The sequence below is a fragment of the Lachnellula hyalina genome, assembly GCF_007821495.1.
Source record: "Lachnellula hyalina strain CBS 185.66 chromosome Unknown contig00195, whole genome shotgun sequence".
In the NCBI taxonomy this organism is placed as follows: domain Eukaryota; kingdom Fungi; phylum Ascomycota; class Leotiomycetes; order Helotiales; family Lachnaceae; genus Lachnellula; species Lachnellula hyalina.
Genome location: NW_022157309.1, coordinates 1 through 55,126, shown reverse-complemented (window position 1 = coordinate 55,126; position 55,126 = coordinate 1). Strand labels below are relative to the sequence as shown.

Sequence of the window (55,126 nt, the reverse complement as noted above, 5' to 3'; positions counted from 1 at the left end):
AGTGCTATAGTATTATTTAATTAATTAATCCTTATTTTAAAAAGCTTCTCTAAAGCGCTTATTATATTAAATCTACTTATCTATCTTCTTTTAAGCTAATATATTATATATATCCTCTATAGTAAGTGCACCCTCTTAGCAGATATAGGTTTTTTTAGCTCTATAGCGTTTGCTAAGAGCTTTATTTACCTAGCGAAGAATATGAATCTTAGTATTTACAAGAGTTAATTTATAAGCTAATAGCTTTATACCTTTAGCTAACGTAGCAACTATAGCAAAAATTAGAGTTAGTAAGCTTTTTTAATAACTAGTAATACGATTTTTAACTAGAGTTATCTATAAGAGAGCATTAGTTAAGTTATAAGAGGTCTAGGAAATCTAAGAGTCGGCATTTATAAAAGAGGGTCTAGTAGGCGTAGAAGTCTATAACTTAATATCTAGCTTTAATAATACTACTTAAGAGTTAAAAAGCACTAATCCAGCTCTACAGAATCTAGCCTTAGCATTTTAAGTTATAATTAACTAATTATAAGCTATATAGAAAGCTAAAAAGAACTTGACCTTAGTAATATAATTAATATAAGCCTTAATAAAAGTTTTAATTTAATAGCTATATATCTGTTTAAAAATACTAAAACATCTAATATTAAGTGGCTAGGTTAAATAAGATAAGTAAGTAGATAAGTAAAAAGTTATAATATTATTAGTCTTATAATACTCTTAAAATACAGCTGATTTGTAACTCTTATGTCTATCTAATACTAGCATTCGATATAGACCCTTTATATAAGTAGTAGTATATTTATTAAAGTGTTTTAACTATTTTAGACCTATCTTATTATTTATCTATTTATTACTTATTAGTTTAATAACTTAGTTATAAGAAAGGCCGCCTTTAGTATATTAACTAGAGAAGTGATTAACATCTTAAACTACTAGAAATAGAGAAACACTTTAACTTTTACTATTAATACAAATAATTGCTATTACCTATTTCTAATTACCTAGCTAAATAGCCTTACTTCTACTATATTAATTAGTGCATATAATAACTATTCTAGTGCAAATAATACCTATTATAAAGCTTATTTTATTAAAGTTATAGAAATTGTAGTCTTAAATATTATATTTCGTCTGCATATTCTAAACTAACCGGAACCACGCTTTAATAAGCTTAGGATCTTTATATAAGGCCCTTTAAAAGTTATAAATACAATTAAAACATATTTTTAACTCTAAGTGTTATTTTATAAATTAATATACTTAGAGCTTTTTAACACGTTATCTCTTTTAAGATTCTAGTATATAATTTGCTATATCTTCCACGCTAGCTAGCTAGGGCGCAAATCCTCTTATATCTAGATTAAGTATATATTAAATAAGTACCTCCTTTTCTAGTTTAGTTAATTTAAGGCAATTAACCCTAAGTTTGCAATAAGCTATTTAACTAGTTATTCTATTATATAGTATAGTTTTAGGGATATTATAGATTTTTGCTACAGCTTAATAGCTTAACTTTTTAGATATATAAATAGCTTTAATAGCTAAGATAATTCATGCTTCTTAGGTTTAAATTTCTATTAGTAGTTATTAAGAAAACGCGTATTAAAGTTAGTAGGTGATAAAGTAGAGAAAAGTGCACAGCTTAGTAATATGCGCGGCTCGGTGATAAACCACGTTAGTTATAATATATATTAATAGTAATATATATATTAGAGTGGCGAGATCTATATTATAATAGTAATAGCAGATAAGAAGGATTATAGATTATAGTAGAAGATTATACTATAGCAGAAAGAAAGGTAGACCTAGTTATAAAAGAGAGAACTATCTATATTAAGATATCTAATCTACTCTAGGATCCTCCCTAACCTTTCTAGTTATATGATCTAGCTTATATGACCTAGCTTAGTTAGCAAAGAGGCATAACCTCTTTATTTCTATAATACTACTTAAATGCTAAGCATTAATTAACCAGCATCAAGTCTATACTATACAGTAGAGAAGTAATCACATTCTAATATATCACCGCCTGTAATACCAATAAGGGGATCATTATTACTAACCTTATTTAGTGGCTCGTCTTGTCCGCTCATAATAATATAGTTGCATAAAGAGATTGCCATTGTCATATGTTAGGTAACTGCAGCTTGAGATCTAAAAATATTCTGAAAGTTATGATTTCTTTGATAGTGTTCTTCAACTTGCTTCAATTAAAGCATTATAAAAGCTGCACTTTTCAAAAGCAAAAGGTGGGCGCTTAAAGTATATTTGCTAAGTGTGCTTTGAGAAAGTCTTTGTCATTTTTGGATTCCCTTTATTTATGGTTTATTGAAAAGGAAATTATCTCGGTTATGTCTTTATTCCTTCCATTCCTCGTATGTTTTTATTCGGGTTGTTTTATACGGATCTGTTTTCGATACTACGGAGTACACGTGACATCTAGATGGTAGAGGGTTGCAAAGCTTTGTCGACCGGTCCGAATCTCAGGTGCCACTAGAGCGAAAGATGTCATTGCCAAGATTGAAGAAAATGATACAATAGTGTAAATAAACAATTTTTCCTTTATTAACTTATTAGCAAAACAATAGAGTGAAACACCAACAATCCCTCAGGCTACATTGTTTATATAAGGGAGCTAATAAACAAGAAAGGAAGAAAAGATCAAAGCCTAATATTTCAACTAAGTAAAACATATAACAAAGAAATGCAAACATATATTATAATAATTCCGCAAATGCTCTATGTGCAGTGTATTGAAGGGCGTTACAAGACGAGTTGAGAATTGAATGCGGTAATGTATTGGTCTTGTGGAGTTCTCTAATACTATTGATAGGAGCATTTTGAAAAAGCTTTTGGAGACTATTCGGCTCCCTTGAGAAACACAGTATTACTCGCAAAGGCTTGTGGAGGGACACTATATATCAGCGATTGGGCGTTCAATAAAACGACCCCCTGAATCGACGCTCGGTCATCGATTGGTTTAGATTAGATTCATTCAGAGTATATGTACTAGTGAGTCTATTACTTTAGTTCTACACAAGCCAGTTATGAAGTAGAACTCTTTGTTATGTGATCTGTAAACTAATAATTGGCCCCTAACTCATCACAGAAGTAAATATTACCTCAAATATAGTTTAAATGACATTAGATTTACACCTGCTTAGTCTAATATCAGTAAGACTATTCCACTTATAAGAATATGTTAAATTTCATAATGAGGATTACTCCGTAGAATCCGTATTTTATTCGTAATGATAATTCGCGAAACAAACTGACTCAAACCGACTAACTGACAATACGACACCCATTGACTTCATTGAGACATTATACTACTGTAATACCCGAAGCAACCATACCTCCCTATCAATTTATCGCAGCTCAAGTCATCCAATTTAGGCGCAAATTCACCCTCTTCTGAAAATCCTCTCCCAAACGCAGTCTCGACCTCCTATCTTCAAGCGGAACCACCGACTCGCCCAAAAGCCTCGCCAATTGGTCATACAAGTCAGATACCAAATCCATGATGACAAACTCACCCCTCTCATTCTTCGTTGCTATTCAACACGTTTTATTCTCGGACCCCACAGAATACGAGGTTGGAATTTCAAGATCATCACCAAAAATAACGTCAAATGTTTGGAATTTTGGAATCCATATCTTGTTTGCAGGGAAGGAAAAGTATGGCTCGTTCAGGGGGAAGTGTTTAATTCCATAATATCATAAATGCCGAGAAGCCTGTAAAGGGTGGGCTTTCTTGAGGTATTGAAACCCGAGGAACACTTTACTGGCCATGAGAGGAGGACATGCGCAGAAACTCAGTGAGCGATTCTCTAGAGCCCAGCTACTGAAACAGGGTGGTTGTAGTTTTAGTATGTGCTTCCACCCGGCAAGAGCACAGATCCTTTCAAGACAAGCTGCCATATACTGTTCTTCATCTTCCAGTCCCGCTTTATCCTCTACTCTTTTGCACCTCCAACCGCCCAGTATATAATTCTCCTCTATCGGGATAATTGGGTGTACGATTGCGATTCTTGATAGTTGGGGATATGTCGTCTTGTACAGGTGGGTGAGTGTTTTCAGCTGGTGGACTAGGCAGGCAACTTGTTTGCTTGAATTTGGCAGTCCGAAGTCCCTGAGAAATCCATAGTCACAATTTCCCGGGATTCTGGGCTGGAGTTCTTCGAGGTTTGGGGGTAATGGCTCCCATCCTCCATAGGGAGCGGTTTGCTGATTCCAAATTAGGTACTTGCTCGGCACCGCAAGTTTCTTCAGTTGCGTGAATGCGCGCAGTTTCATCGAGTGTTTTTTTTGGTTACTCCGGCTGGTCATGTAAATTAATCAATGAACAGCTCTTCTAGGGAAGCCTGATGTAGCGCTAAAGCCGCCACGACATCTTCTGGTGCCACCTGTGCTTCCCCGACACAGTTTGTGATTGCGAGATGGAAGAAGCGTAGAGCTTTCGGCCACTTGAGGACTTCGTCAAAGAAGGTGAGCTTAGGGACAGATAGTTCATAGCCGATCAACATCAACGAGGATATGTTTGAAGTTGCAGCTCGGTTCTTAAGATGCTCCGCATATAGTCCCCTGTCCTGAAAAGCCATCGTGCCTAGCATTTTAAGAACACGCACGCTTGGAGCCTGGAGCATTTTATAGAGCTCTTCAAAGGGTATGAAATTTCCCCGTAGAGTTTTTACAAGGTGTGCAGGAGGGTGACGATTGGCGCTAGTGAGAGAAGCTGTTCATCGTATTCGTGAGTCCCAAGATGTATATACTGCAAGGGTGGCTGGAGCATTATGGCAAGGTGTAAATTCAGATATCTCTCCAGACTGGTTATATGATAAAAGTGTGCATGTTGGTTGGTGCTGTTCAAATCTATACCGACAACATATGATCTCAGAGCTGCAGAATTTGAAAGGGGGGTCCTGTGGGCACGAAATAAGTCCGGGCTTAGCGTACCACTCTTGACCTTGAGAGAGTCCACATGACTCACAAACCGAAACACAAAATAAGTATTACAAGGTTAACTCCCTGAGTGTACGAGGACGTGCTAAGCCAGGGCTCTTATACGAAAAGTCCAGCCTATAAGCCATCAAAACGACGAGGGTAAAAGACCTCCTCTATAGACAGAAATCGCTGGGAAGATTCAAGACGTTGAGAAAGGATATGAAACACAGACTCCAAGCTACATTTCCGACTACTGCAGCACGCAAAGATAGAAATTTCTATATGTATGTATTAACTACTAGCAGCTATCGACAGAAATTTCGACAACGTTTCATACCAGTCGGTAGAGTGAAAGATCTATATCCCCGCATACAAAACAAAAAGAAGCAGAGCTTTATCCCGTCCCCAAAGAAGAGAGGCACGCGTCTAACTTCCGAAGCAAGAACAAGCCAAAGCAGTAAGAGCAAAAGCAAGATAAAAGATAAACATCCTCCTCTCTTCCCCAACTAAAACGTTTATTCTCTCTAAAGCATTTCGACAAGTGGATTTATAGCGTAGTAAGAAGGAGTAAGCGTATAGGAATCCACTAGTAGAGAAAAAAGCTAGTCATTCATTCCGTCCTCTGCTAATTAAAATAGTAGTACTTGTACGAGTATATAAAGCGCTTATGCGGATTCCAGAATACTTAAGCCTCTCACCCGTATTGAGTTCGGAATAGAAACTCAGCTTATCTTTATTTGCGGAGGAAATTCTATTCGTGGACACGATTACATATACACGAAATTCTAGCCCCATCATCCTATTTTCATACATCAGCCATCATTAATACGTGATATATCAGTCATGCTCACAGTGTTATTCGTTGAGAAATCATCTGCAGTAAGAATATGGTAGGCTGACATATGAAGAAGGATGAAGTAAGAAAGAGTCTAGATTACCTCTGCATTTGCACTTGCATTAATGGTATTTATTCATGGGTAGGTAAGTATTAAATCAAGCAGATACCTTATTAAGTGTATCTAAATGTGATATGCCAAGCCTAGCCAGCCAAGCGCGATTTCCCGGGGATCAGGACGCACGGCGCCGCCCGTCCTCCCGACCCTAACATTTCATTCCGTTCCGTTCGCCTGGCCCCTCAAGGAAGGAGGTATTTGGTGCTTCAGCCCTATAAGAAGAACCGAACAGATCAACGATGCTGAATGGATCCTCGACCCCGAGCGCTATAGGAATGCTGACACGGACACGGACAGTAGAGAATTGAATACATAAATTGGGTGAAAGGCATACTCGTTTGAAAAGGAAGGACGGATACGAGTATCACAGCTCTACGATCACGATCCGCTGACTTCGAGCGGTTTAAATTGACTCCACATCATAAGCATAATTCCGTCTATCCCTCGTCGTTCATTCTTCTAATAAATGCAAACAAGGGACTTTACATCTCTTCTTAGATCTTGGTCCTCACCGCTCTGCGTCAGCAAACGCACTAACACATGTACACATCGAAGTACATGAATATTTCTACTTGATAAACAAGAAAACAACACGAGTGATAATAACAAACAAGAAGAACAAATAGTGTAAACCCCCACAGCGGGCACTGCACAGCTTTAGGAGCTTTTAGCCGATGCTTGCCTACGGCGCGCAAGAAATCCTGTCCAGTTCACCGTTCATCCATCCCACTTCCTTTTTTGTCGTGCGCGATGGCCGCCAAAAATAAAAAAAAGGATTCCCTCAGAAAAAAAAGTAGGAGAAATGTGATGTATCAATTTTTGACAAGTACATTATAAAGCTAGGATTCAAATAGATTGCGATGCGGGCCTTCCCTCCATCGGCGTCTCCCGCCATGCATGCGCTTGCGAGGAAGGCAGGCGTGCAGGGGAAAAAGGGAAAAGGGACGAATCAATGTAACATCATATGACCAGAGACATTACCAAGTACTGCAGACAGACGACTGCACGCGCTTTGCGTGCATTGATAGCCCTGTACATGTGCGAGTGAGTTTCGGTGTGGTGTTGCTCGAGGTGCGTTTCGTTTTCTGCAATATGCGTGTCGCCGCATTCAACCAAGGCGGGCCGCGGCGCATGCGTTAAGAAGCGACGAGATTTATGCAATAGTCGGCATACAGTATATGCATGCGTGAAGTGGACTGCAGCATCGGTGTCACTCTTGTGGAGAGATTGAGCAGTTGCAGATGGGTGTGTAGCACCTGGTTGTAGTAAACGGAAAGCAGCCCCTGCTCGGTTGGGGCATTTAGGGGGGCTGTAGCGTTGTGCGAGGAAGGAGGGGGAGGGGTAGTCTCCGCAATTGTGTGCGACGCCAACTCTGTGACTTACTTACATAAGGTACTGTGCTGTACTGACAACTGGCTGCCAGCACTAAGCGATGCTCCTGACTTTCTTAAACGGGGAATTCGGAACATACTACACGATTTCGGCGAGCCACCCGAGCGAGAATCGTGGGTGTGGTGCTCGTCTCCAGGGTTTCGTGAACAGTGGACAGTGGACACGCCCGGGTGGCTCGCGTAAGGAGGTCAGACCCCTCCTGCTGACGCCTGAATCACGATCGCGGGGTTGAGATATAACAGATGGATCTTGGTTGTAAGAGGTTTCAACCACACCTTGCTGTGTTTCTTCTAGAGCTGCCCATGCATCTGCATACTTCCAAGATTGTAGCTTTGCGTAAGCATGACCAATGCATTGATCCGCAGTCAGGTTGATGTCCAAGGTCCTCGCGTAGAGACCGACTTCTTGAATCGATGAAGAATAGATAGGCGGTGTGCCCTCCCCGCAGGCTCTAAACCCACGATCCATTATTCTCATAGACGCTTGCATTCCTCACCGTATGTTGAATGTTGATATATGCAATGTCGACGATGTCTAGTGGTGGATGAGTGATGACTGACTGCGTCTTGAACAACGCCTCGAGAATGCTCGATTGACGCCCCCGTATAGCGGTATGCATCGTAATCGTAATCGTACCATAATAATATTATGACATCTCCCTCCCTATCTAGCCGGTGCAAGTAAGGGATTAGAAGGACGGTGGCTCAGGAGCTCAGACGACAGTCAAATGCATGATGGAGGTAACTGTACGGACGTAGGAAGAGGACTCAGCCGAAAGAATGGCGATTATTGCTGCTCGGCCCGCTGCAGGACGTTTTGCCTCTCCCTCCGGCGTTCCCTGTCGGCCAGGGAGTGACCTTGCACAGTGCACAGCATCGAGCATGGTTCTCCAGCCGATATAGCCAATCGCGGCGCAATCCCACCTTCGTTGGGCACGGCGACCTTGGCCCGAGCTGAAGGGATGTCACAGCGGGTATGGGTCCAGCTGAAAGGTTGCTGGAAGGACGCTAAGGGATTCTGTTGGCTGCGCATGATTATTGACAAGGACAGCGCAGCGCCGGCGTATGCAAGGCAAGCTAGTCTTAAGCCGTGGTGCATGAAGTTCCATGCTCTCGTTCCGCACCGAAGAGCGGGCGGGAATGCAGCAGCTTGCAGCAAAGACACAGACTAAAGCGGTCCCCCGCATGAGTAAATGGTCAAGTGATATCTGCAAAGGGCTTAGCAATGTTTGGCGGTGTGCCGGCGTCCACCAATGGGTGCCCAAATCATTGAAAGTGTTGAATGTGGACAGTGAGAGGGATGTGGACTGTAAGAGCAGCGAGAGTGTTTCTCATAAAGAGTTGGGCGGACGCAAGATGTGTTGTTCAATAATGGTACCATCTTCTAGCCGTCTAAGGATTTGCGAATTCGAACTTTGCAGATGTTTGTAAAAAGCGGGCATTGTCTGTGGTTCGCTGCTTCGGTAGTGGGGCCATCATGTGTTTTACCCCTCTGAACAAATCCTGGCGCAACGCAACCACGATCGACGCTATCACTCACCCGACTGTCCGGTATGTGCCAGCCGTGGTCCCCAAGGGGCTACGATGTTTTCGGGCCCTCTAGGTTAATCTGGGGAAGTGAAATCAATGAGTATCTCAAATCATCTTCTGCATCGTCTCTGAAATAATTCTTGTGAAGGACTTTCAAATGCCGTCCTGCGGCACGGGTCGCTCCTGATCGCTCCTGTCGCTCCTCCGGCGCTAAACCCAGCGACTTAAAAGTCGGAGATGTCCAAGAGCACAGAGTACGGCATAGTTTATGCTGCACTCCACTTATAGACTGCCGATGAGCTGTCAGTTTGCTATTCTTTCACGAGCCCTTGTTTGTAGATGCCATCAGAAATGCCGTGCCACCAGATGAACGAATTCCTGTCGCTGTGATCGATAGGCGCGTTTGGTTTCTTCTTTGGCATGTTGTAGTTGTACCGTCTTCTCATATCTGTTCCAACAGGGAATGAAGAACATATATGAGCGTTACACGTCTCGGCCACTCCCTTGGGAGCGATGGAATGTCTCTGGAAGGAAGAACGAACAATAGAATCTGACAAGTCTGTTACACCGTGTCAGCCACCCTTCTTACAGTATTTGCGCCAGAAGCGGCTACGTCTCGTACCACTATATCGTCGTTACGACCCATCAACCAGGGTTTGGGTGATCATATCTCGGGTCGTGCCTCTCGCCTTTCAGCCCGGCCCGCACTTGGCACCACGCACGTTCACTTTACCCATGGAGCTATGCGCGTTGCTCTTTACCCCTCACTTCCTCCCTGTAGCACGGCGATGCTCCGTATGTTGGTGATGACACACCGGAGTAGGACTGCCCTGGCTAGGCTAGGTCTATCCTGTTTCCCGCCTACTCGTATAAATTGCCCAACTTTGGAAGATGAACGTGGATAATGCAGTCGAATCAGGACTCGCAGTCGCTGCAGTATCCCCGTTTGTTGGTCGCTTTTTGGTGTGTCGTATGACAGCTTTAATTTAGTGTTGGTGGTCCCGATCGTAGTCGAAGCAGGATGAACTATGGAAGCTGCTGCATGTGCTACGTTCCGTTCCTCCCGCTGCCGTGTCCCATTTGCGTCGCAAGATTACCTCCATTCAAGCTTCTCCCCGAGCTAGAAGATACAGTAGCCCAGAAGATGTTGCGGAGAGGGCGGCGATGTAGCAGATGGTGCCAAAAGATATCAGATAAGATTAACAAAGTGTCTTAAAATATGAGACTTACATTAGAGACAGCAACCCATCGAAATAATGGGATGAAATCGGGTCCGTGAATATTATGGTATTATTGACTTCAATATATTGCAAGTGCGACGAGCCTCAAGAGATAGCAAGGTCCCCTCTGCAGCAAAGTGAGACAGACTCCTGACTATCGATACTGCAGAGGGCATATCAGTTTGCTACGTATGCATCACTGCAGCAGGAATAACTGATAGAAGTGACAGCTGCGCCCCGTTAAACCCAGACTCATCCTCTGTTTGTGCTTGAGGTTAGAAGAAGCGCGCAGGACGCCATGGTTAAGCAATACACATACATACACATAGATGCTGCAGGAGTGTGAGTACAGCGTCTGCACTCCACACCCGCCCTTTTAGTGTCGAAACAGAAGTATCCAGTATGCCAACAATGCAGGAGGACCAACAAGGCTGACCGAGTAGCTCTCCGCATAATCAACCGTGGAGAAATGAATAGCGCTGTACCAGTACGGCCCGTGTGTACTTGGTACCTGGTACTCTGTACTATACTCGGCAGACTGTGCCATCCAAGTACCATGGTTGTAGTACGGTAATTGTTGGACTTCCTTTGCGTGTCTTGCCCTTGTTTCTACCCGTTTACTTTCGGTCCTATAAGAGCGCGTTCCCATCATCGCATCCCTTCCCTGCGGATGATGCGCTCATGCTTCTTAGAGCCCGAGACCGAGACTGGGTACGCAGCGTAGTATTTCTCGATCTTTTGCCCGAATGCGCCTCCCTGCGGACGCCGCCCCAAGAAGTCCCTTTCTTAGCTGAGGTGGGCTTCAAAGTATTTACTTACCTGACTAGACTGTATTTACCTAATAACAACTCCTGGCGCTTGGCTCGTGACTTCAGGAAATAGACAAACGGAATAGCCGGTAAGGTAAGGTAGTCAGCTAGAAAAATTGAAACTCAGGGTGCTTTTAAAACCGTCGAGTCGTACATCGTGGATTGCTTGCCACTGGGAACACTAGAAAGCTAGCGAGTTCGTGTCGCCAGCGGGTACTCCCTGGACCCTGCACGGATCACTCAGGGATTCTTCAGGGATCTCAACACCCACCGGTCAGTGGGTACCCGTCGGGGCCGTCGATAGCCAGCGACTTGGGTCGCATCGCCTGGGGGGTGTGAGCAGGCGACACCGCGACCGCGGTTCCAGAAGCGCATCTGGCCTGGCTCTTGCTCTTTTCTCTTTCTTCCTCCCCATAACCTCGCAAGTCTCCGCTACCCACCAGCGAGCGTGGGTTTGCCTTGCGGTATATTATCTTCTGTGTTCCTATTGATCAGACTACCCTATTGATCGATGCCGGATGCATCATTGCCACCAACCGGGCCGGAAGTCTAAAGTGCAGTGGCAGGGTGTTCTTGGAGTTTGTTTGGCGGTCGCTTCTGCTGCTCTCAGTTAGTGTCTCTAGGGACCTTGGGCCGAGTTTCTAAGTAGCATAATGATCCCCCACCATAATCGCCATCCGCCGCTATTATTACAAGCCGAGCGAACGGGAGCGCAACCCAACAGGGCGTGGAATCATTATTTGTTGCCCCTCCATCCGTGCCTCTCGAGTCTCAACTCGATAAATCGAATCCATTATTCTCAGCTGGTATTCGTGTCGGTGTGTCATCCCGCAACTTAATTAAGTGCAACAGGTATAGCTACCTTAGGTACCTACGTAACCGTGATTGGATTTCCAAAGCGTGCATCCAATCCTGTCCAGTCCAGGGCGATCGACAGAAGTACATGTCCACGTCGCCATAAGTAAGGTTATTATTTGAGTTGTTGGAGCGCAACGCTGCTCTCTCTCACCTTGTCTCACACTATACTTCGACCACCTCGAGCGGGAAAGGCGTAGTAGCAGAAGCAGAAACAGAAACAGACAGAAGAGGAAGAAGGAGAAGAAGAAGGAAAGAAGAGAAGCAGCAGCAGCAGCAGAAACAAAAACACAACAGGAGCAGAAGCACAAGCACAAGGCAGTTGAAGCACTTGCACTGGCGCTGGCACTGGCACTGGCACTGGCACTGGCACTTACGACGAGCCCTCACCAAAAAAGGAAGCAAGCCTCCTCCCACATCCACATCCACATCCACATCCACATACCTCCGTAGGCCTACGACTCTACGAGTACTTCTCCTCTATACGGAGTACTTCGTACTGGATAGCCTCCGAGCAGAATTAGACGCCCGCGCCCATCAACCGTTCGTCGACGCATCTCGTTAGGCCCAAGGACTAGGACAGGCATAAGGCCAGGGATCAGCATCCATCCCGAATCGAAACGATCCAACAGCCCAAACCTTGACCCCTCCCCCTCCATCCATACTCCGTAATCCATCCCATCCTACTGTATCCTGTCCCGTCCCCCGTCATCAAATATTCCCTTCCCCTCGCCCCCAAAAGATTCCTCCCGTCAGACCATCGGGCTGCTTTCATCCATCCACCATCCCTCGTCCAGATTTTGAAAAAAGTTTCACCCTCAAAAATATCCCACCAAAACTGCCATCCAATTCCAACACCAACCCAATCCGTCCTTTGCACACCGTTTGCGACCGACCATCTTTTCATTTTTCGCAGCAGCAGTTGCACTAAAAGCAACAACCACAAAAAGCGCCTCGCATCGCACCGTTTACCGCAGGCCGTGTCGCATCCCGCATCTCGCCTCTGTTGGCCGCAGGAAAAGAGACCATCTTTTAACGTCGAAGTAGTTGGGACCGAAACTTTCGAAGAGCCCCATAAACGCCGGTTGCGGCCTTGCGCGATTCGGAATTCCCTCCTTTTCAACCATCCCAAATCCATTGCGCGCCTGCTGTCATCATAAATGCTTCTGGAGATTTCATTCATTGGTCGAGAGTTGTTCTAGCGATTTTAAAAACGGGTGATTCCAGGATTTGCAACTTTAGAAGGAAAGAAGTGAAGGAATAATTGCGACTTGGGGGAGGAATTTCGAAACATCGCATCCCACCAAGAACCGGCGCAAAAGAAGCCCCTCAGCACGGCTTGAAGATCCGACTTCCCGGTGATATCCAGACCTTGCCGTATTCATAGGTGTGGAAAGAGTCGCATTCCCTAGACTGCTTGTATTTTCGCAGTTGGATTTTGGGACCGTAAATCTGAATTCGCTGTTGCCATTGGGCCGTTCACGTCGTATTTCCACTAAGGGAAAGTTCCACGAGACTAAAGGAGGGGAAAAGAAGGTACGCAACCCAAGCCCAAAGAGATTTCAGTCATCATATGATACGGTGTGTGGAATAATTGAGGGGATCGAAAGCTTACAGAAAGCGTTATCCCTAATCCCGCCGACACCGTTTCGTATTGTCGCGTAGTGCAAGTTACGGAGGCTAAACCCCAATTCTAGTTCTACTTGCGCTCTGTGTGGACTATCTGCATTCACCACGGACTATTGCCTGCCTACCTAGGTATTCACGGTAAATAAGTCAGCAGTTGATTTCGCAGAAATAGAGCGACGATAGTGATACACTATTTACTACCGGGCAGCCAGTCAATTCAAATCAAGCCTGGTTTAAGCCAAGTAACTCCCTTAACCTCACTTCAAGCGACAAGCCGCTCGCTGTCTGCACGTAATAAGACTGCAGGAAGCGTCGACCATCCGCCGCTGCGGGAAAGGGAAGGGAAGTTAGGGAGGCACGATTCGGGCCCTACCACCGACCACCCTACCACATACCACCTATCTCCCTTGAGATTGAACTTGTCTACCCACCATACCTTACACCTTACTACTATCACCTTAGTGAAAAAGGTGTCAGGAGACTAACGGCTAAAGTTTAGCTAAGCCTTTGAGCTCTGTGATCCCGGTCATCACCCACTGGCCTACCTGCCTAGGTATACCTAACATCTTCTCCAAAACCGGCCCAAAGCTAAAGGAAGCCAAACCAGCCAAGTAGCCAATTGCACGCTGAATTTCCAATTCCAATACTGGACTGGGTCTGCGTGTAGTAATATCACTCGGGTGCTGCTACGAATACTTTGTACTAATACCGCCGGACCGTCCCCCACTACAACTACCAGGCTCACTTTCCTTACCTTGCCTTGTGCTCGCGCTCCCACGCACACACCGTACAATCGATCATCGACATAACCCCAGCTCAGCAAGTCCAGTCAGCCCCACCAAGTAATATTACTCAAAGTGCCCTCGTTGCATTTCTTTCTTTTATTTACACACATACACAATTTCTCGATTCTGCAGACTTGCCCTGGACTTCCTCTGCGCTTCAGCTGGACTGTTTACGCCTCCACTGTCGCTGAGCTGTTGTTTCTGGTAGTCAAATCCACTCCTTGAGGCGCCCGGAACCCCCCTTTTGGCCACGCTCGACAAGTCCCGGAGACCACCAATTAGATAATCTGTGCATGTTCAACTAGCGGCCGTACATCTGCGACCAGTTGAGTACCCTCGGGAGCATCTATCGGGCCAACAGAACCCTTAGAGAGTAGATCAGACGAGTCGAGTCGAGTCGAAAACTCCCCCACGTTAATCCCAAAACCTTCACCGTGGCTATCTACGCTTCAACCATGTCTTACCAGGATCAGAGTGGTGGTTATCCACCGCCACGCGAGCAAGAATCGCGATACCCCCCGCCTCCAGGCGAGGAAGACGACAGATCGGGGGCATACCATCAACGCGCTCCTTCAACTAGCAGCAATGTTACATTGCCGTCCATGTCTCCCTATGATCCTCAATATGCACAGCCGCCAAATGGATATGGTCCAGATCCGCGAGCCTATCCACCACAACCACAGGATCCGTATAGACAGCAGGCCCCTGGAGGCTATAGGGATGACAGAGCTTATCAGCAGGATTATAGCAGAGGTGGACCGCAACAAATGAACTTCAGCCAGTCAGCCCCTAGACAAAGAACCGCGATCGCATGCCGGTATTGCAGAAGGCGCAAGGTAAGAATATATATTTTCTTCTTGGAAAGCGCATTATTGCGTCCATGTACTATCTCGGGGCTTTGAGGCCGATCAATTATTCGGGAAATGATTAAACACGTTACTGACTATCTTGCAGATTCGTTGCTCAGGTTTCGATCAAAACCCAGAAGGTCGTTGCTCAAACTGCCAACGCTTCCAACAAGATTGTATCTTCACTCCCGTATCTTCTCAAGCACAGGCTTTTGTTCCTGCGCACACAGTTTACCCAGGTATGCGCAACATGGGAATTGGCCCTGACGGACGCCCGCGCCCAATGTACCCACAAGGAACACAACTCTTTGGAGCCCACGGGCAACCTCTGGGACCTATTCCGCAACCAAATCCCCAAGCATCTCCTTACGAATATCCAGCGGCCTCCCCAACGAGCTCTTTTGGTTCTGGCATCGACGTAGCTCACCGCGGATCTCAACCCCCACATCCTCAGGATCCTTCGCGCAAAAGACCCCAGCAGGATCCCCATCCCTCAATTCTACCACCCCCAATGCCGAATCAGCCCCCTTATCAACGTTCGGATAGTGCTAATCGCCGTTCTGCTGTTGAGGATGACTTGCGTCTTCCACCTGTCACTCCTACAGGTGCGCCTCAGTCAACCTCAAACTACTCTCCAGGATCTAGTACATCCTCGCATTCGAACCTTCAGCCCCCACAACAGCAACAAGGTCTTCCGTCAATGAGTCGCACTCCGCCACCGCGCAATAGCCCCGGTGGTGAAGGTAGATCCGATCCTATGAGCATTGGAAATATCATGGAACGAAGACCAGATACCCAGATCGATAGGAGTATGCTAGGTCGATTGGACCGGAAGGGTTAATAATTCCAAGCTCGAAAACCACGGTCTTTTTCGATTGGAAGATCTGTGCGTCTGCGCCGTGGGTTTCCTGGCGGAGTTTCTCATCAACGTCTTCCGCATCCTGCGGATTTTCTTGTTTATCAGTGTGGCGTGCGACGTGGACTTTCTTCGGAGAGTATTTGCACATAATGGGAGGGTAATGCAGGGTTTCTATTCCCAAGGTCTCAGCTATTCAGGATCGAGTTGTTCAGAATCCAGTCGGTCGGCATTCGGTTATCAAAATTTCCCAGTCCCTCTGGCTGAATCAGTTGCTACGGCGCTTTGGTTTCGATATATCGGGGAGCCTATTTCGGAGGTTTCCGACACAATTATAGACAACAATCGGCTCAGCTTCTCTTATGGGTTCTGCGGCTTCTTCTGCAACCTGGTGGCTGGTGGTTGGTGGCAACACAAAAGTCGTTACCTGTATTGAAACTCCTAGTTGGCGTTTGCTACATGCTATTCGGAAAAATACGTTGGATTGGGGGGGCTTTTGTACATGGAGGACGCAACCGTATTTTCTTTTCCCGTCAAACAACAAAAACTGGAGGCTCAGCTGGCTAGTCTTCCTCTCAAAACAACCAAACGTCTTTTTTTTCTTCCCTCCTCGGTCGGTCCTTTTTCTTTGTTATTACATTTTGCCATGGCAGCTGTGGGTGTGGTGGGAACAACGGCGTCAAAAGAAACTAGATGGTAACGCCTCGCGGCAAAACATGTGGGTGTTTGGGTGGGAGGTCTTTTGCTTTACCGCGTGCGCTTTTGCTTTGGTGGTGGTGGAAGGGGAGTGGATGGGGAGTGCTTGCGTTTTGTTTTTTGTGTTTATTTTTGTATGTATGCTGTGTGTCTGTCTGGTTGGTTGGCTAAGTGTATACTAGTACGCGAGTGAACGACCGAGCGTGGGAGGCAAGGGGAGGGGAAGGGATAATAAATACGAGTAAAACCCGTAGTAATAAGAGTCGAACGTAAATACTGTCACTTTTGTTTTTAAGTGGTGATGTTTGTGATGTTTGTGATAGTGTAGTGGATGTTCACCTGATGTTTGATGCCGGTTTCGAATGCAGGAACTGGTATATAAGATAATGATACTCCGTACCTACTGTACGCTTATCTCAATAAACCAGCCATTCAGCCAGCCAGCCAGCCATCCATCTATCGAAGCTATGTAGAAAGCAAGCAAGGGAGCAAGCAAGCATACCCCACATCCCATCTATCCATCCCTGTACATACCATCTATATTGATTGCATCGTAAATGCACCAACGCACCCATCTCACTCCAGAGTCCCACCCAACCAACCCATCACTCAAGAAACCCAATAAACTCCACCTCCATCTGCACTTCCCCTTCTTCTTCTTCCTCTTCCGTATAATCATCATGGCCCTCACTATCGTCTTCTGCATCCCAGTTGTACTCTTCTTTGCGCTCGTCGATCTCGTTGGATATCTTCCAGAATGCGGTTGGGCCGGCGGGGCCGTGGGGGTCGTGGTCTCTGGGTGAGGGTGGGTGGTTGATTAGTTTGAGAGGGGGGAGAAGGGGAGGGGAGGAGAGGGAAGGAAGGGGGAAAGAGACTTACTTGTCGAACCAATGACCGAATACACCGCGTGCGGAACCAGGTCCGCCGATTTGGATCCCTTCGCTTTTCCATCGCTCTTGGCTGCGTTGGATATCAGGTTAGTTGATGGATGGTGGGGGGTTGGGTTGGTGATGCAAAGTGGGTGGATAGAAAAGATGGGGAGATAGAGATGGAGATGGAGATGCATGGAAAGGATAGGAGAGAAAATAAACGAAGAAATGGGGAAACGAACCCGCTATAAACACTGAACGTAGTCCATCTACACTCTCCCTCCTTCGTCATCCTCACGCTGCCCCTAATATTCGAATTCGCATTCGCGTCGAAACTCGTATGCATACTTCGGGAAACGCCGGCAAAATATACGATGGGCCACGAAATACCCCGTTCGTCAGTACTTGTATTGTCTGGATCGGGTGTTATGGAGGTTACGCGGATTTCCATAATTATTAGTCGGATTGCTTCGGTTATATCGAGGGGTGGGCGGGGGGAGGTTGCAGGGAGTGAGGTCAGGGAGAAGTTGTAGGCGAAGAGGTCGTGGAAATCTGGGGGTTGGAATGGGGGTTAGGATAGAGGGCAGGAGGGAGGAAGTTGGATTGGAGAAATGAGACGGACCTAAGAAGCAGACTACCTGTTTTGTTTCTTGTGTCAGTACGTGATTTCGTGAATAGCTGAGGGGGTTGGATAATCAGAAGGAAGGAAGGGCTTAATTGCTTACACGCATCCAACTCCCGGTAACATTATACGGATCCAGCGCCTCTGCTGGTGGCTAGTTAACAAGTATAGTCAGTATCGTGATATATTCTCCGAGAGCTCCAAACCATATATTTCAAGGTAGATGAATAATGTAGATATTCTTCACATACCGCGGGCTCCTTCAATCCACTGACACTAACCGGTCTAAAGCTTCCCGGACTGGCTCCCATCCAAGGTTCCCTCCACACATGCCTGAAATTATTCCTCGTCCTCTCCACGAACAAATTTAGATTATGCCCTAACACACACATCACCGCCTCCATCTTCTCCCAATCGACGGTCGCCTGCCCATCGCCCATATATGGGCCCCAGAACGTCTCTTCCGTGTACCGCCGCAAGTCGTAGACAATGGAGACGGCATAGGGATAGCTGGGTTTGTAGTGTGTGCGCGAGGGTGAGGAGATGGGGACGCCATATAGGACGTGGAGTTTTGCGCTGGCTTGGGCTTGGGAGGGCGTGGTAGGAGGGTGGGTGTGTGAAGGCAAAGTGGCGCGAGAGAAGAGGGTGGAGCGGCAGAGGTAGGCTTCTTGGTTTGTTTTTGAGTTGAAGAATTGTTGGAGGACGCGGATGTTGAGGGATTCTGGACTGGGGGAGGCGGTATACATTAGATCCGAGATGATGGGTCCTACGGAGGAGAAACGTTGGACCTGATATGTGATGAGTAATTGGTCTTGGGGATGAGGGAGAAGGTCTACCTTTTCTTGAAGCGTGTGCGATCTGGGGAACTGGCCGAGTGCGAATCGTAACCGTACGAATTTTGCAAGCTGGGTCGTCCAGTCCCAGCCTGGAGGTAATGGTTCTGTGGGTTCATCCTATATATGTCTGTCAGCAAGGTCCGAATGCGCTGGTATAAGAGGTATTACTAGAATACGAGTGTAAACCCTCTTATATAATACCCAATCATCAGCTATAGCATCATGGAGATCTCTAGATGTCCTAGATACAGCAGCTAGGTCCAGAGGATCTAGTTCCTTGATGATTTCCTGCTTGATTTCGCGGGGCATATCAGCAAGGGTGGGACCCGGCGCGCCGGCCATGCTGGCTGTGTTAAAGGTGTAAAAGCTACATATATATTGAAAACAGTATTGGGCAGATAGTTGAGAAGCTGTTGTATAAATCCGATTGCCCGTATGTTGTGCTATAGCTGCAGTTGATCTGGTAGTTGGGTTGCGGTCATTGATAAGGTATGCATCATCGGAGTTAATTTAGCTTAAGTTTAAACCCCGCGTTGCAGATGTACCTAGATACCGCAATAGCGGGGTAACACGTGATCGTAGCTCTTCTTCTGAAGCAGGTTAGGTCTGAACGTCAAGTCAGAGGCAGTTTCCAAGCTATGTATAATTAACACTCTTGGCTTTTTTCTTTCGTCTCGGAGACTAAGTTATAATAATACACCACTTTGGAATATACCGTAAATGGCATAGAAAATGTCTCGGTTTAAAAGGGGGGGAAACGAGTGCGTGGTTTCAGTAAAGTTGTATACTCTATTTCAAGAATGATTCGAATAGCTGCATCAATGAAATATACTACATTTTAGCATATATATTATTACTCTAGGTACTTATATAAGATTCATACCTTCCAGGTCCAGCCTCCGTAATCCCAATTGGTTGTTCCTAGAACTATTCTAGCATCTCATCTACACATAGCAATAGAAAGATCCCCTTCTTACTATCACTTGATCCCACCTGTAGTTAATAACTTCTGTCATAGAAGCAAATAATACCTTAGTCAGGGTCAAGATAATAGGGGCTCGCTTACGGATAGCTAAGCCAAAAAGGTCGCTCAGCTCGCTAGGTTTGGTTTAGTCATCCCGTCCTCAGAATACATCGCTTCACAAATATATCCGACCTCAACTCGAAGAATCTATTCTTGGATTTATGACTGACTCTGCATTCTCATTTTGTTGTTGCACCATGGACTCTGGCGAGGATATTGAAATATAAATAAACTCGTCCAATTTCATGTCTAGCGTGGTTGCCTTGTGGGGTCATTCTGCTCCGTCACCCCACTTCACTCTATATCGGGCGCCTTTCACGATCTTTACCTCTTCTCGTAAAGTTTTGGTATTATCGCAGTATAATTTCAATAACACACGCCACATATCATCCAATGGAACTTCCAGATGAGCTTTGTGCAACATGCTCCGACGTCGATTTCTTCTCTCTCTTCACCGGACCTCGCTATTCTTCAGGAGATGGCTATGACCAAAGAGTGCCAGTCTCCTTGGGCACTCTCGCCGAGATCAATGCTAATACTCGTTGTCCATTCTGTCGTCTTCTTCGTCACAGCCTGTATGAGATGGATGTTTTTGATTATTGGTCGCAATCAGGCAATAATGTTGACCCCTCGAAAATCAGGGTGAAAGTTCACGTTTACCGCAATGATTACGGCGAAGAGATGAGATATATTAACGAAGAAACGAGAGACTTGGTAGCTTCTAGATTGGAAGCACGGCTACATCCCCTGGAGGGATTATCAGATCGCGAGAAATACGTGGTCACCCAGCATTACCGTGGGAATGGAATCCATTTATTGTCACCTGACTCGATCGACCCTGCCAGACCATTGCTCAATGGCTACAAGGCCACCACGACAAACAATAGCCTTGACTTACTACAGAAGTGGATGAGGACTTGTGTCGAATCACACACTCTCGAGTCAAACCGAAAGACCTGCTGTCAACCATATTTCCATAAGGAGGCTTCCGAATTTGGGATTCGCGTTATCGACGTCAATCAGCGCATCATCGTGGAAAGTGATCCGGCAAAGATCGACTATGCTGCGTTAAGTTATGTTTGGGGAAAGCAGGATGCGGAAGATGTCGATCTCAAGGTTCAACACGGTGTGAAAACAGAAGGTGCCTCTTCTGTCCTTCCGACGACAGTCCCCAAAATAATCGAAGACGCAATCTTGGTTTGTAAGAAACTCTCTATCTCCTTTTTATGGGTAGATAGGTATTGCATAGATCAGGCAGATCTCGTCAGGAAGGGATTGGAGATCGACGGCATGGGTTACCGCTTCCTTTACGCCAAGATCACATTGATTGCAGGAATGGCGCCAGCAGCTGGACTACTACCGGAATCAGTATCAAGCCACATAGAGGGACAGCAAAGGATAGAAACTGTTCAGGGACGTAAGTACATTACAGCTATTCCAAGTGTGGGGCATCAAATTCGAGATTCACAATGGAGTAATCGAGCATGGACGATGCAGGAAGGACAGCTAGCAAATCGCTGTGCATTCTTTGGCCAATATGACATTTCATTTCTATGCAAATCGGGACAGTGGAGAGAGTCCTTGCACTCTGGACCCTATGGTCACGAAGCTGAGATGCCTGGTGTTCAAACCGACTCCTATGGCTACCACGTGTTATCATGGCTGAAATGGCTGAAAAAAGATTCCTGGAAGTTTTCAGACTACGATACCCTTTTGATGTCGTATACGCCGAGGCATATATCCTTTGAATCTGACAAACTCAACGCCATAACTGGCTGCTTCAATTTGATTGCTGATATTAAAGGCATGTATTTCGTTTACGGACTACCTACAACCGATTTCCATTACGCACTGCTCTGGACCGGCGCATACGACCGAGCACGAGAGGGTTTCCCCAGTTGGGCGTGGGCAGGGTGGCATTGTCTGCAGCAGATGCATAGTATCTATCCCCTGGAAGGAACATGCTCGTTGAAAGAAGATGGACATGGGAATCTGCGAACTGTACAGCCAGACAATTTAGATACAGAGCTAACAGGCCTCCTCGTAGCCCTCACAGAGGCACCCCATCGTGCCAAAAAATGCTCACAACGCTTCGCGGACATCACTCTCCCCTCCTACAAGACGAACGCTATTCTCACCATTACCTCAGAAATGGCGCACTTTTCCCTTGACATAATCCCCTGCACGCCTGGGTTGAAAGAAGAATCCCGGAAAACTTCTCACTTGTTAGTTCCCTCTGACTTCGACTCCAGAAATGCCTCCAGCACCTTCGAATCCGCATCTGAGTACCGCACCCCCTACGATCGCTTCCGTATACGCGATGACCATGGCAACACTCACATTTATCATTACCCACGCTGGTACGACCACTGGCCGCCCTTGAAGCTCAATCTGCCCAATACCCTGCGCGGAGAAACTCTCACTTGGCTTCTGCAAGATGGTATTGAGTTGCTTATGATACTTGAATTAAAATTATTGAAGGGAGACGAGTCTTTGAAGACTTTTCATTTGATCTTGTGTCTGGGCATGGATAGAAGAGAAGAGGTCGCGAGAAGGTGTGGGATGTTTTGCTTGCCTAAGGACATCTGGGATAAGGCTTGTCCCACCGTCGGGACTGTTACAATTGGTTAGGTCTGGAGGCGAGGCTCCCCGAAGCCGTCGCAGTGTACTGTAGCACACGATATGCAGGTAGGTATGTCGTTGATGCCGTAGACAGGCGGAATAATGGTGAGGCTACGGCTTCGTATCTCGGTCCGACTTTCGCAGGGAAGCAACAAATAAAGCCAAGTTTTAAGTGAAAACTTGAAAGGGCAAAACTCCATCCACTCGAACTACCCACTCTCTTCAGTGTTTAGGATGTGACGAGCCTGAACTGAATTCACTGCATTGTCGATTGCGCAGAGCTCGAAACGGGGTGTGGTCCGGACAGCTGAGAGGCTGTGATTCTGCACGAGCTTTGCGAGTATTTTGCTGCTCTTGGGGATTGGTTCTTAACGAATGGCCTGCATGTATTTTCATGCAAGCCTGTCGTCTGAACGTCTTGACCGTCACACAAAGCGGGGCTGGCGCTTTTATCTGCCCCGCGGGCAGCCTTCTCTGAATCAAGCTGCGTGGCGCAGGTCCTGCATATCTGTAAGAAGCGCTGCCTAAAAAATCTTCATATACCGATCGCCTTCAGTTTTTATATTCTTCACCCCAAAGAATATAATCGTTTACCAATTACTATAAACTACGTTTCTGCATTATCACTCGGTAATCTTTCAAACAAAGGGCTTTCATCTCACCAACGAGGCTGTAGTCCGAAAGAATGAGGCTGGCTGACAACCACGACTTCCGGTCAATCTGAGCAAACAGTCAACATGGCAGACCCTCTTTCTATCGCGGCGAGTATAGCTGGACTCGTGACAATCGCCGATACTATCTTTACTCGTATATATCGATACACGAAAGCCGTCAAAGATGCAGCAAAAGAAATCCAAGCGCTTGGCTCAGAGATCACAACGCTCTCTCGGCTCCTTCGAAATTTGGAGCTTGTTTTGGGCGAGTACGAGGAAGATACACCTGATGCCAACTTACGCCTGCATCACATAAACTCATGTCGAGAGACTTTGCTGAAAATCCGCGACAAGATCGATTGGAAAACTACGGTTGACCCTGGCTCAAGCAAGTCGACACTGGAAGCTACGTTGCGGAGATTGAAGTGGCCGTTCAGTGGATCTGAAATGAAATCACTCCTCTCCGAAGTTGAGACGCACAAGAGCACCATCAATGCTGCCTTGGCTGGCGACAATCTTTCCATGACCCTGCGAGCCTTATCACGCCAAGACAAGATCTCCGAGGATATCAAAGGCCTGAAGACGGAGCTGGAGACACGGTGGGCAATGGAAACGCATATCACCATAACGAGGCAGAGACAAGAGATACTCCAATCTTTTGAAGAGCTGGATCCAATGTCCCATCACCGGACGAACTTGAACCTCCACCATCCACTTACCGGACTGTGGCTAACAGAAGGTAATACTTTCAAGACATGGCTCTATACACGCAACTCGAAGTTGTGGCTTTCAGGTATCCCTGGTGCCGGGAAGACAGTGCTAGCAGCTTGTGTCGTTGAAGAAGTCATAAAAGAGAGCAGCAGCACTCGAGCTGCCGCTTACTTTTATTGTGACTACAAGGATATTAAGACGCAAACTCCCATTAACATATTCAGCTCTCTTGCCACCCAATTAGCAAGACAGAACGAAATGGCTTTTGCTCACCTCCAGAACCTCTATGAAAAATATCATCCAAAGGGCAGTACCACTATCTTACTAGAGCTTTCGGCCCTAGTGAAGACGGTCAGTCAGCAGAGTTCTTGCTTTGAAGATGTCTCAATCGTTGTTGATGGACTAGACGAATGTGGTAATCATACCGCAGATGTTGTCCAGTCTCTCGCAAGCCTAGCAACCAATTCTGGTAGCAACATTCGCGCGCTCTTTCTGAGTCGAGATGAGTACGATATTCGAGAGATGTTGCAGCAGGAGTTTGGGCACGTAAAAATAGCCGCTCATAGAGAGGATCTAGAGCTTTACGTAGCCGCAGAGATCGAATCGAGGCAACGCAAAGTGGGGAGGGAGCAATTACGGATTCGGAGCTCAGGACTGAAGGACCATATCATTAAGTCGTTGGTTGAAGGAGCAGATGGCATGTAAGTAGTTGTTAAACCTATTTTGCGAAGACAAACTTTGATTTAGATATGTTTGTGTTGAATTTGCAGCGGCGATGCTAACTTTGATCGATAGGTTTCGTTGGGCAGCATGCCAACTTGACCTCCTTTCGGGGCTCCCCACCGATGCTGCAAAGCGCCAGGCACTAATGTCGTTACCACCAACATTATTCAAGACATACGAGAGAATTCTTGAACGCATAAGTGAAAGCAACTCTAGTGTGCAAGAAATGGTACAAAATACATTAAAGTGGATCCTCCATTCGGAGGGTACGATTTCAGCAGCTGCACTCTGCGAAGCAGTATCGATCAAGGAAAGCGATACCACCTTTAATAAGGAGTCGCTGCATGTGCAGGAGGATATACTGCTTTATTGCAGTAGCCTTATCCGCTTATCATCTTCTGGCGAACACTTTGAGTTGGCACATTTTACTGTGAAGGAATTCCTTGAGAGTTTATCAGATTCCTCAGGGCCCCTATTCGCCCCATATTCGCAGGCTGAAAATCATATTTATCCATATTTGGCAAAGACTTGTTTGGCCTACATCAACTTGGATGTTTTCCGCGGAGACGTAATCGAAGACTATGACACTTGGGAAGACCAACAGAGGCAACACCCCTTCCGCACCCACGCAGTCTCTTATTGGCATGAATATGCCGAGAATGCATGGAATGACGAAAGTATACGTGCACATGCCCGCGAACTTTTCTGCCTTTCCAGAACATCACTTTTTCTCTCTTGGGCTCGCGACTACATATACCTGCCGACGGAAAATGAAGAAGTCGGTTTCAGACAAGCAACCGAGCTTATCTGTTTAGGGAGAGTCAATCCTCTTCATATGGCATCAGCTCTAGGGTGTGTGGAGCTATGCAAGTTGCTTTTGGACCTCGACTGCTCTATCAACCAAGTCAGTAGCATGGGAACCCCCGTTCATTGCGCACTTATCGGGGCATTTCGGTATTCACTCTCCTTAGAAGACGGATATTTGCCAGATAATGCCTATGATCTTTTGTACGAAAGTAGAGCCGAGGTATTCGATCTACTGATCAAACGTGGAGCTGATTTCTTTGTTCCATACAAAGGCATCCATGGTAAAGAATATTCTTGTTTACAATTGGCTGTTAATGTTGGTATGGAAAAAGGAGTGAATCACCCAGTGGTCAAGCTTGTTAAGGCTGGTAGCAAACTTGACGACGGTATTATGAGTTCTTTGCAAAAGGCGGTGACCCACTACCATGTTCGCGGCACTGAACTAGCTCGCCATACAAAGGAAATGGTCGAAGCGCTTATCGCAAGTCTAAACGAAAATTCTCAAGAAGGTCCTGTCGTGTCCGAACTTTTCAAGCTTGCCCTCCAAACGAAAAGCTCTGCTGCAATAGAGCTGGTCAAAGATAAAAGTGAGGCATATCGTCATATGGATATCGGGGACTTGGAAGAAAATTTTTCTCGGGCAATAACAAATGACCAGCAGGAAGTAATACAGGAACTTCTGACTGATCACAGATTGAGTCCCGTTGCGGGCTTTGGAAAATATAATGAGACCGCATTGCACCTGGCTGCCAAATACGAGTCCACCAACGCGATAGTGCTTCTCTTAACACTCGGAGCGGAAGTTGATGCTCGAAACCAACTCGGATTGACACCTCTGCATTACGCAGCAGCCAACAAGAGCAGCGATGAGCACACCATATCTTTACTTATTGGTAATGGCGCGTCCACGGCTGTTGGGGATCGGAACGGTAGGACCGTGTGGCATATTGCAGCAGAAAATGATAACGCAATTGGATTAAAAACATTGTCACGGGTGGCTGATTCAAAACAAGAATCGCATCTTTTACCCGATGGAAACGGCGTCATTCCGTTATTTACTGCGGCAATCAAGCTCAACAGTAGCGCGTTTGAAACGCTACTCGGCAAAATGGAAGCTGATCAGTATCTTCGAAATAAATGCCCCAATGGTATTGGACTTGTTCACTATGCAGTCTCCATGAACTCCATCAAGCTTTTGCGGATGCTTAATGATAAAGGGGGCGAGCTTCATCAAAGGGCAGATGATGGAAGAACTGGGCTGCATTTCGTGCCTGAGAATGTGGATGCCACGATAATTAGAATGTTGACCGATGCTGGTCTCAGTCCAGATATGGTTGACTATGATGGACGAACCCCACTCCACAGCCTGATCCAAAACGAGGTGGAAATCGACGAGAATGTATTCGCTATGCTCGCAACCGACTCGACAATTGCAATGTCTACCAAGACTGGACTGACAGCGTTACAGTTTGCCGTCTCTGTTGGCTCCAAAGAACAAGCAGATTATAATTACCGCGAACGTATCTTCCAAAAGCTCCTTACAAAGGGCATCGATGTCCACGTCCGGGATTCAAATCACCTTTCATGTCTCCAAATGCTCTTCAGTTTCGAGACCCAACGGCCCGAGACCGATGAAGTGGAGTCATCATGGGATTTTGAAGACTTTGTTTATTCAGTCGCGACATCAATCACTGATATAAATATACTTAATGAGACCGTTACGTGGGATGCCTATTCATACAGACTCATTGGTTGGGCGATTCTCCGCAAGAAAGAATCTTTAACAGAGCTTCTCCTCTCGAAGGGGGTTGATGCGAACCTGAAGAACTTATATACCACCAATTCTGGCCTGGATGTTAATTGGACCCCATCTCAAATGGCATGTTTCCATGGTTGTACCCCGAAGCTGATGAAAAGTCTTCTGGAGCATTCTCAGGGATTGCTTGACAACACCGACGAAGGATATTCGCTGGCGCATTTGGCATGTATGAAAGGGTCACAATCCGCCTGTGCATTACTGGAAGTGCTTTGTGAATATGGCATTGATTTCAATTTACGCTCGAGCCAAGAATCGCAAACTCCACTTCATCTCGCGGCAGAATCCGGCAAGCATGATCATGTTAGGTTCCTCTTGCAACATGGCATTGATTCCCAAGCAAAGGACTCCTACGGGTGGCAGGCAATCCACTTGGCAGCTGCTGGAGGGTACCATGGGATCTTTAAGCAGTTAATGGATTTGGATTTCGACTGGAATAAAAGCACTATCAATTATTATACAACGTTTTCTCATACATGGCACACTAAATGCAATATTCTACACCAAGCAGCAATGGGAGACAGTACATGTATAATCCAGACGATTATAGCCTGTTCATCAGTGGACGACATCAACGTATTGAATGGGGAAGGACTTTCGCCACTGAGCATAGCTGCTGCATTTGGAGTTGATGGCACAATTGAAGCGCTACTTTCTGCTGGCGCTGACATTGAAGCTGAAGACCCTAGCGGATGTCGAGCGCTTCATATGGCATCTCGGTGGGGCAAGTTTGAAAACGCACAGATACTGTTGGCTCATGGCTGCTCCCTTGTCTGTGATACAAGGGGGATGAGCCCCGAACTTTATGCGTTGAAGTATGGGCACAATGATATCGTGGATCTACTAAGGAATCATGAGCGAGGTATATATTTGTCCTCATTTAATCACTTTGTCTTGTTCCCCCCCTGTCACCAATAACTACCTTGATGGAGCTTGAAAATGCTCCTAATTGGAAAACGGCGGTAGGGTGGATTCTGTCTTACGTCTACTTTGAACTACTGGCTGGATAGCCGGATGGTCTATGAATATTAACCTGAGATGATGGATTCTCCTATATCAAGCGTTTGACTGACACCATCTCTCATTCTAGAAAAAGTTAAGCTCGATAATTCTTCGATTGCCCAACACCAGAAACAGTCGAGTACTATAGCGACACAGAGCCTATCTATTGCTATTGACTTAGACGATCTCTTACTTTGTAAAAGGAGCGTGGAAAGCGGCGCGGATCTGAACAAGCCACACGCGAGCTGCAAATGCTGCAAGCCAGTCATCATTGCCTTGATAGACCGCAAGTTTGAAATAGCTTCCTATCTCATCGGAATGGGCGCTTCGACAACGGGACAGGTATGTGATACATCGAAGTACCGTGGTTATTCCGCAGTTCATCTGGCTTGTCGAGATAAATCTGAGACACAGCTCTTGGTTCTTTTGCTGAAGAACGATCTTAAGGCAGGTAGCCTATCGTTCCAAAGCCCAGTTAATCCTATCCATGTTGCAGCCACGTGTAGCAACATACCTGGACTCAAGATCTTGCTCCAGCATGCGCAAATCAACGATTTGACCTTCGTGTACGATCTAAAGATTGATCACCTCGCCTTAAAATGGGCTTGGTACCTTTCTAACTCAACGAGTATATCACCAAGGATAGGCATTGCGAATCCCACAGCTATGCATATTGCTGTAAAAGAACGCAGTATAGATTGCATCAAACTCCTCCTAGAATACGGCGCGACTGTCGATTGTCTCAGAGGCATTCAAGAGACCCCACTACACGATGCCGCTAGATTAGGTTATCTAGAAATTGTACAGTTGCTAGTCGAAAACGATGCCAAACCCAATGGACGATGTATAGGCCAAAATCCTGCAATGCATGCAGCTAGAGGTGGGCAAACAGAAATTTTGAGGTATCTTGTTGAAAATGGCACCCCACTCACTCAACGCGACGTGGTTGGCGATACCTTGTTCCATGCAGCTGGGTTCAGTAATGCACATACATTCTCCTACCTCCTCCAGATTGGTTGCAATCCCGAAGTAGAGAACTATAGGGGTGTAACACCGGTGGGGATTGCACTGGAACACGCTACGAATAATATGGCCAAGGTATCCTTGATCATGAATTGGGACCTTGACTACGAACGCTGCATCCGCCAAGTACCTTTCAAATGGTATGGTTATTCATGGACTGTTTTAAAATTACTATTCAAGCGTCTGGGATTCGCTAGGACGTCTCAAATGATCAATATTCCTTTCTCGGAACCATTCGTGCGGGAGACCTTGCTTACTAAAGCCTCTAAGTATGGGAATATCAAAGAACTGGATGTATTGATCCAAGCAGGAGCTAACCTCGAACTCGAAGGTTGTCCTGAGGGTACTGCGCTGAATGCTGCGTGCCATGAAGGACAACTTACATCCGTCATATACTTAATCCGCGCTGGAGCGAACATCTTTGGTAGCAAAGATGGCCTAGAATTCACCGCCGTACAATCTGCGCAGGACAACCCAGAAATACTAGAGTGGTTGCTAGTTAAGCGGCATACCCAGCAACCCAAACTTTGCTGGGAGACTGGACAGACGGTAGACGGAGAAATGGCCTCTTGGCAGGGACCAATGCTGGCGGAGGTCCCAATCTCTGGGTTATACTCACCGAAATTCGGAGCATCTTCGATAGATAGGGCAACGGAGTTGTCTCAATTGAGGAAAGATTTGGAAGGGAAATTGGTTCATTTTGATGCGTTTGTTTAATCTTGATTGGAGTTTGGACTTTTTCTTTGTAGAAAGCCAACTACGCTATACTACAAGCCGTGCCAGCGGTTGCGGTCCGTGATCTGCCGCGCGACTGGCAGAAGCGCATGGGTGCGCACGCACTGCAGTATTTTGAGGGTGTGGCGAAGACGAGCGAGGCCCTGGGTTTTGTAACAGACGACATGATGCAAGAGGCGGTGGCGGAGGGGGTTGAGAAGAACGAGATTCAGATCCAGGTCGTTGATAAGCTGGCCAAGGGGACGTACCATGAGGTTATGATTGAGGATGGGGTTTTGTAAATTCGCACGGCCGCGAAGAACTATACGGCAAACTTCAACACTGTTGGGCAAGGACTGGTGGACCTTCTATCAGAAATTTAGGATGGATATGCGTTCCTTCCACTGGGAGAAGGAAAAGTACATAAAAGGGATAACTTTTCAGACACGAAGTTGTTTCGCTTAATATTTGAATGATATGCATCTACTCCTCACCGGTATTGGGGTAATCCTTCGTTAATTCCCTTTAATGTGTTCTCTGATTCGGGCTCTTCCTTCATGTGGTCTTTTATCTCAATGTCGTTCTTAATCCGTTGAATAGCTGAAATTAAGCATTGATTCAGCTTTCATGTTAGACTTCGTGAGTTTGCTGATACTGTTGAGAAAATTCTTGATTACTTTACTTAATAGACGCATTAAGAAAAGGCCAGAACTCCTGTTCAAGGAAGTTCTGGAGTTATTGGATATATCTCCACTTTGCTAAAGCTGATGGCAAGACTATTTGTAGATCGAAGAAACTAAATACGCAAGTTGTAAAACGGGAGAATAGATAGATATGCAATGGTAAGATATAACAGGGAAGAATTGGAAAGTAAATGACTGTTTTAATACATGTCAAGACTCGTGAGTTGACCCTATGATACAATATATGCTATGCAGACGTAGAAACAATTATATAGAACCGACAAATACAACATGAATCACCACTTCTGGTGTTCTGGGCGCACCCCCTCTTTGTTAGTTGCTAAGCCGACTTTGCTTAGTGCCTCGTTGATCGAGTGTTGATAGAGTTCTTTCTTCACCCATTATACTTCGACTGAAGCTTTGTCCTGAGCGATAGGACCCTCACCCCGCACAGCGACAGACTCCCCTTCTTTGACATCCTTCTCGCTACCGTCTTGTACCGGACCCCACCAGTCATCCTCTAACAATCTTTCCAAGGGCCGTTGCGCAGTATGAGTACGCAGCCTCTTCACCGGTCTGGTTTTTTTCGTACTCATTGTAGTTAACCTGAACAACCTATCCTTTGTCATCACGTTTCGAGCCTTAGTGGGCATCATTCCGGTTCCAAATGACTCTGCCAGGTTGTAAACAGACTGTACAAATTCCTCTTGCGTACGCTGTTGCTGTATAGAAATAGGTCGTAATTGTAGCTCGCTCTTCCTACCGTCAATTCGTCCAGCGTCGATATTTGTATATTCAAGTTTCCAGCCCTGGTAGTTGAGCATCAACGAACGTCTTACTTCACGGCCAACGAATAGATATTCAACATCGTGAATGTCAGCATCGGGATCTTTGCCAAGATCGATGAGGCTGGACTCCTGGCAGAGGTGCTTTGCAATTCGCATTGGGAGCGTGGCTGGCAGATCTACTCTCCGGCCCTCGTATGTTAGATTGCTGGCGGCTAGAAAGTCTTTAATGTGCTTTGATTCGAGCCAGCGAGTTCGGAGGTGGCTGGTTGTCTTCTGATAGAAGCGCACATCAACTGCTTCATTTGGAAGCATGAGATCTGTTCCCTCTTCTCGAACCACTGCTTGAATAGACGTGAGCCTTAAAGCTTTGGATTCGTTGACATGAAAGTGCATCTCGAGTGGAGGGAATGCAGAAAGCACCCTGGCACCAATGGATTTATTGCTGCTTGGGTGTTTGTAAAATGGATTAGGTTGGAAGTGCAATACGAGAACCTCATGTGGCACGTCACGAGTGTATAATTGACATTTTTCAAGCACACTCGATAGATTCGGCAAGGCGGTACTGAACGTGCGTACGGCTTGATCGGTTTGTTGAAAAGGTGTTTTGGGCATAGCTTGCGAGTCACGGTTGAAGTGGCTGTGGATAACACTTCCTAGAATACCGGATGATGCCGTCTCGTATTTGTCATTCCAGTATGTTAGTCCTTGAAGCCCTTCTTTAATAGCAGAAGTTTTTGTTTTTGTTTTCGTAGAAGTTGGAGTCACGCTGTTATATTTTTGGGGCAGTTCTTCCTGGTACAGCTTCTCAGTCTCGCTATTCTCATCGGGAGCATCCACAATGGGTGTAGACTGCCACACCGACCCTTCCTTGGCAATAGGGATCGTCCAACGGGTCCATTTCCGAATTCTGTCCCTCCATTGCAAGCCGTCTACCTTGGCGTAGTCGGAGAATATACCACTTTCGACAGGGGTGGAGTCGGGCATTTTACAACCAAGTCGGTACTGCTGTCTGGTTGAGAAGTGTCCAGATGTAACAAGAAGGCGACGTGCCATGCCAGCTCGATTTAAGAGCCAAACATCTCGCTCGTTGGTGAGGCAGGATATGAGTAGCTACTGCGGTTAGTGATATCAAAACGAATAGCAATCGACACGTACCTCTTTCGTTGGACGCTTGGCACCAGCGATCTTCTTTTCAGGAATGCGGATCATTTCCGTATTCGTAAGATGGCCAAGCTCATGCAGCGCTGCGTCGTCAAAATTCTTGTCGGCCCATCGATTCAAGTGTCGGATTTCAAGTCCTTTATCATAAGGCATGAGGTCTAGAAGCGACAATTTTAACGTCTGGACATTTCCCAGTATCCGCCTGAGCTCAGTGATGATGACATCGCATTTCGCCCGAGACGCTGTGATTCGTATGACTCCTGTTGAAGGGAAACCCTCAAGCTTCTCGATGTACGTCGGCAATAAGTCTTCTTTCATAGCATCTAAAACACGATGCTCTGTGGTACTTGAATTAGCTTGGGTAGTCTATAAAGAAATCGAAACCCTACTTAACAAGAGGTTTAGATGTGTAACACGCATCCGAACCTCCATAGAACCAATCCCGCCATCCAATTCCGGAACCGACAGCTTCCAGCACTGTCTTATCAACTGAATAACAACACGTTGCTTAGAAGTATGCGACGCCAATGTATATCCTCTCGAAGACTGCTTGTAGTCCTGGCCCACAGAATCTCCAATCGAGGGGATCCAAGGACTGCGTTCAAGAACAATCTCTTCGATTAAATCGTCACTTAGTGGCGACCAGGTAACAGTGTGGGGGCAGGAATCTTCCGCTTGTTTGTTCTCAAAAGATTGGATGTATTTCTCCAATTGAGGGACCGTAAATGACTCCTGAAGGCTCTGTACGAGGGTATTGAAATCGTCCCAGTGTTGAGGTTCCTTGTCCTTTTCTGGTCTGAACTCGTTGATGTTTTCCACCACTTCCTCCTGGCTAATCAGACCCCTTTCTTCTTGTACTTGTTCCAATATATCAATATGTTTCGCATCTAGTTGAGCAGGTGCATCATCGGGATGCCTTCCCGAGTGATCATATCGGTGGATCTTCGATTCTCGAAGGAGCAGTACTTCGGCTGGAGCCCCTAGGTTCTTCGCATCCTTCAATGACTCCCGCTCCTTGAATAACGAATGCCCTCGAAACCCATATGTCTCTCCTAGCTTCTCCTCCACGGGACGATACCTGAGAAAAGGCGCAAGAGGTTTATTGGGTCGTGTGAAGTGTGAGAGGGGAACCAGAGTCCGGCGTACTTGTTGATACTTCTCAGGTACATCTTTTTCAGACCCCGAATCGGTCGACTGAAAAGCCGCTTGACACCTGGACGGGGTAGATTGCCGTGCCAGACGCCGCTGGCAACTCAAGCATATGTGCGGTCTAGAGGTTGTTCGAGGGATCATGATGCGACTGATGTTGAAACCTGAAAGAAAGTCTGGAAGTTTTTTGATCGGTCGAAAGTCAAGCGAGGTCCGACCACCAAGCAAGTCGCGTGAAGGCGCGTCTCCTTCTACCACCCCGAGAGTTCACAAAGCATACATTTCAATAACAGTGCCTCTTTTTCCTGCAAGCCACCGAAACTTCACATAGCCTTCTGATATCTCATAAAAATCGTCAATATGCCTTCTAGGCGCCGTACCGTACGTTTACTGCCACGCGCAATCGTCACTTGGTACTAACCATGCTAGATGCAAGAGGAAGAGGAATCCGAGGAAGAACCTACCCAAAGCACACACCGCCGACGCGGGCGCGCACCAGCCTCTGAAGATGAGAGCGAAGGGGAGGAAGAGGAAGAAGTCGGAGGCGATGGCGTGGATGTCGATGGAGCTGAGTCCATGGATCAGGCTGTGAAGAAACTCGTGCGATACGCGCTAGCTTGCGAATATCAGAGAATAACGATCAAAAGAACGGGAATATCCGAAAAAGGTCAGTACTGCAGGTTACATGGCTGCATACATATTGACATTCGCAGTGCTTGGGAAGCAGCCCCGCTCATTTAAACACGTCTTTGAGGCAGCACAGAAGCAACTACGGACAAAGTTTGGCATAGAGATGGTTGAGTTGCCACAGAGGGAAAAAGTTACGTTGAAAGCAAAGAGATGTAAATCTCTCGAAATTTTTTCTGGAGTACCTGCTAATATCTATAGCTGCTGCGAAATCAAAAGGAAACTCGAAACCAACGGCCTCCTACATTCTCTCAACAACCCTCCCCGCACAATATCGCACGCCCGAAATCCTTGCCCCGTCATTAATTGGCAGTGAAGAAGACGAAGCGACCTATATCGGCTTATGCACTGTGATCGTCGCCTACATTTCCATGAGCCCAGCAGAAGCAGTTCCAGAACATCGACTTATCAGAGCGTTGAAGAGGCTGAACGTAGATGAGAACACGCCTCTTGGCAAAACGGATGCAATACTAAAGAAGATGGGCGCCCATGGTTACATCTGGAAAGTGACGGACAGACAGGGTGACGAGGAAACCATTGACTATCGGTTGGGACCGAGGGGAAAGACGGAGATTGGGAAGAGGGGTGTGCGGGGTTTCGTGCAGGAGGTATATGGCGACTCAGCTCCAGATGATCTTGATAAGCTACTGAACAGAAGTCTCAATATGGATGTTGCTAGGATTGAACAGGTGGACGGGACAACTGTTATAGCTGAAGAGGACCAGGGAGAACCAGAAGCAGGTCCTAGTAGGGTTAGATCGTCAGGGAAAAGACGAAGAGCGGCTGATGACGATGAATGATTTTATGTTTGATGTACTTGGGAAAGGGACTGGCTGGATATGACTGTCGCAAACAAACGATCGAATTGTAGTACGATATTGATGAAGCAAATAGCGGCTGAAAGGTATCACTTTATATTCTTGCTGATCGTTTTGTAGCCTCGGACTCTTGCATGTATCCACCGTATACCCATCCTGGATATTGCCAAACGCCTTGGTAGTACTTCCCAATAGCCTCGATAGGCCAACTCCATTTCGTTCATTCCCAGACACTACTCAATCCTGCACCTCCGGCGGCTTCCCAACAGGTTGAATCATTTTCTATACCTCATTTAGCACACATCCCTCATAAGACAACCCCTCCCATCAGAGTACTCACCTCAATCATAGCCCCTCTAACCTTCTCCCTACACTCCCCCATACCAATCGCCATATAACTCAACAACGGCGGGTGGCCAACGTAACTAGCATAGCTGTCACGCTGAATATTGGATGACCATTCGAATTTCGTAGTGTCTGCGTGCCCCGTTCCGACGTAGCGGGCTTGCAGCTGCTCGAGTTGTTGTTGGGCGCGAAGTTTGTCTGCCTGTAAGGAAGGACCTTAGCTTAGCAGGAATCGAGAAAGGGAGCTTGAAGGTTTCAACATACCATATTGACGATAGGTTTTGGGTTGTGGGAGACGATGAGGATGCGGTGCTTGGTATTGGGATGCATGCCCATGCATTTCTGTCGGGCCGGAAGAATATTTGACCGATGATGCTAAAGTGAAAGTGAGCTTTTTGAAGCGGCAACCTCAACACGCCGATTCAACCGCAAACAGTTCCAGATCTCGACGACTCTTGTCAATGAATATACATCTGATGAATTTATATAATATCTAGGCCTAGGGGTATTTAGAAAGCGAACATACTAGGTAGATGCTTTAAGAACCTCCGTTTGCTTACTACACGTGATATACACGTGATGTGAGTTTCTCCTATTCGTGTTGAAATTGAGTCTAACATGATCCAGGGACCTTGAATTACAAATGAGGCCAGGTCACGGCAGTCGGCCTGGTACGGCATCTGGGCCTGCCAAATTAGATGCGAAGCTACTTCAAGGAGATCGTTTTCGAGAATCCAGAGACAAGCTTGAAACTAGCTTGAAGAGTATTGAAGCCTTCTATGCATCCCCACAGGCTCCACGCCATGCTGGCCCGCCAGATTGTGGACGGTGCGATACCAAAAAGAGGCGGGTCGCTGAGGCTTACTATGAATACTATCTTTCAGACGCCCCAGGAAGATGGGACTCTGATCTCCTCGAATATCGAGAGGAGATGCGGAGGAAGTTCAACCAGCCCGAAGGACCACAGCTAGAAGAGATACACGCCCTCTTCCAATCCACTCTTCGAGAATACCTCAAACATTCTCTCCTCGCCTCAAAAGCAACCGACAACTCTGATGTCAATTCCTATAAAAGTATGGCAGCCGACCTTCTAGAGCAAGGAAAAGCAACCAACGAAGTCCTCGAATACTACTATACCTCTCAACTCTACTCCTGCAACCAGTCAGCATCATCCATAATTCGCGCTTTGAACGAATCCAAAACCCCTCGAGAACGCGCCCAGATATACATCTCATTCTACTGCACACCCTCTTCCACCGACACCCCCCAACAAAAGAACATCAAGCAAAAATATGCACGCCTATTCGAGCAACTCATCCCCCATGACGAGGTCCTCGCCGCATGGCGCAAAGAAGCCGCTGCTTCCCAAGAAAACAAAATAGCGGATCTAAGAGGGAGACTACAAGAGCTGCAAATGGGCCAGAGTGCGCATCTAAAGGATAAAGCGAGAAAAGCCGCGAATGCGCAGAGGAGGGAGCCGAGTCCGAGCGTAGTGGCTTGCCAGAGGGAGGGATGTCCGCTTGATGTTAACATTTCGGGCGTGGAGGAAATTATCGAGTGTGCGGTCTGTGAATGGCTGGAGCGGAATGGGGGACGGGGTGGAAGGTTTTATTATTGTTCTTTTGAGCATTGCGAAGAAGACGCGGTGAGTTGTTATTCCTGGGATTTGATCCGATTGCTGATTTTTGAATCTAGGAAGAGCATGAGCATCGTAAACATCAATGTTGCATGGACAATCGATGCACTTCCTACCCAGAGGCGGGACCGAACGAGGTGGACGGAGCGCAGATGTGTGGCCTTTGCCCGGATTGTAGATATCATGATGTTGTGAGCTACTTTTGCTCCGAGGATTGCTATCGTGAGAATGTGGTAAGTAATAAATACATCGTTTCCAGGACCGAAGACATGCTAATGGGCTTAGACCACGCATCGTGAGGAGTTTCACCATGGAAGGGATATCCCGAGCACTGGTGCACCTTTTGATAAATTTCAAGCGGCCATGGACGTGGAGATTATGTCCTAGATACCTTTGTAGCGGCTTAGGTGGCTGTCTACGGAGGATTAAGGGCAAACAGATCAATAATATCACAATTCAACAAACCATACTTATCCTATAGGTGAGATGGTATGTTATATAGGGTACCAGAGACATGGATTTTCCGTAGAGAGGAATAAAGGTGATTACTGCTAAGAAAACAAAACTGCGTTCAGCTTTGCGCATGAAATAAAACCCCAATTCCGAAATGCGCTGCGCTTTCCAGATTCAAATACACATCATGTGCATTATTCTCGAAAACCTACAAGCAGGTGATGCCAATACATGAAGCCACCAACTATCCTCATTAGGAAGGCGACTCAACTCTTAGCAGTAAGGTAATGGATACCACAAAAGCCACAAACCCGAGGAAGGAACAAATGAAAAGAGGTGAAGATGTCAGCCAGACTGTCGGGGTGGTGGTGGATAATCGCTCGCTGATCTCTTCCCACTCCTGTCCTGGCGTACCGTCGAGTTGATTCGGCCTCGCCCCCCCCCCCCCCCCCCAACTCGCTACAATAAAACGTCATTGCACCATTTACGGGAAGCTACTCTAGTAAACGTGCACCAAGTTGTCCCTCCACCTCCACCTCCTCCACCACCGACACCTTTTTGAAAAACACCGTCTTTCGTAGAATCCTTCAAGCAATAACGGCTTCCTCAGCAAGCTTGACAATCTGTGCAAGGGTGGCCGGCCATTGTGCCCCCTGCGGAGTAAATACCAACTAATTCCCCCGATAATTCATGCAATAGACATTCCTTCACGATGTCTGAAGCTGGAGAAGGGTCAGTAACACCTTCCCTTACCCCGACGATAAGTCTCTCTTGCTGATTGCCCCCAGAATCCACAAGCGCAGCAAATCGTCCATGCTGTCATTGCACCGACGAAAAGAAGGCAAGAATGATGAGACCACCTCCGAAGACAGCTCGTCAACCATGTCGCAGCGCGGCCACCTCGGAAGACCATCAACAAGCACCGCAAGCCTTATCCGCTCAACCTCCAACCTCATCCAAGCCTCGCAGCACAGAGCTATGCTTTCGAATCCGCCCCCAATTCCACAAGACAAGCCGGTCACGATCGAGCAATCGGTGCGCAAGTTTCGCGTCTTCGAGGCGCTGCGGAACGGGGACACGGCCTCGATCTCGAAAGCTATACGGGAGAGCGATGGGACTCGATCAAGTATATCTAGTGTAAACGGGGGTCCGAGTGGGTTAGATGACACGAGTATCTTGCACCTGGCGATACAGTGCGCTGAGCAACCTGTTGTGGAGTACGTGCTTTCTGATGGTGCGGGGTCAATTGATATCAATTCGAGGGATAAGGATGGCAACACGGCGCTACATATTGCTGCCCAGCAAGGACGGTCGCACATCGTAAAGCTACTGCTTGAACAGCCTGGTATCAACGATTCGATTGCAAACTACTCTGGTCGTCTACCCATCGATGTCGCCCGCACCCCGGACATTTACCAGCAATTGCAGTTATCGCGCTCGATATTTGTAGATGGGAAGGTCAAAGAGGTGCAAACTTTGGTTCAACAAGGAGATTATAAGAAACTGGGCGAGGTTTTGGAAGAGCCTCGTGTTAAGACTGTTCTGGATATTAATGGAGGCGAGTTTGCGAGCGATATCACGACAATACAGTCTGGAGGTACACTGCTGCATGAGGCGGCTAGGAAGAGGAACACTGCACTCATACAGGCTCTGTTACTTCATGGGGCGGATCCGTTCAGGAGGGATCGTAGGGGCAAGCTTCCGCAGGATGTTACGAAGGACGACACTACGAGAGCGATGCTTAAAAGATCTCCGGCTGCTGTTGCCGCGCAACGAGGCATTCAGGAGAAAGCCGTGCTTGGAAATGCTTCCCAGCAAAACTCAACTGCGGCTCCTGGTGATGCTTTGGCTGGAAAGGAGGGCCGCGAGATGAAGGGATATCTGAAGAAGTGGACAAATTACCGAAAGGGATATCAACTGCGTTGGTTTGTACTGGAAGATGGAGTGATGAGTTACTACAAGCATCAAGATGATATAGGAGCTGCTTGCCGTGGAGCCATCAATATGCGAATTGCGAAGCTTAATATGGATCCAACTGAGAAGACGAAATTCGAGATCATTGGAAAGTCTTCAGTCAAGTATCACCTAAAGGCAAACCACGAGGTTGAGGCCAAGAGATGGTTCTGGGCTCTTAACAACTCTATTCAATGGACCAAGGACCAGGCGAAGGAAGAAGATCGGCAGAAGCAAAAGAGTTCAGAGATCTTGAGGCAAGCGAAGCTTGAGCATAGTGCCGGGTCGAAAGATCCATCTGCATCAGAGCTCGCGAGTGAAACTGCAAGTATTACGGAAACCCGACGAAATAGTTACCAGGCCAGCTCCCGACTTGCACCACAGCCTAGCAAGAGCGGCTCGTCTAAGGTTGCCTTTAATACTGCTGGAAGTGTTGGTGATGAAGATGAAGGGACCGCGTACGGATCTTATGAACCTAGCTTCATGGGGGAAATGGGCAAGGTACCAAGCAATGTTGGTACAGGCATAGACGGGGACGACGATGACGATTATGCTGAAGGTGAAGGTTCAAGCGATCGTGATACACCTGCAAGCAAAGATGCTTTTGACATCACTGCCCAGTCGGCAAAATTGCAGTTGGACATGATGGCATCTGTGAATGCAGCCTTGCAAACCGAACAAACCAGGAACCCCGCATTCACAATTTCTGACCCCATGGCTGTACAAGCCGTGCAAACCTACGACTCATCCATCCGCAATCTCAAGGGTCTTGTTGGAGATCTTCTGAAAATTTCGAGAGATAGAGACGCCCACTGGCAGTACCGCCTTGACCGAGAAGCAGACATGAGACGCCTCTGGGAGGATAGTATGGCGCAGGTAGCAAAGGAACAAGAAATCCTCGAAGCCCGAGTTGGGGAGGCTGAAGAGAAACGAAAGTTGACGAAACGGGCTCTCCGTGAGGCGATTGGTGGCAGTGTCGCTGTGAGCAGTCGACCTGCGAGCAGAGGTGAACCCTCACAGGAGCTTGCTGAGGCCCTTGAGGATGTGAAGTTTGAACAAGGTGTCAATGCTTCACTTGAACGACCATTTACGGCGAGAAGCTCCCTCCGACGCAAATCTATTCTACAGGAGATTGACTTGTCGGATTCTGATTCTGAGGACGATGAGGAGTTCTTTGATGCTGTAGATGCCGGTGAGGTCCAGGTTGCGCCAATGCCTCCGGTTAGTCCACCTTTGAAGGGCGACTTGCTTGAGCCAGGGGCTATTGATTTAAGCTCGTCCTTCCATGGTTACGAGGATGGTATCCGGAAAAAGCTAGCTATGGATGCTGATGATAGACCGAAAATTTCTCTCTGGGTAAGTCGCGTGCCTCCTTTTTTTATGGGCCTGCTAATAATCTGCAGAGTATTCTTAAATCCATGATTGGAAAGGACATGACGAAAATGACTCTTCCCGTATCATTCAACGAACCAACATCACTGCTTCAGCGATGCGCCGAAGATATGGAGTATTCAGATCTTCTCGATATTGCAGCAGATCGACCTGATGCCGCTGAACGAATGGTTTACGTTGCAGCTTTCGCCGCTTCCGAGTACGCTTCTACTATTGGCCGTGTTGCTAAACCCTTCAATCCACTTCTTGGAGAGACATTCGAGTACGTGCGCCCGGACAAGAATTATCGCTTCTTCATTGAGCAAGTAAGCCATCATCCACCCGTTGGCGCAGCGTGGGCCGAGTCACCCAGATGGACATACTACGGGGAGTCTGCCGTCAAGTCTAAATTCTACGGCAAATCTTTCGACATTAACCCACTTGGTACCTGGTTCCTCAAATTACGCCCTACCAACGGGGGCAAGGAAGAATTCTACACTTGGAAGAAAGTAACTTCATCCGTCATCGGTATCATCACCGGTTCTCCAACAGTTGACAACTACGGCCCCATGGAAGTCAAAAACTGGACCACCGGCGAAGTCTGTCTTATGGACTTCAAAGCCCGGGGTTGGAAAGCCTCCTCTGCATACCACCTCACTGGCCGTGTGAACGACAAAAACGGCCAACCACGCTTTAGCATGGGCGGCCGTTGGAACAACAAAATATACGCCCGTCTGACACCTGGATATGAAGCGACGCCCGAGGAACCCAAACCAGGGGACATGCAACGTCACGGCAATATTACTGACCCATCCCAAGTATTCCTCGTCTGGGAAGCCAATGCGCGCCCAACGGGTATTCCATTCAACCTCACTCCCTTCGTCGTCACGCTCAACGACTGCAACGATAAACTCCGACCTTGGCTTCCTCCGACGGATACGCGACTCCGTCCCGATCAAAGAGCCATGGAGGATGGGCAGTACGATTTCGCTGCTACGGAAAAGAATCGTGTAGAGGAGAAGCAAAGGGCGCGGAGGAGGCAGAGGGAGGAGAAGGGCGAGGAGTTCAGGCCACTTTGGTTTGTCAAGGATAGGTGTCCGGTTACTGGAGAGATATTTTGGAGATTTAACGAGAAGTATTGGAAGGCTAGGGCGGAGAAGGATTGGCATGGTGTAGAGGAGATTTTTTAGGATTATGTGATGTGGGTATATTATCTGGCGATGGGCAAAAAGTATTACATATGGAGCGATTGGTGATGGATGCGATGGGCTTAAGATGGAGCAACAAATACAGAGGGGAAAAAATAGTATGTTTTTGGTGGTGTAAAATGAATAAATGCCGGCTTTCCTAAGGTAAATATCTCGCTCACCTCAACCACAATCCTTACCTACCGAGCCTACCCCACCTGTCCTATGTCGCATGTATTACATAATCCGATACTGTACCACCTGTTGCCACCAGTAATAGTGCAGCCACCGATAAATATAAGAGTACAGTACGAACCTAGTTTGAAACCTAAAACCTATCCTATCCCCATACATACATACATACATCCTAAACAATCAATTCATTCATTCATTCACAGATCCCCCTTATCTAGTCTCTATCTTCAACAAACAAATAGCTCGGCAATGAATGCGATATAGTAATTTACTTGTAGATATTGCGCACACGCTCTCGGCAATCGATCGCGACGTGCAACAAAAACGACAGACGCACGAGGTGGAGGATTCGGCAGTTTGAAATGCCACGTGGAAGCACGGGTTGCACGTGCGTGGGTTACATAGAGGGGCACGGATGGGGAAGGAGGGAGGGAGGGTGAGGGTTAAAGGGGGTGGGTTATGTAGGGTAGGGTAGGGTAGGGTAGGGGATTTTGATGAAAGGGGTAGGCAGGTAGTGTGGTGGGATTTTTGATGAGTGAGGGGATGGATGGTCGCGCTTCTCTGGATTCGGAAGAGCGCAGATACCGTACCGTAACTACCTGCTTATCAAGTTTTAAGCTGAGCTGCTTCAACGCTAATTAGAATGGATATTTAGAGGCTTGAGGAAAAAGGGGCACGAAGAATCCGGGCGCCATACTGTTTCAAATCATGCGTACGTTAGTGCGGCTCGTCAGGCCGTTTTTGCGATTTCTGCTGGCAGCATCTGGCTGGATGTTAATACTGTTTTCAATTACGTGTGCGATTTCATTTCTGTGTTTTGTTGGTTTTGTACCAATAGGCCCATAAGAATAGGGTTGTCTTTCACTTGGAACGCTCGAGTGAGAGATGTTTTCAAACCCTCGGTTGCTGCATGAAAATTCTAGGCTATAAGAAGCTGATTTAACATATATCTGACAAGACTATACATATACATCCCTTCGTCTCGCTTTCTCCACATACAGGCGTCTCGGGACAGCTCAGGATCAAGATCATACTCAAATATCGTTACCACGGAGCCCTCTTGCCAGACAGTGGATTCCCCGTTCCAGACAACTCACTCAATGGAGTAGTCGCCGTAAACGGCTCACTGCCCGTATTCTTCCGATTTCTAGACCCCAGACTCCTACTCCCTCCATTCATCTGCGTCTGCGTATTATTCTCCCAATTCCTCGCCGTATTCTCCACCTGTGCTGCCATCTACGTCTCAGCCCTATGCGCCGTATCCTCCCAATCCTTCCCCTCGTACTCTGCCTTGACGGGTTTCCTGTGCTCCCAATACCACAACAGGCGCAGCGAAGACCTTTCTACATTTAAATAGAGACTTGAATTAAAGATAACTTTCCTCAAGGTAAGTCTCAGATCGCCCGCACTCAAACGCTATACGCAATTGCTACAATTGCAAAAATCAAAATGGAAACTTGTGTATACCCTTTAGAAGGGCTTGGAACGAATAAGAAAGGCTTTGTATCTTGTGCTTAAAAGGAGCAATAGGTTGTTGACTTACCATCGCGCAGCTCAGCTCCGTTGAAAAATACATATTGAAAACAATTACACCCAGCGGCTAGTTCCAGCTCGTCTTACAATTTCCATTTTCTCCTATTTCTTCACATCTGGTCCAGTCTCTTCATGTACCAAGACTTACACATCGCTGTCATGGTCTTCTTCAATAATGCCTGATTAATCAGCATCTCCTCAATCTCCGTCCTTTCCTCAACCTCCACATCATGAATAACCCATTTCATGAATGCCCCAATACCCTTCATATCCCTCTCGATGCCCATCTCCTCAAGGTACGCCCACCCCTGCTCCAATCTATTCACCGTCACCGCCGCTTCAGCAAAGTTCTTGGCATTCTCCAATTCAGTTCCACCGGGTTTGTTTTTCAGTTTCTCCGTGTTGGTGACTTGGTGCTGCAGCCCCTTCGTCTTCAGCCAGAACCTCGCATCGCTTCCCAGTGGATGTTCCGCTTTCCATACAATTCCTTCCCCCACACCGGAAATCCCAAAGGTTTTCGCGAATGGGCATTCTTTCTCGACTGCTAAGGTATGGGCATGCAGCTTCTCTCGAGATCTTTTAACATCATTGAAAACCAGCTCTTCGTGGTAGAAGCCGCCCCTGGAAATGTTGTAGATGCCTACGGCTTCGTTGTGAATATCCGCGTATGGCTCATTGGGTAGCCACGCATTGTTGATGCTGACGGAGAGGATGACGAAGTATTTTCGGGGCAGGTCAGAGATGGCGACGCCTTTCTGTATACCCGGACCAATCCATTCGCCAGCAATGATCGTCGAGAACTCCTCCTTAATCTCTACTCCAGGATTGAGTTCCATAAATCTTTCCCTGTATCTCTTCTTCAGATCCAATACCTCGGCTTCCAGTGGGAGAATAGACTTCGCAATATTGTACAGGTCTTTCTCTCGGCTAAGCCCAGTCACATTGCGGGACTGCAGCTGCATCGTATTGTCGCTGTGGATCACAATGTCTGCGTGTGCGCCGTGAAGTTTCACCGTTCCGATAAGTTTGAGAATGGTATCTAGATTTTGGGCGGTCGGGGATGTGTCGGTTCCAGTCTCCTCTCTCAGCTTGTACAGCGTGTAGTTGTAGTCTTTAACTAGATCGCCTATCTTTCCGGTGATCTTTGGGAACAGAGTACTGGGTTGCTCTAGTATGGAAGACTCTGCAGTAAAATCCTTAATCTGCAACTGTTCCATATCCAGCTTTCCCTCCACCATGCTAGGAGGTGATTTGAGTGTGCTATCACCCATCGTGGGTTTTTAGTAAAAGTTGTAGAAGGGAGAACCTCGATACCAATTCTCTCTGGGCCGTATAAAGGTACTAAAAGGAATCCGAGAGTGTGTTTTATCAAAGCGATCGGAAGGTCTAGGAGGGAATTATTTAACAGCTTCGAGGACCAGAAAGTTGGAATGAGTCAGGCCTGCATATATCGTCACTAAGTCGCTTTTTCCTAAGTGACTCCAAATATTTATCTAGAGATAAATGAAAATAGTTGCAGCTCTAATAAATCAGGATAATTAATGAGCGAATTACTTGGATGTCTTTAGTTTGATAATAATGTAGACCAAAGTGCTTACTGGAAATAATATAAAGAAAGACGGTTGCAATAATTTGAGGATAAACTGGACTCGTTTGGCCTTGACTCATGTCCAGGAGGAGCAGCTAAGCCCCCTTTTTAATTTAGCGAGCGGCAGCTAACTTAACGTGGGTTTGTAGCAGCGAATGAATCAACTAGTTTCTGATTCTCTCAAAAGGACTAAGTAATACCTTTAAGGAATGTCCAGATTAATGATCCCCTTCTTAAAATTATCCTCGTGGGTCAAGTTCAAATATAATCAGTCACGTGTCGACCCCGCTATCTCGTGGCTGTGTCGTTAGACTTAGACACCCAGAAAGCAACCAATACAAGGCAAGTTACTAGGCCAGCAAAGTGCACTATGTGATACCAACAGGCTGCGCTATAAAACATTGAGCCGAACTCCTTCCAGATAACGACATACCAACGAATATAGTTCAAACTTCATAGCTAGAAATGTTTTCCACTGATCTCTCGACCAAGGTGTACGCAGAAGAAATCAGCGACTGCCTGTGAAGCTTTCCTGTTCGCACCACCGAGACCGAGGTAGCATACCGTAGCCCACTGCCCACAGCCGACTGCAATATGCGCCTCTTGAACGTGAAGTCTCTACAAATTGAGCTGTTTTCCGGCTCAAATGTTTCAGCGTACGTTATACTGTCACACTGCTGGGGCGGTGGCGAGGTCTCGTTTGAGGACATCAGTGTCCCTGGCGCTGCATGGCTGCGTAAAGTCGGAGCGAGGAAGATCAAATATGCCTGCGAACAGAGCATGAGAGATCAGTGGGCTTATGTTTGGATAGATACTTGTTGTATCGATAAGAGAAGCAGCGCCGAGCTTTCCGAAGCAATAAACTCCATGTACAACTGGTATGAAGAGTCTCATGTCTGTTATGTATACCTTGAAGATGTCTTGGGGGGGATTCAGATTCTACCAGAGACGGACCTGGATTTGCAGTTTCATAAGAGTCGATGGTTTACTAGAGGATGGACTTTACAAGAGCTCATTGCCCCAAATTATGTCCTTTTTTACGACAAAACTTGGAGGCCTGTCGGGTCAAGAGAAGCCTTAGCCTCCCACATTTCAGCCATAACCAAGATTCCCGAGAAAATATTGAAGGAACCATTGGAGCTGGGAATACGCCAGTGTGGCAAAGAAAATGTCATGGGCAGCAGGGAGGCAGACGACTCGCATTGAAGATGTAGCCTATTCTCTTCTCGGCTTATTCGACGTCAACATGCCTTTATTATACGGCGAAGGGACCAAAGCCTTTATTCGCCTACAAGAAGAAATTTTGAAGAATTCGGATGATCAGTCACTGTTTGCCTGGAACACACAGCAAGATGCCCCCTGGGACGAGACTTCATTACTCGATAATGGAGTTCTAGCTGGGAGTCCGGCCGCATTTGCGGACTTCGGGAATATCATACCTTTTCCCGTAAAGGCCAAACGACAGCCATATTCAATACCAACAAAGGTCTTAGGATTGAGCTCCAGCTTAAACTGGAACATGACAGATTATCACAAGTCCACGCAAAGCGAGGCTACCTGGCTTTGCTTCACTGTCAATACGAAAATGACTTCACTGGGTGTATTGGCATAATATTGAAAGAAGCCTCTGAGCCGTCCGTTTTCTCAAGGCATTCGGCGTACGGATCGGGGATGAGGAAAGTGGATATCGACGAGATGGAAAGGGGGGAAATGTGTACAATCTATATTCGAAAGAATCCCCGACTGATTGAGAGTCAGCGAAGATATGAAACATGTATTGTCCAGCCGTCAGATGAAATAGAGAGGCATGGCTACAGAATTGTGGAGACGAGACCTAGAAACACAGTATGGAATGCGGACTCTCGAACTTTACAAATTTGGGTCAACCACTACCAAAGCTCTTGGGCGGCTTTACATTTCTGTAGTGCGCAGACGAAGCTTGGGTTTGTTGTGTTCTTTAAGATGTCAGAAGAGAGATATAGATCCTTTGTTAAGATCTGTGATTTGGAAGTAGGAGGCATGACACAACAATGGCTTGTTAGAGAGGCAAAAATAGGGTTTGAAAGTTCGCAAGAGTCATATCGCTTGATAAAAAAGACCAACGGGGAGCAGGAAGGAAAAGATGACGGCAAAGGAAGCCAACTGGTTACAGCAGTATCGTTCAGTACGGAGCGTTTGAACCAGGAAGTCTGTGAGACACTTCAGATCCAGCTCAAGCACTTATTTACCACTTCCCAAAGGTTGTATAGCTGACTCCTATTTGTTCGCAGGGGTTCTGGATGTTGACTTGGAAGTCGAAGACGTAAACCCGGTCTTATCCTCGCCATAAAAGCATTTTTGTAGGCTGCGAGTGGTATCGTAACGATGTGCGTCTGTCAATTACTTTTTTGGAGGTTGATTATTGTGTCGTAGAAGGAAGAAGAGGGAGACGTTGCTCGAGGAATCATGCCCGAATGTCGTGATGTGTAGAGGTTGAGATTGAGGCAGGTGCGTTGCTGTATCATTTATATGGCAGTCGCAGCCGCGGAAGCGCCGTTTGCTCCCTGCTCCCAGTTCCTAGTGAAATAGTCTCGCCCAACTGAAGACGCCATGAAATTGATAAACTCACTACTCATCCACCTTCTATAGAACCACAACAGATAGCAAAATCGACACTGATAAGAGATCTGAGCAGCATACCCAACCACGAACTAGCTGGGACGAAGAGTCGAGGCAGGCCAAAATTGTTGTAAGAGAAACGAAATCCACAATTGTGAGAAGTCAAGTATTGGCGTGACCTCCCCCACAATGTGCAACATCTCTTGCAACAACACTTCTTTCCGCAGCGGATCTTGGTACCCTCTTTTTGCGAGGACATAATACTGGAGACCGACTGAGCGAATGGTTACATGTTAGAGGTTTGGGCTGAAATCATGGCATCACAACAGCATTCCTGCAACACTTGGCAGTGTGGAGAAAAAATGAGACAGCGAGGTATCGAAACCCGCGAATTGCAATAGACTTTGACTCCATCAATACTCTGAGCACGAACAAAACCAGGATTTCTGGACCAAAAGTACAGAAGCAAAGCACAGAAGTAGAAATGAAGGTTGCCAGTTGACTGCAGTGCTCCGGGTTGAACGCAAAGGTGGTCTACAAAGAGACAATAGGGTGGTAAGAAAACACCTGGTAAGACCTCAGGCAAGATGGAGAAGGATTTGAGACGAAACGTTACTATCCCCAGTGGGACTAAGTTCTTAGAGTCTTGGAATCGTTCGAAATGGAACGAGGCACGATATAGGAGTCTAACAGCAAAGCTCACCCGCAAACGCTCACCAGTCGAGCCAAAGCGCCAAGTCTCATAAAGTCGATTGAGAAAGTTGCATGTGTGCATCTGGCTGGTCTTAGGCGTGTGGAACTTGCATAGGCAATCGCCCGTTCCACGATCCCTTGGGCCTTGGCTGCCTCGTACTCCATTTTGCACAACATGTACTCGTACGCGGCGTAACCGGACTCTGCCAACGAGACTTTCCAGTATCTTGGCTGTGCACACTATTGGGAGGTTCGCGACATTGAGACTTACAATATGATCTCCATATCCGGACTGCATCTTCATTAGCCTCTTGGCAATAGACCGTGAATCTTATGACGACGCTGCCAAAAACAATACCGAATCACCGATTATCCTCGTTTGAGAATGCCAAGATTTCCGTTTGACCAAGGCTTCCGTTTGAAACTTAGTCGCGGATCGGGGCGCAAGAACAGTGGAATGCCAAGAGTGATCGGTGCTTGCAGGATGGCTTGGCTGCAACACCAGAGATATCAAAGATCACTTTATTTATACGTTTTCAAGATGGCCAAGCAGCGCCAAGGATGGCTTCGCGCAGGGCCAAGTAAGTCTTTCGCGGCTTGCCAAGCTGATATGCACTTACTGAAGTCAGCCATTGTTTCTTAGGAGTAGATGGAGGTTGGAAACAGATATAAACCCCCCTTCGGACTCCCTCTTGTTCTCTCATCATTCCAACTCAAACTCACTTTTCTACTATAAAACTCAAGAACCAGCTTCTTCACTAACAGAACAACACTTCCAAATCATTGAATCCCACCAATACCTACCCCAAAAAAAATCATAATGTCTTCCCAATCTCAAGCAACCCGAACTGGTACGGTCTTCCCCCTCATTGGCACTTCCCTTCTCTTCCCGCCCCCTCTCCCGGACTACCATAATTCTAACACATTCCTCCAGAGCGCTCCTCTTCCACCGCCTCCACAATCTCCACAACCTCCACCGGCAGCTGGTTAGAACTAACCAGCGTCCACCGGACCCCCGCCACGGCAACCGCCTCCACCGGGCACCCCTATCTCGAGCTCACGCCCTCGGTTCCGAGCACTAGATTCCGCGGAACGCCGAACAACGAGGAGCAGCGCCGCCTGATGCTCCTGCGCGCGCGGGACAACTGTTAGGATGGGAAAGGAACGGAGCGGAAAGTGGATGTGCAACTGCCGGCGGTAGTGGGACTTGGCGGGCGATTAAGATGCGCAGGGGTGGATATCACTTGGGGCCTAGGTTTTGGCTTGGCGTTTCTTGTGAAATTATTTAAAAAGGATGTTTGGCGTTGGAAATGTATGGTGTTAGCTTGGCGAAGGAATAAATAAGAATAGGAAGTAAGGATAGTTTGGACACGATATACTTTGACTCGCCTTTGTTGGCCTGTAAGAGCAGAAGCGAAGGTTAGAGCTATAACTTAAGAAAATGAAGAGACCAAGCTATAATATAGTTTCGTCCCCAAGTGACTTTCACTCGTTTCCTTGTAGGATTCTTGGTTCAAGAGCTGCACTGGCTGACTCCAGTATCTGGTGCAACTAAAGCGACAAGTACTCGTGAGAGAGGACTGGTGAACAACCCCAGATTGAGGAGTCGAAATGACGAGGCACTAAAGAGGGGCTTCTGTAGAGGATGGCCTTGCCACTTGGCCAGCGTGATTTTCAGACTGTATGAAGAAATGACAAGGCAATAGATAAATAGCAATAGATATAGATCGGAAACTTTAAGATCACCAGCGTGGTGGTCAAAAGCATGACGAGAAGGCCGAGATGCGAAATGCAAGAGCGCGTGTAGAGAGTACATAGCTTTGATCATAATGTGCTGTACTGTCCTGATGCTCAAAGGACTGTTTGGAAATGGTAGAATAGGTATAAAAACTATATATCAGTATATACAACCCATTGGAGATGGCTGGCCTTAATCATCTTCTCCCGTCCATCACGATATATATGTATATACTTTTATATATGAGGTAGCACTGGTAACCCCACGCCCCCATATACCGCGCTTGCTAGTTATGCAATTCCCTTATGGTCTCTACAACAACAGCATGATCCTGATGTTGCTTCAGTCCACTGACAACAACTACCGCAACAACGCCCTCGACGCCCGTGACACGTATAGGTATCCCCCCACCATGTATAGCGTACTCCCCCGCACTATTCCCCAACCCATACTTCTCCCTAAACGCCACCTCATCGCCCTTGAACTTGCAATTCATATACCACGTCGAGCACCCCCACCTCAACACCGTCTTCCTTTTCCGCGCAACCCAGCTATCGTTATCCGGCATCACTCCGGAGTGCGTGCAGGTGTGGAAGAGCGGCTGGTTCTGGTTCGCGAGCGAGATGTTGATCACGACGGGCGTGGCGATGGGCAGCAGTCGCGTGCGCAGCGCTGAGCCAAGCTCCCATGCATCGTCGGTGGTGAAGTGTTCGAAGACGAGAGACGCATCGATGCGCGCGATGGATTCGAGCTGCGAAGCACAGCACAGTCAGCTCAGTTTCCTACAGCACAGTTTCCGAGCACGAGCATAAACACAACACGACCACCTCTCTGCGTTCTGCTGCGGCTTACATCTGTTGGAGGGTCTTCAATTGGCTTGGGCGTCACTGGGCTCGATATCGCTCTGGGAGATGACATGGTAATTGATTGATCGTCCCGCGAAGAGTCTTCGTCGTAGTATCGTGCTTTTTGCTCGAGTCTTTGACACTATACCCGAGTCAAGCAATGTTTTTTCTCCTTCAAAACGTGGGTCTCGGTCCCAATCCGGCGTATTGCGTCTACTTTCTCCATCTATCTCGAGAATGACGGGTAATTTATTTTCGTCTCTGGCCCTTTTACAACCTGCGTTGTTTCTCCTACTACTCACGGGACAGTGAAGTTCGTATTTGTCAGCACGCTGCTTGGATTTGGTTTCCTTGGAATTAGTTCTGTATTTTGATTTCAACCGCAAGCCGCAGAGTGTGGATATCGATCTGTTCTTTGCTGTTTCGTTTGCTGCAGCTCCACATATGAGATGTCGTCTACATCAGGGCGAGAGAGTTCTCGGTGTTTCTAATACGGACTGATATTACTTTTCAGACCCCCCAAGATGAAATTCCATTACTAAGAAGCAGTTATTACGACGGGATCGGATGATCATATAACTGCGAGCTTGCCAGGGTGGCATTGAAAGCTTGACAGCTTCTAGTGTTGCCTCTGAAAGAAGCGAACCTGAAGAGCTGGACTGATAAAAGCTCTGTGGATCATCAGATTCGATCGTTAATTCTATTATCGAACAAGTACGGAATACCAAAAGGAGCCCGCTATTATACTATCTGGCTCTAAAGGGACGGTTCCAAGACCAGGAGCTCATCATGGCCAGGCGAAGCCGCATCACCTGCACATGTTTCTACCACACCAACCTCGGTTTCTTCAGAAACTCTTGTTGACGCATCCCCAATCACTACTAAATCCGCATGTTTGAGTGATATCTGTGGGAGGTATAGGTTGATCGCTCTTTCCTCAATTTATACGCTTTGCTCCATTTCCCATCGTCTTTGTATCTAGCGATAGCACGTTTTCACAAGCCTTCTCATCGAGGCTGTACGAGAACCGCTTGATGAGTAGATATACATGAATGCTTGGTGCATGGTATTGCCACTGATCCTGAAAGTAATCTTGCATATCCCAGGACTCAGATATCTACTTCCGCCATACCCGGTTCCAAGGACTAGGTTTGGCGTCTCCTACAGACGAATCATTCAACGGCTCAAGCTTCATACCTGTACTCTCGGAAATAGTGTCTAGTGTCTGCTGCTCTAGTCCACTAAACACACTTTCTTTCGTAAATGTGATCGAGAAGAAAGTGAGGTCACGCGAAGGCTTTCCTATTCCCAAAAGCGAAAGTACAAAAGTCCGATAAAAGCAGGGGTGGCTCGCTATCTCTAGGTGTGTGAGATTCGTTGCGTGAATTAGCTGTATCGAATCTGCTATGCAGGAAGTTATGGTTTCCAGGTTTTGAATACGAGGATCCCTGAGATGGAGAGATATTAGCATAGTTTTAAATCAAGAAGGATTTGTACTTGGAATGTAAGACTCACTCATCCAACCCATCGCAGAGACGCAGTTTTCTGACCAACGGGATGATATTAGCCTTCAGCTTCAGATACAAGTTAATGTCTTTTGTATCGAGACTCATGACATTGAACTTGTAGTAAACCTCCAATGCCTCCCTGTACAGCTTAGGGCTCGCCCGAAATGCCGAGAGAAACTTTGAAGCACCCGGAAATCCTTCTGGATGCTGGTCTGCTTGAAGACACCTAGTGAAAACCATGATCCTAATCTCTGCTGGAAGTTTTCAGATCCGACGGCCCAGAGATCCTAGTTTCTTCGATTTGATGGCATAGTAGTTGCTGTCGCTATAAAGAATACTCCGTGGGCTCGGCGGAAGGGTTTCGTGGGCTCGAAGGCAAGCTTGGGCTGCTCGACGTTGCTTTCGAGCGGCTATCATGGTACCGGCCGTCACGGTATCGGCGTTATTCACATCTCGCGGTGCGGGGTAAGGCCGAAGATTCAATACTTCGGAGTCGCGTGTCCGGCTCGTCGACTTGCTGTCGAAAGCAGCCAAGGAGGGATCTGGAGAGGGCTTGCGGAATCGGGATAGGGTAGGAACTAAACCGTTCGCTGGAGTGGCATTGCCCTACATCTCCATGTTAATATTTTGGCCATGAATCTGCAGAGGTTTATGCAAAATACCGCAGGAGGGTGACCAGCAGATCCAGTTTCCTCCGCTCGAGCACAGCGTCGAGCCAGGAGATCCACCCATGATGGTTTGGTTGACGACATTTTGTGTCGCAGGAAATCCCTTAGGAAGGCCTCGAGATATTCTGCGAAGCTTGGAGGGTTTGATGGTGTCGATGTAAAGTCTGAAATGGAGGTGTATTAAATAAGACGGCCAGGAGCTAAGCGGGTACTACATTTCAACCAACCGGTGAATTGGGGACAAGGGTTAATTCACAGCTTTGCTGTCTGTCCCTTTGCCATGAGAAAGTAAACACTAGCGCTGGCAATTAAGCGACCAACCCCCTTTCCAACGTCCTCCACCGCTTCAACCACTCCCTCAACTTCCACCACCCACCACCCACCGCCTCCCAGTTCAATTCACCCAAACCAAGACCAAAAGTTTTGTTGCACATCGCATCGAAAATGACGTTGAATTAAAGTTTTCGGCAAATATCAGACGAAGGTATTCGCAGCCAGCTATAGTCCAGATAAGGGAATAAATTGAATAAATGCGAGATTGATGCTAGGGAAAGATATAAGAGTTAAATTTTCGCCATGGAAAGGGGCAAACGAAATACATGGGCGGAAGACAGGCTTGGTATTTCATAACGTATGTGCATTTGAGTCTGTTTGTGGTGATTAGAGGTGGTCTTTGATATAAGGATATCAGAGAAGAAAGTGGTAACTTTACCACAGGGATGCATTCCAGCACATCCATAGTTCTACACCCCGACGCCTAAAATATTTCATAATCACACATCTGTATAATCGTACAATCCGCATACATCACAATCATAAACTTCCGCCCGGCACCGGCTTATGCCCATCTCGCCACATACCCTCTTTCCTCTCCGCCATCTGATCCGCCAATTTGATCTCGGGTTCCTTCTCCGCCGTCGCTGTTCGCTTTTGCGTATAAAACGACTCAATTGCGCTCTTCAGGTCCTTCCTCTTCTCAGTTACCTCTTGACCAACACACCACGTAACATAGTCCGGATCAAGCGTATCAACCTCTGCTAATGTCTTTCCCTTGTATTTCCCGAAATCGAATCGGTATTCGCTGGAAGTAGGACTTGTTTTTGGGCTTGAACTTGATCCCCACATCCAACTCGACCAAGATGATGATGGGGATGTAGGGTTGGAATTAGATAGACGGATTTCTTCTTTCCGTGCTTTCGCTTCGTTGATGAGGGCCAGTTCAGAGGTAATTTTGGATTCTCGGTCTAGTTTCTCTTGTATTGCTGCTGCTTCCCAAACTATTTCCAATCAAAATCAGCAATCAGTTTATACCATAATACTACCCTTACCATCATACCCTTGTTCTAAGATCTAAATGAGAGAAACAAACATACTTGGTTTATCGGATTTCGCATAGACTTTTAACTTCTTGACGAAGTTATCGAAATCCTCCTGCTTTTCATGTCGGTTCTCGAGACTTCGTTTTTGTAACTCCGGGTTGTATCTTAGGAAAAGTTCCTCTTCGGTGGGGGTCACGTAATAGATTAGGGCTGGGCCGCCGATGCAACATATGCCGCCGCTGTGAAGACATCAGTTTGTGTTGGAGGGG

The 55,126-nt window shown here is 46.9% G+C and overlaps 11 protein-coding genes across 11 annotated transcripts; 7 read left to right on the top strand and 4 right to left on the bottom strand.

The window, feature by feature from the left end:
- Positions 1–14,574: 14,574 nt before the first annotated feature.
- On the top strand, positions 14,575–15,808 carry LHYA1_G008637 (putative transcriptional regulatory protein; the record flags this gene model as incomplete). The annotated part of the gene is made up of 2 exons (XM_031153557.1): positions 14,575–14,955; positions 15,074–15,808. 2 exons carry the CDS (start codon positions 14,575–14,577, stop codon positions 15,806–15,808), a joined length of 1,116 nt encoding a protein of 371 aa, XP_031002002.1.
- A 7,421-nt stretch (positions 15,809–23,229) lies between these two features.
- Positions 23,230–30,243, top strand: ANK1_1 (Ankyrin-1; the record flags this gene model as incomplete). The annotated part of the gene is made up of 4 exons (XM_031153556.1): positions 23,230–24,557; positions 24,604–28,064; positions 28,293–29,920; positions 29,977–30,243. 4 exons carry the CDS (start codon positions 23,230–23,232, stop codon positions 30,241–30,243), a joined length of 6,684 nt encoding a protein of 2,227 aa, XP_031002003.1.
- A 3,839-nt stretch (positions 30,244–34,082) lies between these two features.
- On the top strand, positions 34,083–35,209 carry nse3 (Non-structural maintenance of chromosome element 3; the record flags this gene model as incomplete). The annotated part of the gene is made up of 4 exons (XM_031153555.1): positions 34,083–34,103; positions 34,152–34,389; positions 34,436–34,564; positions 34,611–35,209. The coding sequence occupies 4 exons, from the start codon at positions 34,083–34,085 to the stop codon at positions 35,207–35,209; spliced, it is 987 nt and encodes a 328-aa protein (XP_031002004.1).
- A 255-nt stretch (positions 35,210–35,464) lies between these two features.
- On the bottom strand, positions 35,465–35,902 carry SPBC211.05 (Uncharacterized protein; the record flags this gene model as incomplete). The annotated part of the gene is made up of 3 exons (XM_031153554.1): positions 35,465–35,509; positions 35,568–35,774; positions 35,837–35,902. 3 exons carry the CDS (start codon positions 35,900–35,902, stop codon positions 35,465–35,467), a joined length of 318 nt encoding a protein of 105 aa, XP_031002005.1.
- Positions 35,903–36,215: 313 nt separating this feature from the next.
- LHYA1_G008633 (uncharacterized protein) lies at positions 36,216–37,595 on the top strand (the record flags this gene model as incomplete). Its single annotated transcript, XM_031153553.1, has 3 exons — positions 36,216–37,217; positions 37,268–37,441; positions 37,494–37,595. 3 exons carry the CDS (start codon positions 36,216–36,218, stop codon positions 37,593–37,595), a joined length of 1,278 nt encoding a protein of 425 aa, XP_031001998.1.
- A 778-nt stretch (positions 37,596–38,373) lies between these two features.
- On the top strand, positions 38,374–42,175 carry OSH2 (Oxysterol-binding-like protein; the record flags this gene model as incomplete). The annotated part of the gene is made up of 3 exons (XM_031153552.1): positions 38,374–38,393; positions 38,450–40,970; positions 41,018–42,175. The coding sequence occupies 3 exons, from the start codon at positions 38,374–38,376 to the stop codon at positions 42,173–42,175; spliced, it is 3,699 nt and encodes a 1,232-aa protein (XP_031001999.1).
- A 1,835-nt stretch (positions 42,176–44,010) lies between these two features.
- Positions 44,011–45,171, bottom strand: LHYA1_G008631 (uncharacterized protein; the record flags this gene model as incomplete). The annotated part of the gene is made up of 1 exon (XM_031153551.1): positions 44,011–45,171. One exon carries the CDS (start codon positions 45,169–45,171, stop codon positions 44,011–44,013), a length of 1,161 nt encoding a protein of 386 aa, XP_031002000.1.
- Positions 45,172–46,082: 911 nt separating this feature from the next.
- HET-E1_16 (Vegetative incompatibility protein HET-E-1) lies at positions 46,083–46,694 on the top strand (the record flags this gene model as incomplete). The annotated part of the gene is made up of 1 exon (XM_031153550.1): positions 46,083–46,694. The coding sequence occupies one exon, from the start codon at positions 46,083–46,085 to the stop codon at positions 46,692–46,694; it is 612 nt and encodes a 203-aa protein (XP_031002001.1).
- Positions 46,695–49,599: 2,905 nt separating this feature from the next.
- On the top strand, positions 49,600–49,931 carry LHYA1_G008629 (uncharacterized protein; the record flags this gene model as incomplete). The annotated part of the gene is made up of 2 exons (XM_031153549.1): positions 49,600–49,630; positions 49,714–49,931. The coding sequence occupies 2 exons, from the start codon at positions 49,600–49,602 to the stop codon at positions 49,929–49,931; spliced, it is 249 nt and encodes an 82-aa protein (XP_031002008.1).
- Positions 49,932–50,803: 872 nt separating this feature from the next.
- On the bottom strand, positions 50,804–51,435 carry YBR137W (UPF0303 protein; the record flags this gene model as incomplete). The annotated part of the gene is made up of 2 exons (XM_031153548.1): positions 50,804–51,268; positions 51,370–51,435. The coding sequence occupies 2 exons, from the start codon at positions 51,433–51,435 to the stop codon at positions 50,804–50,806; spliced, it is 531 nt and encodes a 176-aa protein (XP_031002007.1).
- A 2,916-nt stretch (positions 51,436–54,351) lies between these two features.
- Positions 54,352–55,095, bottom strand: cbp4 (Assembly factor cbp4; the record flags this gene model as incomplete). Its single annotated transcript, XM_031153547.1, has 2 exons — positions 54,352–54,815; positions 54,912–55,095. Coding segments are annotated over 2 exons (648 nt in total), but the record flags the coding sequence as incomplete, so codon positions are not given.
- Between the last annotated feature and the right edge of the window lie 31 nt (positions 55,096–55,126).